General features: G+C 37.5%; 2 protein-coding genes across 2 annotated transcripts in view; one reads left to right on the top strand and one right to left on the bottom strand.

The window, feature by feature from the left end:
• The first annotated feature begins 35,527 nt into the window (after positions 1-35,527).
• On the top strand, positions 35,528-45,940 carry LOC122089570 (MDIS1-interacting receptor like kinase 2-like). The gene is made up of 3 exons (XM_042659303.1): positions 35,528-36,036; positions 36,178-36,344; positions 45,159-45,940. Exons 1-3 carry the CDS (start codon positions 35,528-35,530, stop codon positions 45,938-45,940), a joined length of 1,458 nt encoding a protein of 485 aa, XP_042515237.1.
• A 23,825-nt stretch (positions 45,941-69,765) lies between these two features.
• Positions 69,766-72,089, bottom strand: part of LOC122089569 (protein ACCELERATED CELL DEATH 6-like) — an 18,028-nt gene continuing 15,704 nt past the window's right edge. The window contains exons 3-4 of the mRNA XM_042659302.1: positions 71,281-71,951; positions 69,766-70,390 (exon numbers count right to left, since the gene is read on the bottom strand). Of these exons, the coding sequence (XP_042515236.1) occupies positions 69,857-70,390; positions 71,281-71,951 (1,205 nt within the window). The 3' untranslated portion in view covers positions 69,766-69,856. The remainder of the gene's footprint in view (positions 70,391-71,280; positions 71,952-72,089) is intronic.

Here is a 72,089-nt window from a genome sequence, read left to right as displayed (position 1 = left end):
AAATAGTTTTACCAAACGCTATTTCTTTTCCGCCAGAGTGTCTTCATAACATGGAATCGAAAAAGAACACTTCTGTAAAAGAACACTCTTCAGGAATAGAAGTGTTATCAAAAGGCCCCTTCTTATGCCTATCAAGGCTCCCCAACTGACCCCACACTTGAGTTTTTATCTTTGATTGGGTTACCTTTCTGCTGATGACAATGCCGAAGGTGAAGAGGCAATTCAATGGGATTTTTGTCTCATTCTTTGTGATTATAATTCTCCATTCATTTAATATATACTTTTGCTAATTTTAGCAAAAAGTAGGGTATCTTAATTAGAAAAAAAAAAAAAAAGTTCCTCCTTGACAAGTAGCAGTTTGATCAAAAGGTGTAACACTATAAATGATATTTCTACATCGTATTTAGTTTCTTGACTTTGATCATCTCCAGTGCGTGTTTTTCTTCTTCAGGGAAATTTGAGATTCAAAAACTAGGAACAGGTCAAAGTTCTTCTTTTTATATTAAATTAAATAGTCAGGGTAAAAAAAAAAAAAAAGGTCAGTGTCTTGTGCCCCTCGTTTGGGGAGTCATAAGTTAGGACTCGTACCAAATAAAGGAAAAAAGTCCACAAACCTACGCCGTGTTTGCCTATATAACCCTCCTGATCATGCAAGAGTTTCTCAATCTCATCCTCCTGATCAGTCCCTAGCTAGTCTCTTCTGAAGCAAAACTAACACGAGAGGACCACAAAGAGCTAGAGCTCCCTGCTAGTCTCCACCACATTCCCAGAGTTGTTGTAGCAAAGTTGACAACAAAACGAAGTTAGTTTTGATTACCAAAAGCCATGGCTTCGCGTCAAACAAATCTCTTTGGTGTTTTCTTTGTCTTCATTGTCCTGATTTCGGCTTCCCTGCCTCTTGTGGCAACAAGAGGTCTTGAGGGAGATGAATGGTTAAGGAAGCATGATATTGTGCTTCAATCCCTCCCACAAGGGAATAATCCACCACCTGGATCTTCAGGGTGCACAACACTCCCAAACAACGGTGGTGGTAGCTGCTCACCAAGTAATTAAATCCAACGACTTCACCGGTCACATATTTCTTATTCATTCATTGTAACAATGTTGTTGTTTTATAAATGTATAATTTGGATTGATTTAATTATATATTTAGTGTATGTAACAATTCTAATTATTGCAAGTATGCAGCAGCTACTATGACTACTGTAAATTGGGATGTTCCTCCATTTAGGGATTAATCGGTATGGTTTTTGGTGTTTGATTCGGTTTCGGCATGGTACCAAAACTTAATACTAGATACCGATACTGTACCATACTGTTAACATTTTCAAGTTTGCAATACCGATACCAAACCGACTCGGTAAGATTTTGGTATGGCTCGGTTCGGTATACAAACGGTTTTAATTTAACTCACTTTAAATGGGTTCTATCCCCCAAAAATGAAAAAATAACTTTGGGTTTCTCCGTTTTTGATTTCTGGTTTTTAGTTTTTGACGTTTTGGGCCTTTTGGCTTCTACCAAAAAAAAAAGTTTTGACGTTTTGGCAGTTTCTCAAGAAGTGTCGGTATTCAGTTCGGTTTGGTATACCAAATGGTCAATACCAATACTGAACCGAACCAAAAAAGATTTTGTTTTCTCATACAAAAACCGTATCGAAATTCCTTTGGTTAGATTTGGTACGGGTTTAAATGGTCGGTTTTGGTATCGGTTTTCGGTATTGATATCTATTTGACACTCTTACCTCCATTCTTTATAGTTGAGGATGTTAACTGGGATGCTCAACTGAGATTTAGATACGTATAGGTTCTCATAACCTGTTAATTTTCTTCTTTGATTGGGTCGCTATTTTTCTTATGGCCATGTTGAAGGTGGATTAGTAGCTCAATGTTGATGTAATTAATCTCGTATTATTTCTCCTTTATTTAATAAAATCTACTTGTTGATTCTTAATAAAAAAAAAAAATACATTTTTTTAGGTGAAATTTTTTAATAATTGATACATGTCATTCAAAATTAATCTTTTCAATTTGACTTTTGAGTGTTGGATTTATGTCATACATGACTTCGTTTTACAAGCGTTACAAGTGCTTTTATGGTTCGAGCCTAAATAAACCCACAACCCTACGTCATGTTTTCCTGTATAACCCTCTTCATGCAAGAGCATCCCATCTCATCTCATCCGAGTCCTAGAAAGGCGCACTGAGAGCTCCCTAACCTCCACCCCATTTCCCAAAGTTGGTATCCCAAAATCAACAACAAAAGAAAGCAAGTGATCTGTGTAATTTACCTAAAGTCATGGCTTCTCGTCAAATAAAGAGTTTTCTTTGTCTTTATCATCTTGATTTCGGCTTCCCTGCCTCTTGTGGCAGCAAGAGCTCTGGACGGAGATCAATGGTTGAGTAACCATGATGTTGTGCTTCAATCCCTCTCAAAAGGGAATCATCCACCACCTGGACGTTCAGGGTGCACAACCCTGCCAAACAAAGGTGGTGGTACCTGCCCACCAAGTAATTAAATCCAAGAACTTCGCCGGCCTTGTTCGTGTTGAAGTCCCCATTGTCAACTTTCACAAAGCTTCAGCCCCTGCATGATACCTCTCTCTCTCTCTCTCTCTCTCCCTTATTATGACTTTATTTATTTTCGACGTAGAAGACAATAAATAGCTAGCTAGAGAAGGAGCTGATAAGAAAACACATAGTGGCTACAAGTTTCACATATTTCTTAGTCATTCTCATGCATTCATTGTAACAACACCATTAATGGCCTCAAGAGAATTGTGGCGTGGTTGTTTTACTCATGTAATTGGTTACTCGTTTAAATTATTTATTTAGTCCGTATGTAATAAGAATTCTAATAATTATTGATTTCAATAAATAATACCTGGAATACAGTGGTTTCAAGGTTCATAGCATGGTTCTAAGTATTGGTATTGGATCGGTCATAATGTATTGATATCAATACTTGATGGATCCGGATCAAGTATCAGTAAATAGGGGTTAAATTGTAAACAAAAAAGTCTATTTTTGGTGAAAATTAAGGAAAAAATGACTTTTAATCGGTATCGTGTATAAATAATTAAATCCTTAGTTCGTGGTATGAGATTGGATCCACAACTTGTATGATCACCTGGTCCTATGGGTGAGCATCCAACACCTGTCCCTTTTGCATCCATATATACTCCTTTTCACCCATGTAACGGTAGAAAGTGGGACAGATGTTGGATGCTCTCACCTACAGGACCAAGTGATCATACCAGCAGTGAATCCATTCTCTCGTGGTACTACTACTTCATTCATTTTTTGTACTTTTCATGCAACCTTCTTAGCATGTCGAAGTTCAATCGAAATAACTCGTGCTAATTTTATGACCGTTATCACAAGAAAAAAGAGAAAAACTAATAAGAAGGGCAACGATTACCCTTGTATTATTCATTTACTTTTTACCTCGATGTGGTCAGCTTAGAAAGGAATCTTCAAGGTGTGCTCCTGAATATTGCCATGTGGATAAATATAATATTTTTATGAATATACAAATATATAGTGGTAATAATTTTTATAAATATATCTAGCTAGGAGGTTGACCTGGTGTAATTATAGGTTGCTCCATTGCGATTTAGTGATTATGATTTAAATGAAGAAATAACCTCTCTATGAAGCGAAGGTAAGACTACGTATTTTATAACCCACAGTAGTCCCCAAAGTGGTGGGATGAGTCTAAACAACTGATCTCATACGACTTAAACCCTTGTGAGCCTTAGTACTACACAGCTATGTGCTTGATAGGGATCTCAAATGTGCAATAACCCGTACCAGTACTGCATGGCAAGGATGATCCAACCATGCATCAGCAACATTGGATTAGCATTTTACGGTAGACATAAAAAAGTGAAACACAAAGACAAATATTACATTCTAAGTGCTATGGGATGGATAGGATTTGGGCCGAGATTGTTTGAGACTTCGAGCATCTCTGTAAACAATATTAGCCATTGGCTTGAATTTGATTGACACAAACATGTGCTTCAAAGAGGGGACTGATTTAAGCGCAGGCCTTATATTGTCTACTAGTTTGGCCAATATAAGCACAAAATTTCAACTTAACCAATTGAAATGTGCATGATCCAATGGCTGAAAGTCATGATCTGACTATATTTTTAATCTATCAATATTAAAATGCAAGACCAATATTAAACTGGAGTATCTGAAGGTCTACGTTGAACATAGCCATGTCAAGTCCAACGAATTTCAGGTAGCTTATCATGTTTCGGGACAACATGTATGCAACCATCTCAATATATTTATCTCTGTTATACTTAGTTTATCTATATGTTGTTTCTTAATTGTCTTATATTCCCCACCGTACATTATAATCAGTCATATGACAATCTTATGATAATATAATTTTAGCATATGAAAAGAAAACTTTTATTGAGATTGATCGTCTTACTTTATTTCTTTAAAGTGCGGATCAGGTTCTAATATGATCCTGATCCACAAAAATGAAAACTTAGGTTGGATTCCACCCTAAGATTCCATTTGTGCGGATCAGGATTGTACAAGAACCATTCTCATATGAGAAGTATTTGAATTTAAGCCACATGGAGCACTATCGTGGCTATTTCAAACAATTGTATAAAGAGGGTGTCGTGCATTGATCACCTGGAATGGAAAATTTGAAGACTTATCCCTTATTCTCATACCTCTAACTGTCCAATTTTTTTTTTCTTTTTTTTTTTAAACATTGAATATTTAATACTGATGAAGGATATGTACTTTCTTCGCTTTCTTCTCTGTTGGCAATGCTAAAGATGGATTAGGAAGTTGAGTTTTTTTGTTGGATGTTTCTCCGTTTGACTTTTACCATTTTTTCATTTATTTTTTTTATTATAAAATCTTTAATATTGACCTTAAAAAATTTTTTTAAAAAATAATAAAATAATAATAATAATAAGAAGAAGAAGAAGAAGAATGATAACCACTTTCCTAGCAATTCGTTGGATAACCTGATTACCCTCTTTGCTATCCTTTGGATCTGATTGGTATTCCTCAGTTGAAATTCCAATCAACATTAACCGGGTTGGACTTGATCCAATAAGTAATATTCTATCATGAAAAAATCGACAATGGAAATCCAGATAAAAGAGAGAGGGAAAAAAAGAAAAAAACTATTGCAACATGGAAACGTGTATAGAACAAGTGGTCTTTAGTTTGATTGACCAAAGCCAAGTCATCAAATAATGTAAGAACTGAAGAGTTCTACCAGGAAAAAAAAAACTGAAGTGTTTGATACAACGCGTACTAAGAGTACTTTGAAGTTAATAGTATTCTTTGACTTCCGCATTGCACCTCTCATTTTTCTTCTCTTCTTTAGTTTTTTTATTTCCCTTTCATTTTTCTTTTCTGTCTCTTGGGTCTTGGCTTTGTTTAATTCTGCTCTTAGGGCTTGGTCCTGTCCCTTTTCAAGTGGGTTGGCTTTCTTGGTTAGGTTGCTATCCTTTGTTTAGCGGATTGGGCCTTGTCTGTTACATCTTTATTCCTTTTTTCTTTTTCTGTCTTTAATATAATTTTTATTCTAAAAAAAAAAATAAAATAATAGAGTATTTTAGGGGAAAAAAATAAAATAAAATAAATAAAAATTGGTCCTTCTTGGACAAGTAGCAGTTTGATCAACAGGTTTACGTAACACAGTGTGCTCTATATCTTGTCAATTTTCATGACTTTAATTTCCACAGTGTGTTCTTCATTAGGGAAATTTAAGATTCAAAACCAGGAAGAGATCAAAGTTGTTCATTTCAAATTAAAGGTCAGGGTCTTGTGCCCTTCGTTTGGGGAGTCAAAAACCTACGCCACGTTATCATCCTATAAAACCCTCTTCATCATGCAAGAGTTTCTCAATCTCATCCTCCTGATCAGACTCCCTTGTCTCTCTTAGAAGCAAAACTAACAAGAGAGCTTCCTAGCCTCCACCACATTCCCAGAGTTGTTATAGCTAGCAAAGTTACCAACAAAACAAAGATATATATAGTCTCTGTAATTTACCTGAAGCCATGGCTTCGCGTCAAATAAATCTCTTAGGAGTTTTGTTTGTGTTCATCGTCTTGATTTCGGCTTCCCAACTGCCTCTTATTGTGGCAACAAGAGGTCTGGAAGGAGATGAATGGTTAAGGAAGCATGACGTTGTGCTTCAATCCCTCCCAAAAGGGAATAATCCACCACCTGGATCTTCAGGATGCACAACACTCCCAAACAACGGCAGTGGTAGTTGCCCCTCCAATTAAATCCAACAACTTCGCCGGCCATGTTCCTGTTGAAGCCCCCCTTCTTCGTCAACTTTCGCAAAGCTTCAACCCATGCATGCAGCAGAAAATATATTGCATCCTCTCTCTCTCTCTCTCTCTCTCTCTCTCTCTCCAAAATAAGTTGCTAGATAGAGAAGCTGATAACACATACTGGCTATAAGTTTCACATACAACACCATTAATTTGTATTGATTTATTTATTTTAGGGTATTGTAAGAATTCTATATAATAATTAATTTCATTAATAATAATAGCACCTGTCATTGAAAATTAATGTTTCCAATTTGATTTTAACTGTTGGATTTATAGGCTTGTTGATCATTTTTAACTTCGTTTTACATGCGTTACAGTGGTTCCATGGTTAATTTGCTTTCAAAAGTCCAAGTTCAATCAATTAAGACGTGCTAATTTTATGACCGTTACCATAAGAAAAATTTATAAAAATGACGATCAACCCTTGGACCAGTAAAAACCAACAATAAGGGCAATGATTACGTCTTCATGGAGATCATAATTACATGATGGAAAAAAGAATTAAGGGGTATTGATGTAAATTTCAATGGTTGTGTATGGTGTAACTCTTGGATTAAAAAATTATTTTTTACCTCATAGAAGGCTAGTTTGGTGAAGAATCCGCATTGTGGGCTCCTTGATATCTGCTACGTGGATGAGTGATATGATAATTTTGATGGTTAGACATCTAGATATATAGTGATGAACACTAGCTTACTCTAGGGGTGGTAGCTTTTGTTTGAATAGCCTGCCTCTACGAGAGGAGGTTGTGGGATCGAATTCTATTGTAGGTATGTGTGTATAGGTGGGGGTGTGTGGGAGGAGATGGCCATTGGCCAGAGGTGTTTAATAGGATAGAATAACAAATATATATATATATATATTTTTTTTTTTTTTTTTTTTTGACGGGGGAGAATCTTATCTTTTCACACATGCGTTTTGGCATATGGATGGAGCTGTTAGAGTAGTGGAGATGGTTATTTGGACATGTGTAAAAATGGGAAGATATTATGAAATTCCATGTGAGTTTTTTAATTCTCTTCACTTGTGATGAGACTTTTTTTTTTTTTTTTTTATTTGAAAGTTCTGTTTATTTTTTGGTCAAAAAGTCATTTATAAAGAAAATTTTCAAGTAAAATTGCATGTTTCTTTTCCCTGAAGTTTTTTAAAGCAGTTTTTACCAGACATCAAACATAAAACATAGCTTAAAGAAAATCTATTGTGAAGGAAAGAAATATGCTTTTATTTATGAGGTCACCTCGAATGGGTGGGTAGGTGGGTTCTCTTCCTCCATTGATGCTTGACGAAGAAAGAAATTTATAAAAATAGACACCAAAAATACCCTATATTAACTTAGGGTTATGCTACCCCCCCAAAAAAAAAAAGGTTATAATGTCCTTATCATCTCAACTTACATGAGCATTTCATTTCTATTAATCCGAACAAAAACTTAATGGCAATTGTATTCTTAAATTAATGATGAGCATCACTTTCACACCCTAGTTCTCCTTTTTTATATTATCTTTTGCAACTTTTAGCTTCTCTCCGACTAGCTTGGCTCTTCATTTTTTGATGCATAAGTTCACCATGACAACAGATGTTTGTTTTCCTTAATCAACTCTACAACAACAGATAACCTTATTCCAATTAGATGGGGTCAGCTAGATAGATCCTAATCCTCCAAAGAGTTCTATTTTGAGTCTTATGTGGCCCAGGCTATGCATGTCTTTCTTCACCATTTCTTCAAGATTTATTTTAGGTCTACCCCTGGTATTTTTATATCCTTCAATATGAATCAATTCACTTCTATGAATTGGAGCATTCAAAGTACATAGTCATGCCACCTCCAATGACTTTCTTATAACTTATCATGTATCAGGGCTGCACCTAGCCAACCATTTCAAAATCCTCATTTCTGCTACACTTAGTTCATCTATATACAACATCTTAATTGTCTAACATTTCATATTATACATCATAGCTAATCATATAACATACTTATATATGATGATGATATAATTTTAGCATATGAAAAGGAAATTTTTATTGAGGTTGATTGTCTTACTATTTTGCGACATGGAGGATTATTATGACTATTTCAAACAATTGTATAGAGAGGATGCCGTTTGGACTGATCACATGGAATGGAAAACTTGAATACTTATCTGGCATTCTCATATCTCTAGCTGTTCAAATTATCTTTTCCTTTTCAAAACTTTGAATATTCAAAACTGGTAATGTATTTGTACTTTCCTAGCAATTCGTTGGATAACCTGATAAAAGGGCAGAACTACATATGAACGATCAAAGCCATGTCAGATGATGTAAGAACTGATGATGTGTTTGATACAACCTGTAGTCAAATCTGGGTCTCATTTTTCCTGTGTCAAATATATATGTCTAATCTGACCCTAACCACAAGTGTCAAAATTAAGTCGGAAAATATGATAAAAAAAAGTATAAATCTTTAGATAATTATGGACCATTGATATATAGAGAAAAAAGTGCAATCCAAGATGGACTGTTGATCGAATTAAGACCCTATTTTACATTGGCTTGTAGATGGTATTTTTTTCCCCTTCCAACAATTTTGATTTATCTACTCAACGTGCCACAAGGGTAAAATAAGGGTGTGGAAATTGCACTCATCCTTTCTGAACTGGGGTCCATTTCTATGTTACACTATTATATTTTATCTTTCAAATTGTTTTTATATTTAAAATTTTAAATTTATGTAAAATGATTAAAGACAAAAGATTTTCAAGTCTACATTAGACAGGAGCAAGTGGATAACATTCTTTCTAATTTTTTTCAAATATTTAAACTTTACAAATTAAGAGATAACAAAAAAAAAAAAAAAAAAAGTAAAGGAAAGAAGGCAAAAGATGATTTTCACATCTACATTAGACCATGTAACTTATTGCTCTATGCACTTAGTTGTGCCATGTCGAAGGATGTTGTGTGGTAATTCCAACCATTGAATATATCTAATGAATAATTGGATAAAAATAGTTTAGTTTAATCATTTGTCAAATTTTAGTCTCAAATTCAACCATATGTCCTCTCATGCACGTTTGTGTACCCTTTTTTGTGGTATTTTGATTTGCCATGTAGTAGATTTCGTCAAGGCCAAATCAAACTTGACACGTAGTTTCCATGTGACATAAATATGTGCAGATTAGGTAGTTTCTTGGTCTAAGTAAACCAAGACACCCTAACCCAGTCCCAAAAATAAATAAACAGGTTCCTTCTTCGACAAGACACGGTTAAATCAATAGGGGTGTTAGCTTGATAATCACAATTCAACTTCACACAAACCTAACCGTTTGAATAAGATTTTCATCATCTTGTTCAGTTTCATGACTTCATCTTCACTAATTATTCTTTGGAAAAGATTAAATTCAAAACGAGGAAGAGAATAAAAGTTCATTTTTTTAAATTAATGGTCAGGGTCATGTGTGCCCCCTCTATAGGGAGTCAAAACTCTGGACTCAAGACCAAATAAAGCCCTCAAACCCACGCCATTTTTTTCCTATATAACTCTCCTCATGCAAGAGTTACTCACCTCATCCTGAGTCCTAGCTAGTCTCTTTTGAAGCAAAACTAACACTGAGAGACACATAGAGAGCTCCCTAGCTAGCCTCCACAATATTCCCAGAGTTGGTATCCCAAAATCAACAACAAAAAAAAGCAAGTGATCTGTGAAATTTACCTGAAGCCAATGCTTCTCGTCAAATAAATCTCTTTGGAGTTTTCTTTGCAATTATCATCTTGATCTCGGCTTCCCTGCCTCTTGTGGCAGCAAGAGCTCTGCAGGGAGATCAATGGTTGAGGAACCATGATGTTGTGCTTCAATCCCTCCCACATGGGAAGAATCCACCACCTGGACCTTCACAGTGCACAACCCTGCCAAACAACGGTGGTGGCACCTGCCCCACCGATTAAGTCAAAGAACTTCGCCGGCAGTGATCGTGTTGAAGCCCCCATCTTCGCCAACTTTCGCAAAGCTTCAACCCATGCAGCATAATATTACCACTGTAGATCAGGTTTTCGTAGGAAAACCATTTTCGTCCAGTCAAATCAACACAGATGGAATCCACCTCAGAGTTTATCTTTGGATGGATTCTATCTGTATTGATTAGACCGTACGAGAGTGATTCTCATGTGAGGACCTGATCCACTTTCTAATATTACATCTTTCCACGTAAAAGACAATAAGTAACTAGAGAACCTCATAATAAAACATGCATTCATGATAACAACAACGTTAATGGTCTCAAGAGAATTGTGGCGTGGTTGTTTAACTCATGTAAATTTGTATTGATTTAATTATTTATTTATTATATTGTAAGAATTCTAATAATTGATTTCATTAATAAAATATATTACCAATCATTCGAAGTTAATCTTCCCAATTTGATTTTTAACTATTGGATTTATATTATTATTGATCATATATGACTTTGTTTTACATGCGTTACAAGTGGGTTTGGTTCCGCTGCGCATACGTTGAACTGGATGTACATGTGAGGATCAAACACATGTTCCGCTTTCTACCATTATAAAAATGAAGAAATGTATATTTACAAAAACTCTTTAAGTCCCTATTCACCTTCAGTATGACCATCAGCAGAACAGAACCTCAAAGCAAAATGAAAAGAACTTACATGAATTGATCCAAATAACCAATTTTTTCCCTCACACTAATATAGGCCTGACTCTTAATTACACGGCAGGCATGAACAGTTTTATAAACGGTCCATCAGTTTTCAGGGTTTAATTGAGTTAAACAAGCTATTTAGCTATTTATCTCTAAATGGGTCTTAATGGGCTGTTAATGCGTTTTAAATGTAACGAGCTTAGTATGAGGGCTTTATGCTGGTCCTAAATGAACTTTAAATGTGTCGGGCTGACTTATGTTCTAGATGGGCTTTAATCGTATTAGGCTGAGTAAAAGAATTCTAAACAAACTCTAAATAGGCTTTAAAGAGAGAGTTCACTAGGATCCTATCTGATTTTCATATCATACTCCCTGCGGATGGAAGGATCTAGCTAAAAAAAAATCCAAATCCGAGTTCATTATTTCGGATGTGTCTGATAACAATCCAATTCCTCTTTCCGTTCATGAGCATTGGAATATTGGTCGTAAGCCCTTCTGATCCTTTGATTCCTGGATTTCCTATGCAGATTTTAGGAATGTGGTCCTTGAAGGCTGGAGTGATACTGTTGCTTACAACTTGAATCCCCTACCTCGTTTTGCTGCTCCCTAAAAAGGGCATTGACCAAAAGCTTCAGCTTTGGAATAAGGTGAAATTTGGTGATGTTTTCGGTTCGCAAAAAACTGCAATTTGGGGGGGGAGGGGGGGGGAGAGATTATTTGTTATGATTTTTGTTTTTTTTTTTAGGGATGGGGTGGGTTCAAATCCTCTACGATGACCAGTGAGTGGTTGCTGGATTCTGACTGCTTCACTGTATAGGATTTTAAAACAATTTCTTAATTAAAAAACCAAAAAACCCAACCAAAAAATAAGCTGGTCGGAGAGAATCTAAAAGGTGCAAAAGATTATATCAAAAAGGAGAAATAGGGAGTGAAAGTGATCGTCATTAATTGAAGATTAAAATTGCCATCGAGTTTTTGTTCGGATTTCTGAATCCAGCACTGTCATTAAATTCCCAACAGTGTAATAGATAGAAATGTAATGTTCATGTATTCATGTGGAGATGGTAAGGGCTTAATAAGTTAACATAAGGTGTTTTGGTGTCTATATTTGTAAATGTCTTTCTCCGTCAAGTATCAATTGGGGAAACCTCCCACCCACCTACCCACCCAATATTAGAAAACCTAGTTTGTAAATGAAAGCATTTTTCTCATTAAATTTTCTATAACCTATGTTAACTTTCTGGTAAAAATAAGGTAAAAGAAGCATGCAATTTTATTAAAAAGAATGAATGAAATACAATTAACCCAAAAGGGTTGAAACACACCAAAAATTTCGATTTCCTACTCTACCTTTGGCATTGCCATCAGCAGAGAAGGAAACCGAAACAAAATTGAAACTAACACAACTCAAGATTCACAAGAATTGAAATCTTGGTTTCTCCATAGCATCCCATTCTATATCATTAACTGAGAATCTTGGAGGAGACAACCACATTGATGAGGATCCAGTCACAGCCGCATGTTTAGCAAGACCATCTGCTATTGTATGGACTTCACGGAAGCAATGACAAATGCTCCATTGAATTCTATTTAAATAGTTTGCCATTGACAACCACCTTTGTCTAAAATTCCACGGGATAGATTTCTGCATAATGCACCACACCACTGCTTTCGAATCACACTCCACTTCTAACCAAGTTAGATCTAAGAGCTTGGCTATGTTGATTGCTTCAAAGAAACCAAAAATCTCAACTCCAAAGTTGGAGCAGATACCTTCAAAGGAGGAGAAACAACGTATTGAATATCCATGATGATTGCGAAAAATTCTCCCAACTCCTGCATAACCCGGGTTGCCTAACGAGCACCCATCAATGTTAATTTTGCAGCATCCCACAGGCGGTCTCCCCCAATATAACTCTTTGATATACTTTTGTTTAGGACTTGAACACACCAAACGCATTGATGCCGAAAGATGAAGACCTCTTGTTGACTTGATCTGAACAGGAGCAACAAATGAAACTTTCAAACTAAAAGAAGAAAAAAAAAAAAGGGTCAAAATTTTTTATTGTGAAAGAAATAAATACACCACTGGAATGCTATAATGACATCCCTTTTATAAGGATGTTCGAATTACGCACCCTACTATTCTAAGAGTCTCACCCAAAAGCAAAAATGCATGAGTGAAAAGAAAAGATTCTCTCTTAATCATTTAAGAAAAAAAGATCGATAAAAAAAATTCAGCTTCTTTTAGTTTTTCCTAAAAATATGCTTGTACATACTCTCACCATCCTTCAATTACAATATATATATATATATATATATATATGTTTGAACATAAATGTTTATGGTGAAAATCAATGAATTTACTTATCCCCCCCTCTCCTATATGAGGAGAAATGGATGTTTATTCATATATAATGATATTGGCCACACATTTAAATATTGATAGGGTAAGAAAATTAATCAGATCAGGACTTTCAAGCATTAGATCAAATTTCATCTTGATTAATGTCAAGTTCAACTTGTGCTTAAATTGGTCAAATTAGTAGACATATATATATATATATATATGTGTGTGTGTGTGTGTGTGTGTGTGTGTTGTGCTTAAACATATTGGCACATGTTGCTGTTGCATTTGAAGGTTCAAGTATCCGATGGCTGAAAAGACCTAGACACCCACCCTAACACACTAGCGTGTACCACTGGATCATCTTACTATATAGATTTAATAGAAAAATAATGAATTTGAGTCATATGGAGGATTAATGTGGCTATTTTAACAGTTTGTATAGATAGGGTGCCGTTTGGACTTATCACATGGAATTGAAAGTTTGAAGCAGACATTCTGATACCTCTAGCTGTCCAAATTTTTTCTCCTCTTCAAAATTTTGAATATTCAAAACTGGTTAAGGAAAGTACTTTCCTTTCAATTCGTTGGATAACCTGGTAGAAGGGGAGAACACCAAATAAGGGACCTAAGCCATGTCATCGGATGATGTAAGGATTAATGCGCCAAGTATTTTGTCAGCAGGATAGAATGTTGATGTAATCCATGGCGGAACAGTTGCTTGCATTCACAACCAGATTATGCATTTCCTTTTGAGTCGCACCAAATTTCCTAAACACCCGAGTCACCATCCTTGGCTAGTTTTAGACCCTGGAGTACGCTTCGGGAGCTTGTTGATTCTACATCTTATTCAGTTTCATGACTTTGATCATCTTCACTGTGTGTTTTTCTTCATTGTGCCCTACGTTTGGGGCGACGAGTCAAAACTCTGGACTCAGATCAAATAAAGAAAAAAACCCACAACCCTACGTCATGTTTTCCTATATAACCCTCTTCATGCAAGAGCATATCATCTCATCCCGAGTCTTAGCTAGAAAGGCACACTGAGAGCTCCCTAACCTCCACCACATTACCAGAGTTGGTATCCCAAAATCAACAACAAAACAAAGCAAGTGATCTAAAGCCATGGCTTCGCGTCAAAAAAATCTCTTTGGAGTTTTCTTTGTCTTCATCATCTTGATTTCGAGTTCCCTGTCCCTTGTGGCAGCTAGAGGTCTCGAAGGAGATCAATCCCTCTCAAAAGGGAATAATCCACCACCTGGACCTTCAGGGTGCACAACCCTCCCAAGAAAAGGTGGTGGTAGCTGCCCACCAAGTATTAAATCCAAGAACTTCGCCGGCCGTGTTCGTGTTGAAGTCCCCGTTGTCAACTTTCACAAAGCTTCAGCCCCTGCATGATACCTCTCTCTCTCTCTCTCTCTCTCTCTCTCTCTTATGACTTTATTTATTTCCTGGAAGACAATAAGTAGCTGATAATAAAACACACAGCGGCTATATTAGTTTCACATATTTCTTATTCATTCTCATGCCTTCATTGTAACAACACCATTAATGGCCTCAAGAGAATTGTGGCGTGGTTGTTTTACTCATGTAATTGGTTACTCGTTTAAATTATTTATTTAGTATGTATGTAATAAGAGTTCTAATAATTATTGATTTCAAAAAATAATACCTGTAATACAGTGGTTTCATGGTTCGTGGCATGGTTCTAAATATTGGTATTGCATCGGTCATGACGTATTAGTATTGGCTGAGATCGATATTAATACTTGATGGATTCGGACCAAGTATCAATATCAAAATAGGGGTAAAATCGTAAAGAAAAAAGCCTATTTTTGGTGAAAATTAAGGAAAAATGATTTTTTATCAGTATCGAGTATCGATAACTAAATCCTTAGTTCATGGTGCGAGATTGGATCCACAACTTGTACAATCATCTGGTCCTACGGGTGAGCATCCAACACCTATCCCTTTTGCATCCATATATATTCATTTTCACCCATGTAATGATAGAAAGTGGGACAAATATTGGATGATCACCTATAAGACAAGGTGATCATACGAGTAGAGGATCCATTCTCTCGTGGTACTACTACTTCATTCCCTTTTGTACTTTCATGCAATCTTCTTAGTAGGTCAAGTTCAATCAAAATAACACATGCTAACTTTATGACCGTTACCATAAGAAAAAGAGAAAAATTAATAAGAAGAGCAACAATTACTCTTGCATTGTTCAATTACTTTTTACCTCGAAATGGGCAGCTTAGAAAGGAATCTTCAATGTGGGCTCCTGAATATTGCCATGTGGATAAATATAATAATTTTGTATAAATATATAGTGATAACAATTTTTATAAAATATATCTAGCTAGAGGGTTGACCTGGCGAAATTGTAGGTTTCTCCATTGTGATTTAGGGATTATGATTCAAGTGAAGAAATAATCTCTCCGTGAACTGAAGGTAAAACTACGTATTTTATAACCCTCAATAGGCCTCAGAGTGGCGGGATGAATCTATACAACTAATCTCATAAGCCTTAAAAACCCTTGTGAGCCTTGGTACTACACAGCTACGTGCATGCATGATAGGGATCTCAAATGTGCAACAACTCGTACCAATACTATGTGGCAAGGATGATGCAGCCATGTATCAACAGAGTTGGATTAGCAATTTTTGGTAGACATAAAAAAGTGAAACATAGAGATAATTATTACATTTTAAGTGGTATGTGATAGATATGATTTGGGCCGAGATTGTTTGAGACTTCAAGCATCTCTGTAAACAATATTAGCCATTGGCTTGAATTTGTTTGACACAAACATGTGCTTCAAAGAGGAGACTAATTTAAGCACATGCCATATATTGTCTATTAGTTTGGCCAATTTAAGCACAAAACTTCAACTTAACCAGTTGAAATGTGCATGAACCAATGGCTGAAAGTCATGATCTGACGATATTTTTAATCTATCATTATTAAAATGTGTGACCAATATTAAATTGGAGTATCTAAAGGTCTTCGTTGAACATAGTTGTACCATGTCATCTCTATATATTGTTTCTTAATTGTCTTATATTCCACACCATACATTATAATCAGTCATATGACGATCTTATGATAATATAATTTTAGCATTTGAAAAGAAAATTTTAATTGAGATTGATGGTCTTACTTTATTGCTTTAGAGTGCAGATCAGGTTCTCGTACAATCCTGATCCACACAAATAGAATTTATAACAGGGGCTAGATTCCATTTGTGTGGTTAGGATTGTTCAAGAACCATTCTCATACAGAAGTATTTGAATTTTAGCCACATGGAGGATTATTGTGGCTATTTCAAACAGTTGTATAAAGTGGGTGCCATTTGGAGTGATCACATGGAATGAAAAATTGAAGACTTATCCCGCATTCTCATCTCTCTAGCTGTCCAATTTTTTTTTTCTTCTTCAAAACATTGGATATTTAATACTGAATAAGGATACGTACTTTCTTGGTCTCCATTGGCAATGCAGCAGATGGATTAGGAAACTGAGTTTTATGCTGGATGTTTCTCTATTTGACTTCTCATTTTTTTTCTTTTTTCTCTTTAGTTTTTAATTTCCCTTCCTCCTCTTTAATACTATATTAATTCTTCTATTTTAAAACCAATTGATTGTAAGTGGTGTGGCCTCTTGTGGCCTTTATACATGATAGTTGAGTCATTCACAGCTGATGTGGGACTATCTCAATAGTCTTTAACTGAATTTTTATTTATATAAAATAATAATAATAATAATAAAATAAAATTTAGAGTATTTTAGAAAATAACAATTGTTCCTTCTTGGACAAGTAGCAGTTTAATCAACAGGTTTACGAAGCACTTTATAAGATTCTATATCTTATTCAATTTTCATGACTTTAATTTCCACTGTGTTATTCATAAGGGAAATTAAGATTCAAAACCAGGAAGAGATCAAAGTTCTTCATTTTAAATTAAAGGTCAGGGTCTTAGTGCCCTTCGTTTGGGGAGTCAAAAATCTGGACTCAGACCAAATATAAGAAATGCCCACAAACCTACGCCATGTTATCTTCCTATATAACCCTCTTCATCATACAAGAGTTTCTCAATCTCATCCTCCTGATCAGAGTCTCTTGTCTCTCTTAGAAGCAAAAGTAACAAGAGAGTCCCACAGAGAGCTCCCTAGCCTCCACCGCATTCCCAGAGTTGTTATAGCTAGCAAAGTTACCAACAAAACAAAGTTATATGGTCTCTGTAGTTTACCTAAAGCCATGGCTTCGCGTCAAATAAATCTCTTAGGAGTTTTGTTTGTGTTCATGGTCTTGATTTCGGCTTCCCAGTTGCCTCTTGTGGCAGCAAGAGGTCTGGAAGGAGATGAATGATTAAGGAAGCATGATGTTGTGCTTCAATCACTCCCACAAGGGAATGATCCACCACCTGGATCTTCAGGGTGCACAACCCTCCCAAACAATGGTGGTGGAAGTTGCCCCACCAATTAAATCCAAGTATCTCTCTCTCTCTCCCCCCAAAATAAGTAGCGAGGTAGAGAAGCTGATAATAAAACACATACTGGCTATAAGTTTCAGATACAACACCATTGATGGCCTCAAGAGAATTGTGCCGTGGTTGTGTTTACTCATGTATAATTATATTGATTTCATTATTGATTGATTTATTTATTTATTTATTCTTAGGGTATTGTAAGAATTCTATGTAATAATTAATTCCATTAATAATAAGAGTACCTGTCATTGAAAATTAATGTTTCCAATTTGATTTTAACTGTTGGATTTATAGGCTTGTTGATCATTTTTAACTTCGTTTTACATGCGTCACAGTGGTTCCATGGTTAATTTGCTTTCAAAAGTTCAAGTTCAATCAATTAAGACGTGCTAATTTTATGACCGGTACCATAAGAAAATTTATCCAAATCACCAGCAAAAACCAACAAAAAGGGTAATGATTACGTCATCATGGAGATCAAAATTACATGACGGAAAAAAAAATGTAAATTTCAATGGTTGTGTATAGTGTAACTCTTGAATTAAAAAATTACTTTTTACCTCATAGCAGGTTCAGAAAATAATCTCCATTGTTGGGTCCTCGATATTTGCTACGTGGATGAGTGAAATAACTTTGATGGTTGGACATCTAGATATATATTAATGAACACTAGTTTAGCTTAGTGGTAACAGCTTCGATTATAATAGTCGACGTCTAGAGGAGAAGGTTGTGAGATCGAATCCTGTTGTATGCGTATATGAGTGGATGGATGTGTGTAGGAGTAGGTTCAATTGGCCAGGGTTTTTTCGACTCATGGGCAATTTTGTGTGAATAAGAAGTGGATTTCGAACCACCAAATAGGGAGGTTTTTTTAATGTAGGTGAGTGAATATGGAGCCCGATTGTTGTGAGGAGGCATGTAAAGGGATCTGGATCCTTTGTGGCAAGGGTGGTGCTATATATCATGTAGCGTGGCATAGGAGAGCGACACATGGAAGTTCAATGATCGTGTGGCCTAGTCCGATGCTACCTTAGAAAGCGATATACATATGCGAACTATCCTATCAACCCTTTCCCACTTCGTCTTTCTTCCCACAATTTCAGCCCACTATCTCACCATTGCCACCGGTGAATACTCACTGGAAATATCTACAAGGTGCTTTGGGATTAACGTATCCTGTGAACTTGGCAGGTGAGGCGGTGAGACCAACAAATCTGTTGCACTCGAGGTGACCATTGCCGCAGACAATTTGGTTTTCTTCCTCTACCATTCCGTCGATGGAACAGAATAAGACTTATCTAGATATGTTGTAATTGCATCAGATGGTGTACAATTCACAACATCGTTGTAATCCTTCTTCTCGAATCAGGAGTAAATAGAATTTGAGTTGAATCGTATCAGAAAGATACTATCCATAAGTTTTTTAAATGCCCCTAATTGTGCAACCGGTTTGACCATTTCCGTTTATACCTCCAAGATAAAACAACTCCTAATCACATAAGGTGCACTCCAATATGTGATTACATAGGGAAGTTCACAGGCTATACTCATTATCGAACACAAAAAGATTTGGAAGAACAGAACACAAAGTGGGAATAACAAAAACACTTGTTTTAAAATATCTTATCTAATTTTTAGACCATCTATAATATAAATAGACAACGTAACTTTTTACGTATAGGTGTATTTGTTCATATACAGATGTGTTTGTATGTGTACAAGCATCCTTGTACACATGCCTGTATATGTACAAGTGCCCCCGTACATATACAAGAGTGTCTGTACACCCGTATATAAACGTAAACCACACCCATACCCATCCTTGGCACGAGAAATAATTAGAAACTTTGACATTAAATATAAATAAATCCTAGAATCCCCCATAAGATTCAAAATATTGAAAAACAGAACTGAGATAATGAGTATATTAAACATAATAGAATATATCATTGCAGGTGTCTTGTGGATTTGAACCTACACTAGGTCTGGTGAACTACGCTACAGAGTACAGGTGAAGTCAAACTTTTTGAACCTTTCCTCATCTGTATAGCTGACTAGTTCATCATCCATACCCTACTAGTCGACGTTCGTGACATCCCTTTCTTAATAAAATTGGACATTTCTCACCGGCCATGTCCCCTATCTTAGTCTCATTGATGTTTAGAGAATTCGCCTTTAAAATTCTCATCGGTAGGTGGCCACACCCCTACATCCACTTACGTCAGCTTATAGTGTGCACCACAATTAACACACTCCCACATTTCATGAGATTTGGCTTGATTAAGAGTCTATAACTCATCCTCCTTTCATTGTGATGGTACTACTTTCCCATCTAATCAGAATGAACAAATATTTTAATAGTATTAGACATATCAACTAGTGACTTCATTTGTACCCTTTGAACCTAATTCAGGAATTTACCTCTTCACATAGGTTGGGTGTCCATCATATGACTTATGACATAGGCCTTTTAGGGCGCATTCCTCTAGATGATATCACCCTAGTGATCTGAGGTTTTATTACACATCATTTTCCTGATTACATAGAGTTGATAATTCTATTTCCTGACCCTTCCTTGCAATCCAACACAACCACGGTGAAACCTACAATCAAGGTTTATTTTACTAATTCCATGAATTATCCCAACAACACATGTTTATACATGCCACTTTTGAACGAAGAAAATATTCAAACATTTAAATCATTAAATCTAGGCATATCTTTTAGATTTTATTTTCAAACAGAGATTAACCATCTTACTTTAATTATCTCCATAGGAAGAAACTCATCATACAAATATATGCATTCTCATAAGAACCCCCATATTTTGGACTCACCATATTCATATATAAATGTCAATAATATAATAATGGTATCATGTGACATAGTAAGCAAGTAATACCATTTTCATGTTATAGTTTCATATTGTATAACCTTATATGTTTACTCATGTGGTTCCATGCATTAATAATTTCAGATACACATGATTTTAGATATTTGTAAAACTGAATTTGAAATCGAAATAATAGGCATTAATTAATGTTCATGCTAGAATTTATCCACTACAATTTCATGTTCACAAAATTCTTATTTGCATTTGTATAGGGATGCTTGTACACGTACAAACACATCTATATATAAACAGATGCACACATACATGAAAAGGTACTTTGTCTATATATTCTATAGATGGTCTGAAAATTAGTATAGTGATTTTAAAAAACATGTGGTTTTGTTCTTCCCACTCTGTGTTCTGTTCTTCCAAGTCTCTTTGTGTTTGACAATGAGTATAGCCTTCGGACTTCCCTGTGTAATCACATATTGGAGTGCACCTTATGTGATTAGGAGTTGTTTTATCTTAGAGGTATAAATGCAAATGATCAACCCGGTTGCAAAATTAGGGGCGTTTAAAAACCTTAAGGATAGTATCTTTCTGATATGACTCAACTCAAATTATGTGTGCTCTTGATTCAAGAAGAAGGATTACAACGATGTTGTGAATTTATACACCATCTGACGCAATTACAACATATCTAGATAAGTCTTGTACTCTACCCGCACTAATTTTCTAGCACTAAAACCTTGGTTTCGCATTCTTGGACCTGTCCACTAAGTTATAATATAGAGGACTTCCGAAGGAATTTGGAGGATCAACCACGGTATAGATTTAATTGAGTTCTTGGTGCACTGTTGAGTGGGTCTGTTTTGCATACTGATGGCAATGTTGAATGTGGAAGAGTAGTCCACTATTTGTGAGCTTTAGATTTTGTGTTTTGACAGACCAAGTTTACTTAGATGACTTTGTACATTATTTTTCTTATGTTATTATAATACATAGATGATTTTTAGTACATTTTTTCCCTCTTCCTACTTTTTTTTTTTTTTTTTTGATGGAAGAGAATCTTATCTTTTCACTCTTGCATTTTGGCATTTGGGATGAACTCTTAGAGTAGTGGAGATGGTTATTCGGGAATTTGTAAAAATGGGACGATATTATGGAATTCGAGTGGTGAGTTTATTAATTCTCTTCACTTGTGAAAACTTTCGCCTTTTTTTCTTTTGGTTTGAAAGTTCTGTTTATTTTTGGGGTCAAAGTTATTTATAAAGAAAAATTTCAAGTGAAGTTGCATATTTCTTTTACCTGACGTTTTGTAAAGCAGTTTTTACCAGACATCAAACATAGCTTAAAGAAAATCTATTGAAGGAATGAAATATGCTTTTATTTATGAGGTTACCTAATATGAATGGGTGGGTGGGTTCTCTTCCTCAATTGATGCTTGACGAAGAAAGAAATTTATGAAAATAGACACCAAAAGCATTTCATTTCTATTAATCCGAACAAAAACTCAATGGCAATAGTATTCTTAAATTAATGATGATCATCAATTTCACACCTTAGTTCTCCTTTTTGATATTATCTTTTGTAACTTTTAGCTTTTCTCTGACTAGCTTGACTCTGTGTTTTTCGATGCATGAGTTCACCATGACAACACATGTTTGTTTTCCTTAATCAACTCTACAACAACAAATAGCCATATTCCAATTAGATGGGGTCAGTTACATAGATCCTTATCCTCCAGACAATTTTATTTGGAGTCATATGTGGCCTAGACTATGCATGTCTTCACCATTTCTTGAAGGGTTATTTTAGGTCTGCCCCTGGTTTTTTTACATCCTTCAATATGAATCAATTCACTTCTCTGATCTAGAGCATCCAAAGTACATGGTCATGCTACCTTAAATGACTTTCTTGTGACTTATCATATATCAAGGCTACACCTAGTCAACCACTTCAACATCCTTATTTCTGCTACACATAGCTCATCTATATACATCTTAATTATCTAACATTTTATACTATACATCATAACCAATCATATGATATACTTATGATGATATAATTTTGGCATATGAGAAGGAAACTTTTATTGAGGTTGATCGTCTTACTATTTGCCACATGGAGGATTATTATGGCTATTTCAAACAATTGTATAGAGAGGATGACGTTTGGACTGATCACATGGAATGGAAACCTTCAAGACTTATCTGGCATTCTCATATCTCTGGCTGTCCAAATTATCTTTTCCTCTTCAAAACTTTGAATATTCAAGACTGGTAATGTATGTGTACTTTCCTGGCAATTCCTTGGATAACCTGATAAAAGGGCAGAACTCCAATGAGAGACAAAGCCAAGTCAGATGATGTAAGAACTGATGATGCGTTTTATACAACGTGTAGCCAAATCTAGGTCTCATTTTTCCTGTGTCAAATATATATGTCTAATCTGACTCTAACCACAAGTGTCAAAATTTAGGTTAGAAAATATGATATAAAAAAACATAAATCTTTGGATAGTTATGGACCATTGATATACAGGGAAAATGTGCAATAAAAAGTGGAATGTTGATCGAATTAAGACCCTATTTTACAATTGGCTTGTAGATGGTATTTTTCCTCCCTTCCAACAATTTTGATTTATCTACTTAACGTGCCAGATGGTTAGAATAAGGGGGTAGGAATTGCACCCATCCTCTCTGAACTTGGGTCCATTTCTATGTTACACTATTACATTTTATCTTTCAAATGTTTTTATATTTTAAATTTATGTAAAATGATTAAAGACAAGATTTTCAAGGCTACTTAGACAGGAGCACGTGGGTAACATTATTTTTTGTTTTTTTAAATATTTCAATTTTACAAATTAATACAGAAAAAAAAAATGCAAAAGATGATTTCCAAGACTACATTAGATCATGTAACTTATTGCTCTATGCACTCAGTTGTGCCATGTCGAAGGATGTTATGTGGTAATTTAATCATTGAATATATCCAAGGAATAATTGGATAAGAATAGTTTAATTTAGTCACTTGTCAAATTTTAGTCTCAAATTCAACCATATATCCTCTCATGCATGTTTATGTACCCTTTTTAATTTGTGATATTTTAGTTTGTCATTTAGTAGATTTCGTCAAGGCCAAATCAAACTTGAGAGAGTAGGGAATATTCATGTACGTGAATGTACGTGAACAACCCTGGTCCGTGGATATGACATATTTTTTCTTTCCTCATTTAATAGATGCCATATCCATAGACCAAGATCGTTCACATGCATAAATATTCACTTTCCTCCAAACAACTTGACATGTATTTTTCATGTGACATAAATATGTGCAGATTAGGTAGTTTCTTGGTCTAACCCTGTCCCAAAAATAAAGAAATAGGTTCCTTCTTGGACAAGACGCGGTTAAATCAACAGGGGTATTAGCTTGATAATCATAACTCAAATTCATACAAACCTAACAGTTTGAATAAGATTTTCATCTCTTCTTCAGTTTCATGACTTCTTCTTCACTAACTGTTCTTTGGAAAAAATTAAATTCAAAACGAGGAAGAGAATAAAAGTTCAATTCTTTAAATTAATGGTCAGGGTCAGGTGTGCTCCCCTATAGGGAGTCAAAACTCTGGACTCATACCAAATAAAGCCCTCAAACCTACGCCATTTTTTTCCTATATAACCCTCCTCATACAAGAGTTACCCATCTCATCCTGAGTCCTAGCTAGTCTCTTTTGAAGCTAAACTTACACAAAGAGACACATAGAGAGCTCCCTAGCCCCCACCACATTCCCAGAGTTGGTATCCCAAAATCAACAACAAAACAAAGCAAGTACTGATCTGTGTAATTTACCTAAAGCCATGGCTTCTCGTCAAGTAAATCTCTTTGGAGTTTTCTTTGTCTTCGTCATCTTGATTTCGGCTTCCCTGTCCCATGTGGCTGCTAGAGGTCTCGAAGGAGATCAATGGTTGAGGAAGCATGATTTCGTGCTTCAATCCCTCTCAAAAGGGGATCATTCACCACCTGGACCTTCAGGGTGCACAACCCTCCCAAACAACGGTGGTGGTACCTGCACCACCTATTAAGTCAAAGATCTTCGTCGGCGGTGTTCGTGTTGAAGCCCTCGTTGTCACCAACTTTCTCAAAGCTTCAACCCATTATGGATTTATTTTCGACGTAGAAGACAATAAGTAGCTTGAGAAGCTCATAATAAAACATGCATTCATGGTAACAACACCGTTAATGGCCTCAAGAGAGTTGTGGCGTCAGGCGTGGTTGTTTTATTCATGTAAATTTGTATTGTTTTATTCTAATAATTGATTTCATTAATAATATATAATACCAGTCATTCAAAATTAATCTTCCCAATTTGATTTTAACTGTTGGATTTATAGCGTTATTGATCATATGACTTCGTTTTACACGTGTTACAAGTGGGTTTGGATCTGTTGCACGTATATTGAACTGAACATACATGTGAGGATTCAACACCTATTCCACTTTTTATTATTATAAAGATGAAGATTGGATCCCACACGTACGTCAAACTATCTTTTCAACTCTTTTTTTCACAATTCATGCATCCATCTTCATAGTGCAAGTTCCTTTTTTTTTTTTTTTTTTTTTTTTTTTTTTTTTTTTTTTTTTTTTTTATTTGTTAAAGGTCAACAAAATATTTGCAAAATCTCTTTATATCCTTACTCCACCTTCACATGACCATCCACCCAACAAACCCCAAAGCAAAATGAAAAATATTTACAAGAATTGGCCCAAATGACCAATCAACTCTAGGACAGTTTTTTATTTGGTTTGCTCTATCTGCATCATGATGCGTTGGATAAGACCATCTGATCTGTTGGACAATAAGGGTAATGATTACGTCATCATGAATCCAAAGAGGTTTAGATACATGATCGAAACTACATGATGACACTTAACCAAAAAAAAATTACAAGTTGGAAAAAGTGTAGGGGTAGTAATGTAAATTTCATTGGTGTGTAATAAGGGTGTCAACCAGTTGAGCTTGGTCAAGCCTCACCATTTTTTACCCTAGCACTATGACGGTCGGAATAGATAGTCAAGCTTGCATATGATAGGCAAGAACACTAAGGGCCCGTTTGATAATGTTTTTGCCGTTTCTGTTTCAAGAAACGGTAGAAACATAAATTTCCATTTCTAGAAACAGAAACAGAATTGAAGGTGTTTGATAAGTTATGTTTTTAGAAGTCGATGATAACCAGTGAAAGAATTGCCACAAGTCGTTTCCAAAAATGGCAAAACAAGTTGAACTTGTTTCGCCTGGGTCGTTTCTTGAATCATAAATAAGTAAAAATTTCTATTTTTATTTCTAAAAATAAGTGAAACGGAACAGTTTTATCAAACGTTTTTGCTCCTTTTCTGCTGCTTCTAGAAACAGAAACGGGAGAAACGCGTTTCTTGAAACGTTATCAAACGGGCCCTAACTGTCGGTCGGCTTTCAGGCTTTAATTGAGTTAACCAGACGACTAAGCTATTTATTTCCAAATGGGTCTTAATCGTCTCTAAATGGGCTTTCAATTTATCGAGTACAGGAGCTCTAAACAATATTCAAAATTATCGGGCTTAGTAAAGGGCCTCTATACAGACTATAAATGGACTTCAAATTTATCGAGCTTTAGTGAAATAACTCTTAACATTCTTCACTCTTCCGGCTTCGTAAAGGGCCTCAATGTGGGTTATAAATGGGCTTTAAATGTATCAGGTTGAATTGGATTGATCACGAGCCATAAACAGCAAATTGATAAGAAAGACCGTATCCAATTTTTCAGATCATACTCCTTTTGGATGGATGATCTAAAAATATCCAAGGTCGAGTTCTTTCTTCCAAAAATGTCTGATCACAATTTAATTTCTTTATCCATTCTTAAGCATCGAAATTTTGGTCCAAAGCCCTTCAAATCTTTGATTCCTAGATTTTCTTTGCAGATTTTATAAATGTAGTGGTTGAAAAGGCTGGTTTGATACTGTTGCTTACAACTAGAATCCCCTCCCTCGTTTAGCTGCTCCCTGGAGGCTTATTGTCCCATATCTCAACTATCTATCATAGGATATTGCACCTTCCTTGGTAATACGCTTATATCCCTAGTTGTTCAAAACAAGGAAAGGACTGTTTCTCATTCCTCTACAAAAACCGAATACAGTCATAGCTATTGTTTCCTATGAAGTTCAGTCGCTCTCTTATCTCCTATATGATCTCTCCAGGTCCCACATCACTGCAAAAAAGGGTCAATAGGAGCAGATTTAGGGGCTTTTTTCTCACCCATCCTTAAAAAGAATGAATTAGAGATGGTTTTATTAATTCGCTTACAAAAAGTATCCATTGAGGGTGGTATTATTTACGGGCCTCTAAAGAGGATATAAGAGGAGCGATTTTATTTATTGGTTTCTAAAGGTGATACAATAGAGGTGGTGTTATTTGTCCTCCTATAAAGGTTATCCAATAGGGATGTTATTTTTGTGTCCGCAAATAAAGGTTAGTCACGGTAAAAGCTCGCCACTAAAAATATATTTTACAATTTTTAAAAAATTGGTATTTCATATTAGGGGCATTAATGGTATTTTAAGTTATAAATTTACAAAATGTCCCTAAAAAACCCTTTTACGTACTCATGAAAAAAAAAAAAAAAAAAAAACAATAGCGACGCCACATTTAGTGATAGTTATCCGGTGATTATTAAAACTGTCCCTAAAGGCATTAGAGGCGTCTTAATAGGTTTAGCGGTGGAAAAAACCGCCCCTAAAGACTTTTTTGTTTCTAATCTTCACAGCTCTTTACATTGCTTCCAACCCAGTTTTCCATGATGTTGAATTAGATTGCCATTAAATTTGCAAGAAACTGCAATTTGGATTACTATAAACTGCCCATATGTATCGGTACAAGCAGGCCTATGTGTAGCAGATGTCTTCACAAAGCCTTTGGAATATTCCCTTGTCGGTAAGTTGATTCACCATTTGACCTCTCTACTTGAGGGGGATTATTAAGTACATAGTAGTAATTAGGTGTCCTTCCATTTTCGAATTTGAACTTCTGATTTTTATTTTTTATTTATTTATTTATTTTTTAAATTGTGAATACAGATTTTATAAAGTAAGAAAAGGACTATACAAGAACACCTCAAAGGAGATCACATATAGGAACACTCGATTACTCGAACCCACAAAAAAGGGGGAAGAACGAAAGCTAATTAGAGAAGTTGGACTTGAAGGCCCTACGAGGAAACAATGTAACAGTTCTTAGCATAGTCTGAATCATAGATATGAATATGGTGGACCTGTCTTTGTCTCAAAATTGATAGACTCTCCAAATCTGATTAAAAGGTATGAGATTTAGAAGTCCACACGTATTTATTCATCTTCCATCAAATATGATAGATAACAGCACAACAAATCATCTTGGTGATGAGGTTGAACTTTTGGATTGCTTCCTTGTAATCATTCCTATACCAATTGTATAAATACCGATAAGATCAATGAAAAGTAATAACAGTTTTCAATCCAATATTTTTGCTTTTGATACAATCTTCTGAAAATATTACCTCTTCCCCCCCCCCCCCTTCCAAAAAAAAAAAAAATGAAGAGATATTCTTGGGGAAATAAGATTCAAAATGAATAAAATTTATATATTTTGCATCTTTAAAAAAAAATAGGGCCTTGGCCCACCGGTATGATAGTTGACACTGGAAGGGGTGGGGCATGGTTGGGGTTGATCATTAGGAGAAGAAAGGTAATGTTCTATTTTTTATATAAATTATTATTTTATTTCCATCAAATTAACCATGTATTCATTAAAACACAAGAATAAAATCAATCGAAATTAAAAGTATTCAAAAAAATCAGAAAAGAAATTCCTCCCAACACAATCAGAGTTTCGACAAAGAGGTGGTGTAAGCTAGTCACCAAAATGGGAAATCCCAAACCGGATTAATATTGCAAGCGATGAAAGAAAAAGATACAAATGGAAAACTTGATAACATGGCTAAAATGTCCCTTACAGTACATCTGGATACCCAATCAAGGGAAGAGACAAAGAGATTTCAGAGCATCAATAGTACGGTAGGGATCACAAATGTACAGTGACAAGTAAACTCATTGAGTTTTCATTCACCGTGGACTGTGGTCCATCACAATACAATAGGGGAAGAGAGAAGGGGATTCCCATATGGATCATCCCATCGTTGTGAAGGAAAACTTTGTTTAATTTCTTTTAATTAGAAGACAAAAATATATACACGCACATTCCAAGGCAAAACTAGAAGAAGTTGGTTTTTAGACCTTCTTTTTCAGAAGACTCAAAAAGAAATGGAGCTTCGTGCATTGGGTACGTTTTTCTAGCTATGAAGAAAGGGAACTATGGAAAAACCCTAAAATCCGGGTAGAAGGTCTTTAAAATTAAGGGACTATATTGGAAAAAAAAATCCTAATCAACCCAACAAATAACAACAAATTCAGTCTTATCCCCACTTAATGGGGTGGCTCCATGGATCCCTACAAAATGAAATACAAAAAAAAAAATCTAAATAAAATAACGAGAGAAGAGATGAAAAGATGAGAGACAAGAAAAGAAAGATGAAACCGAAAAGCCTTCCACTCCTTAAATCCTGACCCCGAAAGCTAATAAGCACACAACTGTTAGAAGGTCAGAGTTTCGACCCTCTGGTAGTCCTGAGATTCCTTACATTCTTGAAGATGTGGTTTGACATTGTTTCACCAATTTTTCCATGTTTGCAATGGCAAACCTTATCCTCAAAAGTGGGATGATTTGTTGCCCAAGTAATCTTCGATAGAACTTCAAATTCCACTTCTTGACCTCAAGAATACTGAATAAAGTATTACAATCGTTATCACAGTAGCACATCCATGATCATAGACTTTCTTATTCAATTTTATCATCAACTGGCATTTGATGTACGGATTTGTACTGTTGATGTTGATTCATGATAATAATAATCATCAACTCAGTCAGTCCATCTTTGTTTGGCTGTTTTTCTGCTGAAGATCATGTCAAAAATGGAAGAGTACCTCATTGATGTTTTCTCTCTCATTCTTTGATTATTTTTATTAATAAAGTTGTTAGACATCAACCCCCATCCCCTCTCATCCATCTCCTTCAAGGACATTGATTTTCAGTTGAAATTCTAAGGGAAAAGGATCCCCACCTGGGCGAGAAGAAGGATCCCCAATGGACGTTTCTCGCCCATGTGGGGAGGATAACTCCTATCCCCATGTGAGGAGCTGATCTGGACTCACAATATATGATGAACATATATGAGATCATCAAGTTCTCCTAACCACATACTTGAGCCTTGACAAACCAATCAACAAAACAAAGTAGATGGCCAGATACTTTCGTATTAAACCCATGGCTTAAGATATTGCAATTGGCCTTGGATGATATCAATTCAATCCATGACCTATATTAATCCAGATCAGACAAAATACAATTGTTTCTCAATAAAAAAAATGTCTTTTTTTTTTTTTTTTTTTTTTTGACCCTTCACCCGTGTCAATGGGATTACCCTAGGATTGGGGATCTCCTCAAAAAGCAAGTTTATGCTCTACCGATTATTAGAAGGGCTTTTATGCACTTTTGTGCACATGGTTTTAAAAATTGGATCGGGATCCCTGAAATCTCTTGGATTGGATCAATATTGGTCAAAATCGATTTCCTATTGATCTATTAGTACAATCCAAGTGTAAGAAGATAATAAAAACCCTTTTCTTTTTAACAAAGTTAAAGACAAAAGCTCTCGTGCGGTGACCCCAAGAAGTTAGGTGCAGTGGCGAATGTTTGATCATGTGACCTTGCTTCCTGAGGTAGAGTACCGTGTCCCCTCCAAGCCAACTGCATTAACCCCTTGAGGTTAGATTTAGAGCAATCCAAATCAATATTGATCGACAGTCGAGATTGATCCCAAGATTAGGAACCTTGTGCATGTGTGTGTGTATAGAGAGAGAGAGAGAGAGAGAGAGAGAGAGAGAACCAAATTTTTTAGAACAGATAGCTTACTATTAATCAATAGGAACTACCCTTATTTATTAAGCCACTCTTATTTAGGTTTAAGATTCATACAAATTATCCATGGGGCTTCCTTTTCACAATTATTATTACATTACAAATGATATGTAGAACTTTAAGTATAATCTACTTGGAAGTCCTAACCAATAGCAGGAACCCTTGTCACGATGCCATCTTCATCAACCCAAACACCTACCCTTATTTATTAAGCCACTCTTATTTAGGTTTAAGATTCATACAAATTATCCATGGGGCTTCCTTTTCACAATTATTATTACATTACAAATGATATGTAGAACTTTAAGTATAATCTACTTGGAAGTCCTAACCAATAGCAGGAACCCTTGTCACGATGCCATCTTCATCAACCCAAACACGAACCCTAGTGCAGAGGAAATCTCCTGTAACAACCGATCCTTCCAACACAATTACTGTCACACCCCGTTCACCCTGAACCGGAGCGGTGACCGAGTTAACACCGGTTAACCCAAACCTGCCAGGATCATCAGACACTGTATTCCACCACAGCATAAGAAGTTAACATCAACTCATCAAATCAGCGGAAGACTAAGTTTTACCTGTAATAATTCCCATATACCTGATACCCAAATGGCGATACCATAATTATATACATTTGGACCCGAAGGCATGATATATATACACAAAAAGGATAAAGTTTGAATATCAATTATATACAGGAAATTATCACCATAATCATTACCCAACAACCATTGGGATATTAAGAACAAGGACTGGTTTCTCATCTCTTCCTTTCTCACCACAATGAAAACAAAACTATATTTTTCCCATATGTTCAGAGAAATTAAAGAAGGAAAAATGGACAAGCTCAAAGAAAATCTATGAAGCAATCTCATGTACAGAGTAGACCCATGAGATCAAAAAGCAACCATCAAAACAAACAAAACAAAGCCCAAAACTCAATGCAAGCTACAACATCTCCAATGGGTCTGTCAGGAAGGCAAAATCCTGTAGAAACGGAACCTTAAAACGATGTAGAAAGAATTAAAATCATAAACAAAAAGTCACATAAAGAATACAAGAAATTATGTCGTTCGGTAGGATAATAAGATTGTTTATATACATGGTGAAATGAGATATGCTTCTCTATCAATGGAGAATATGATTATAGTCGGGTCAATGGGTGGGTACGTGGGAGCGTCTTAAAACATGGGGGTAACCTATTGTGTTTAAGAGTAGACACACCATCTCGGCTCAGCTTGGTTCGCATGTGTGAAAAAAAGTACTCCAAACCCAACCAACCCATTGGAGGAGGGTGACTTCCCTTCAAAAGCTCTTATCGTTTATATTTCTCATTACAATGTATATACGTACCTCTTCTCTTACTCCTACTTCACTTTCAATGTGGAACTAAACATGTAATACAGAAAGTGCATTATGCAAAAGCAAATACCAAGAATTAAAACGTAAAGAATCACGAGGGAGGAAAAACTACAATTTCAAAAAAGACAAATGAGATGTTTTAAAACTCATTTAAATTAAGGACAAGAGAACCTTGTATACTTGCACGGCCATTGCACCAGTTAAAGGTTACATAAGGGTATCATGATCTTTTTGTAGCCATCTATATCTAGGCGTAAAGACACATAAGGGCAGACAGTGTTTTTTATTTCTTGAATTAAATACAACAAAAAGTAATAAGGTTCCTTTCATTCTCAAAAACATGGTTTGTCATTGTTTGAGCTTGGTACCAAAATAAAAACATTGCTTGTACTTTGCACCAAACATTTCTATGTTTCCAATGGCAAACCTTATCCTCAAAGAATGGGATGGTTTGTCGCCCAAGTAAACTTCATGAAAAAAGCATTGGATGTACGGATTTGTACTCTTGATGTGGATGCATGATGCCATGATCTTCAGCTCAGTCATATTTAATTTCTTAAATCATTTCTCAGGTTCTATTATAGGTCTTAAATTAAGGTAATGACATTGATAAAGTCAACTTCCTCCCGGGAGAGTGAGAGTGAGAGTGCCCGTGGCCTGAACCAGGTTGCGGAGAGTGAGAGTGAGAGTGCCCGTGGCCTCCATTCTTGCCGACGGCACTGAACCACCGGTCTCTCTACATCACTTGAAGCTGCTGGCATCTTCTCCTTTCCCTTTCGTGATGGACAAAAATACTTGCTACACACCACACATCGAACAGGAGGATCTTCAAAAATCACCTTTTGTTTAAAAATAAACGAATCAACAGAGAAGGAGAAAGAGGGTAGGCTTCTCCTCTCCGGCGAAGGGCACTCTGAACGCGATAGGTTCTCCTCTTCGGCGAGCAAAGCGTGAGCGACGAACCAAGCAGAGCAGAGTAGATCAGATCAACCAGATCAGAAATTCAGACAGCGGTGGAAGTTCTTTCGAGATCCGAACTTCAGACAGCAGAGCAGCAGATCAGATCCGAACTTCAGACAGCAGCAGATCTGGTTCTCACGGAGCAGATCCGATAGATCAAAACGAGAGCAGAGCAGGTCTGGTTCTCACGGCGTCCGACGAGCAGGTCCGGCGTCCGACGAACAGAAAAATTTTGGGATCTTTGGTGCGTTTTGAGAGATGAACGACGAAGGAGAGTGTAGCTCTGAGGCGGAGGGAATACTGGGATCCCATGGGGATCGGCCACCGGATAGAGGTAAACAAAAAAAAATCACTGATTTTTGGTCGGTTGAACATAGGCTTCATTCCCTCCAGGATCCTGGGGAGGCCCCTAGCGTACAGCATGAGACTGAAACAAGATCTGCCAGAAACATAGCGAAGGGGACTGAGAAGCAGTTTCAGGTGGAGGCTACCATCGACGCTTTACCTGTATTCAGGGATGGCGGGATTGTCCAGAGGGAGAAATCCTATGCTACGGTGACGAAGAGAACCCTTCCGAACATCGAGAACCTTCCAGATCCGATTCATGCAGGGCCCCTCACTAAGGTAGTTATCCCTCAGGAAGCATATGAGGAGAAGCTGCAAAGTTTCGACTTTGCGCTGATTGGGAGAGTCAATTTCCGTTATATTTCAATGAATGATGTGCGAAGTGCTGCCAAGGAGGCCTGGAATCTAAAAGGTAGTGTAAATCTTGCTCCCTTAGGGAAAGGCTTCATTCTTCTCCGATTTGAAATCGAAGGGGACATGTCATCGATGTGGAAACGAGGTCCAGTTAAGGTGAAGGGACAAGTCATTCGATTTCAGCGCTGGCGCCCAGAATTTAGTATTCATGATGACCATACCCAAACTAAATTAGTTTGGATTCGCTATCCTGAATTGCCTATGGAATATTGGCATGAGCGAATTTTATTATCAATGGCAAAGGCCTCTGGCCGCCCTGTGGAGATAGACCGCCGGACGAGGAACGCTACTATGGGTAGCTATGCACGTATCCTTGTAGAGGTGGAAATTGGGGGTTCTCGTGTGGAGGAGATCCAGGTGGAGAGAAAGCAACCGAGAACGAACACTTTATTCTGGTTTAAACAGAGAATCTTGTATGAAGACGAGATTGACAGATGTTTTTTTTGTAAAAAACTGGGTCACTCTATCAACCAATGCAGGGAGAAGAAAGATAAGGAGAGGTCCGATGAAGGCTTAAGGGGAGATGCTGCTGTGAATTTGGACCAAGGAGGTGGTGGCCGGACAGAGGATGGGCAGATCTCAACGGCGACAAATCCTGATGTTTCTTGTGACATGGAAAGGGCTAATGTGGAAGGATATATTCAGCCTCTTTTGATTAAGGAAAATACCATAAATAATGGAGCTCTTCCAATGGGAGATTCCACTACAATTTTGGACGGTAGTATGGATAGGAATCAAGGTGATTTGGAGATATTCCTCCCAATATCTCACGCTCCTACTACAAATGCCCATGATCCGTTTATGGTGGATAATCCACTTGGTGAAGGTGGATATGGATATGGATCAGACCCAGCTGAATCTGATTTCTCTTCCTCTGAGAAGGAAACGCAGGCTTCTGAGGAAGAAAATATGAATAAGGCTGCTGGTCCGATCATGGTAGGTGTGCCAGAAAATACGGGGAGTGAGAAGGTACAGCGTAAATTACGTCCTCGCAAGAATAGAGTGTCGTATACCACCGCTCGTGGAGGAAGAACCCAAGTCAGAGGTGGCAAGAGTGGGAGAACTCAAAACTGGGGCGAGGAGGTTCATGTGGTCTCTAGCATGGCGTCATCTCAGTACTTAGGAGGCAAGATGATTATTCAACACCAAGAGATTGCGGAATTGGATAATGCAATATGCCGGGCAGAGGAAGAAAGTAGAAAAGGGAAGACAATCGCAGTGACGGGGCAGGCGTCAAGGTCTGACCGTGAGACTGTGCTCCATGGGTGATTTTATGAAGATCCTGTTTTGGAATATCAGAGGGATTAAGAAGGCGGCAGGCAGGAATGCCTTACGACATTTTATTAAGGATAGAGCTCCGGACATTATATGTATAGCAGAGCCGATGATTGAGGTAAGTGCTTTTCCAAATTTATTTTTTAATAAATTGGGATTCAATAGTTCTTTCATCTACAATTGTAGAGGAGGGAAGCCCTCTAATTTGTGGATTTTATGGAAGAGAAATTTGAACACCCCAGCTGTTGTCTTTGAGTCTGAGCAGCACATTTCGATTATTATTAAGTGGGAATCGAAATGGTTGCAGATTTCTTTCATTCATGCCAGCAGCTTTAGAGTAGGAAGAAGGGATCTGTGGTTGAAGCTAGTGGCTGATCTCCCCCAGCCTCTTCTCCCTTGGGCTATACTTGGGGATTTTAATGCGACTTTGTTCTCCCATGAAAAAAGGGGGCCAGGGAATTTTAGTATGGGTTCAGCTGCTGAGTTTGGTGCTCTGGTGGATGCTTGTGGGATGGCCCAAGTGCCATCATCGGGGAGGAAATTCACCTGGTCTAACAATAGACGTCGTGGTAATGTTTCGGCGGTTCTGGATAGATGTTTTTGTAATGAAGAATGGATTGACTTTTTCCAGGATTGTGGCCAACGAGTCCTCCCTAGAATTGCTTCGGATCATTCTCCATTATTGTTCACCTCAATATTATCTCAACGGCCCATTAATTGTCCCTTTAGGTTCCATAAGTTCTGGATGGAACATGGAGATTTTGAGCAGGTAGTTGCCACATCATGGGAAGAGTGGGTCTCAGGGAATCCGATATTTGTTCTCATGCTGAAACTCAAAAGGCTGAAGGGTGTGCTCCGTAATTGGGGGAGAGAGGCTTTCCCGAATTTCAATAAAGCCCTTGAGGAAGCCAAGGATAAGCTAGCGCAGGTGCAACAGACTATTGAAATAAATGGCATGGATGATCATTTGTTTGGGTTAGAAGCGGATGCGAAGACCTCTCTAATAAAAGCAATGGAAAACCATGAAAAGCTTTGGGCCGAAAAAGCCAAAGTTAGATGGATGAAGCAAGGGGATCGCAATTCTAGGTTTTTTCATTTTTCTGTTAAAATGAGAAGACTCAGAAACTCTATAAGAAGCCTCAAAACTCCTGATGGGACTTTGGTGGAAGGTAACGACCAGATAGGGAATTATACAGTTCAGTCATATGAGCAATTTTACAAAGCTGTGCCTTTAGTGGAGCATGTGGAGCTTCTTGAAACTATACCTATGGTTCTTCATCAAGGTGATCACTATGTGCTTGATGTCTTACCAGGGAATGAAGAAATCAAAAGAGCTGTTTGGGACCTGGACCCAGATAGCTCTCCTGGTCCGGATGGATTTTCTGGAGCTTTCTTTAGAAGATGCTGGAATATTGTCGAGTTAGAGGTGTGTAATGCAGTTAAGTATTTCTTTAGTTCTAGTCGATTGCCCAATGGTGTGAACAACAATTTTTTGGTTCTTATTCCTAAGGAGGAGGGAGCATCTTCTATCGATAAATTCCGGCCACTGTGTATGGGGAATTTTTATTGTAAAATTCTTTCCAAAATTATGGCAATGAGGCTTGCTAATTTGCTCCCTAGGCTGATATCTGAAGAGCAGGGGGCATTTCAAAAAGGAAAGTTAATCCATGACAACATTAGTGTGGCCTCAGAACTGGCCAATATGATGTTTGTTTCTATGAGAGGGGGAGGTCTGGGATTAAAAATTGACATCAAGAAAGCATATGATACTCTTTCGTGGTCCTTTATGTTTCAGGTGCTGCGGCGCTTTGGATTCACAGAGAAGTGGATAACATGGCTGAACCAAATTTTGATATCCTCTAAGATATCGATTTTGATTAATGGAGGTCCACAGGGTTATTTTGGTGTGGAGAGAGGGCTGAGGCAAGGGGACCCAATATCTCCCATGCTTTTTATTATTGCGGAGGAAGTGCTATCGCGAGGTTTAAAGCATCTGATTGAGATTAATCAACTGAAGCCAATTCATGGGCCTCGCGGTGTCAAAACTCCTGCCCATATTCTAATTGCAGATGACATATTCATCTTCTCCAATGCTTCTATGAGGTATGTGAGGACTCTTAAAGAATTTCTTCTAAAGTACCAAGAGTTTTCTGGGCAGGGCATCAGCTTAGAAAAAAGTAAACTTTTTTTGGGGAAAATATCACCTTCCAGGAAGCATCGAATATCTGAAACTTTAGGCATTCCCATGTGTACCTTCCCTACAAGGTATCTAGGTGTGGAAATCTTCAAGGGAAGAATTAAAAAAGAAACTTTGTTGCCGATTATGGATAAGGTTAAGGGGAGACTGGCGGGTTGGAAAGGGAAATTGTTGTCAATGGCAGGTAGGGTGGAATTGGTTAAATCGGTGCTTTCGGGGATGCCGACTCATAGCTTCTCTGTTTATTGGTGGCCTGCATCTCTTGTGGCGATGATGGAGAAATGGATGCGAAATTTTATTTGGACAGGTGATGTAGATACGGTTAAGGCTGTCACAGTGAAGTGGGACTCTATGTGTAAGCCCAAGGATGAGGGAGGGCTGGGTCTTAGGAGACTGCGAGATTCCAATAAAGCAATGCTGTGCAAATTGATTTGGAGGATCAAAACGGGGAAGACAGCAGCGTTAACCTTTCTCAGAGCTCGATTCCTAAAGAAGGATGGAAGATCTTTCAAAAATTGCAACACCTCCACTATTTTTGCAGGTCTCAGGAAAATGTGGTCCTTTGTGGATGACAAGGAGCGCTGGATCATAGGGAACGGTCAGCTTGCAAATTTCTGGAAGGATAAATGGTGGGGTCCAAAATCCATTATGGAACTTCTTTCGCTGGATAGTGACCATACTCTCTCTACGTCAGCAAAGGTGGGGGAGTTTGTCATAAATGGAGAATGGCGTCTACCTGAGGTAGTATCTCCTATGCTTAATGAAATTTTTGGACAGATTAAAAGGATTGACATTCCGAGTTTGCAGATGGAGGATTTCAGGGTGTGGTCGCTAGTTCCTTCAGGGTATTTCTCCTCAAGGTCGGCTTGGGAGGCTGTTAGAGTGAAATCCTTGAAAGTGAACTGGTCTTCTTTGATTTGGCAGAAGAATCTTCCCCCAAGACACTCCATTTTTGGATGGAGAGTGGTGCATGGTAGAATCCCAACGGACGACCTGGTTTGCCAAAAAGGTGTTTATCTCCCATCCAGATGCAATCTGTGTGGAAAGGCTGAAGAAAGTATGGTTCATATTTTTTTACACTGTTCATTCTCCATATCAATATGGAAGAGTTTTTTAGATTTTTTTGGAGTGGCGTGGGTAAATCATCCAAGCATTCAATCATTGTTCCAGTGGTGGAAGAGGAAATCTCAAGTGATTCAGCTAAAGAAGCCATGGAAGTTGGGCTTGATCATCACTATCAACCATATTTGGTGGGAAAGAAATAAAAGAAGGCAGGAAAATAAAGAAAGGGCAGGGCGGTATGTCTTTCAAAGTATTAGGCAAGAGGTTCAGCTTTGCTGTGACGGATCAAGTGAAGAAGTTCGTTCGATTTCAGACTTGATGACCTGCAGGAAGATAGGTCTAAGTATTAGAAATCCACCTTCCCCTTCACCTCTTGAGGTTCACTGGTGTAAGCCTTCCAGGGCGTGGATGAAGATCAATGTGGATGGAAGTTCGCTTGGTAACCCAGGTAATGCAGGTGCGGGTGGTGTCTTACGGGATGATAAAGGCAACGTAATCGACTCTTTTAGCATTTTTCTGGGAGTCAAACAAATATATGAAGCTGAATTTGAGGCAGTCTTGGAGGGTATTCTGCTAGCTAGACACTATCATGCTAGGGGTGTTTGGATTGAGTCAGACTCAGCGTCCGTGGTCTCAGCAGTTCATAGAAGGGAGATTCCATGGTTTGCCCTGCAGAAATGGAGATCTGTTATTTCCTTTTTGGAGTTGGTGCAATGGAAGATCACTCACTGTTTTCGTGAAGCTAATGTAGTCGCTGATTTTCTGGCTAGGAAAGCATCTAAATCTTGTACTTCAGAATTCTCAGTGGAGTTCCCGAGACATATAGTTGATGAGTTAGCTTCTGATGCGTTGGACAGGCACCGTTTTCGATTTGGCTAAGCCCTTTGCTTGTTCCCTCTGCTGATGGCCAAGCCGAAGGTGGAGGTTGCAAGTGGGTTTAGTGGGATCGGCCTGCCCTTTTGTTTTTCTCTTTGTTTTCATTTATTCTATTTTAATAAAATGACCTTTTAGCAAAAAAAAAAAAAGGCAACTTCTTGGAACCCCTTCTTATCATGATCATATGACGAATATAAGAATATAGACAACAATAAGCATAGTGGTTTTTTTTTTTTTTTTTTTTGCTAAATGTGAGTAAAAGTATATTTAATCATCAAATATAAAGATACAAATACCCTTCAAGCCTCTTTTCCACCTTCGGCATGGCCATCAGCAGAAAAGAGACTCAAAGCAAGAGGAAGACAGTGAAAATTACATAAAACAAAATCTAGACCTATGTTGAAGGTCCCAATCAAGCTCATAATTTATAAAAGATGGAGAAGCATCCCAAATCTTAGAAGTACAAGAAATAGCAACATGCTTGACTAGTTTGTTTATTAATCAATACATCAGTTCGTGAAATTTATTTCCACAAGCCTTCTTTCGGATAAATCTTGCATTTTTAGGATTTTTTTTTAAATAATAAAAATTTCCTTGGTGGCGATGAACTAATCAAATGCCTCCCAAAGTAGTCGGAACTTTGCAAATAGGTGTATTTTATCATTAAAAACCTCGTTCTAAAAGCTGAAACGAAAACTGTGCGCTATGGTTATTATTTTGTAGGGGCAATTACTATCACTCCCTTACACTTAGCCCATATTTACTAAAACTCTTCTACCTTCAACTTTTTTTCCAATATTCTCCTACATTTCAATTTTTACATCTTCTTCTCCCCTCCTCCTTTTAAATACGCAAATTGCCCCTCTTTTTCACTTGTTTACTAGTTCTTTTCTTATTTGTTTATTTATTTGTTAATCATTTTCTCTCTTCTCCTTTGCCTCTTCCTCCTTCTTTCTTCCTCCATCAAACACGACAATAGACAACCCCCAAAGTTTCGACCCAGAGGATAGAATTTCATTTTCTCACAAATGAATGGAATCGAAGAATAGATCAATCAAGCTCGGCCGGTACTGATAAATGAAGCCTATTTTTTAAAATTCAAAATAAAATGCATATTTATACAAAAATAGGATTACGACCTCATTGTATAAAGGGGTTTCTGGCTCAAAGTAGGTGCATCCGATTCATGGAATCTTCAACGAGGGCCCACCGAATCGTGGACTGTGACAAGATGTCAATCTGGGCTTGTGTGTTTGTAGGGGTAAAGGGGTAATTTTCTTAGGCTATAGGAAGTTGTTATTGGGGATGAATGTTCAAATTGAAAGAGGGGAGTGAGATCTCCTTGTAGAAAAAAAAATTCAGGCGAAGAAGAGGTTGGGAGAAGCCAAAAAAGGAGAGGGAAGGAGCAAGGGAAGAAGAGAAGCCAAGAAGCTAGAAGGCCATGCCCAAGTTACTTAGGGTTTTGGCTTGGGCCACACGCAATAGGGGAGCATGGCACGGGCTTGGGCTTCTGTTGGCATGCACGAAAGGGGAGGATAGGTTGGGGTCTGATGAGCGTAGGGGATGTGGCCCGACATGCACATAAGGGGCTGAGCCCCTCGTACACACAACAGGGATGGGTCGGGAGTGGGGTTGGCAAGGCTGGTTCAGGTTGGCATGGGCCAAATTAGGGGCGCACAAAAGCCTAGGCTGCACTCAACCTAGGTCTGGCACAGAGGTGTGGCACGCATGCTGCCGCTTGCATGGTAGCCATTCGATTTATTATTTTTTCTTATATCGCAGTGAAGATATTTCCAAGTTTTTCCATTTGTATGGTGATCAAGCTCAAAATTAGCTCAAAATGTGACCAAATCGTATCAAATGCGTGTGATCCATAAAATGGTTCTCTGCACTAGTTGAGGGCCATACAGTATCATACTTGGACAAGATTTTATGTGCTAACTCCAAATGGCTTTATAAGGCTATTATGGGTAATTCATCACTTACAAATTGTTCTCATTTTGCTTTTAATAATATTCACTTCTTTAGCAAAATAATAATAATAATAATAATAAATTTATGGTAATTCATCACTTTATGTAAAGTTAATAAAGGAATAAAAAACAAAAAGATGGAAAACCATTGTAAGGCTATTTGTGAGTGATGAATTACCATAAATTTATTAATTAACAAATAAAAACAAAGAAAACCATTGTACAGACCTGCGATAGATCCCTTCCTGATTAGAGTCCTCCTAGAGAATAGGCCGGATATATATGCCTTCTATGTTTCTAACTCATCAACAAATCACTCATGCATAATTATTTGGGTATACACCATCTTACCGAAATTAAGATTGGATTTGATGGTAGTAGGACTTGTGAGATAATTTCGAAATTGGCCAAGGGGTCTAACAGATGTCGCTGGAGAAGATGAAAGACATATTGATAAAACAATCAAAGTGATAAAATAAAAACGACTTAGATTTGCCATTATTGGCAGAGGATATGATAAGCCCAAGTACAAAGCTCTTCACAAGATGAAGATGAAGATATATATATATATAAGGATAGGGATAGGTATGCCGTGGATATCTAGTATGCTAGCGGATAGCACCAATAGGATCACATGATGGAATATCATTCAAGATATATATAGGGAGAGGGATAGGTATTACCAAACCTTTTCCCATGGATATATTTTTTTTTTTGTTAACAGACATTCTTTTTTGGACAAATTAATCATCTATCTTTGATTTTGTGAATTGCATGCAAGTTCGCGTGCTTTATTTATTTATTTATTTATAATTTATTTTTTGGGCTCCAGAGAGAATTTTTTTAGACTTCAAACAATCTGTTTCATATGCCCTTTTTTATTCTCGTCAGCAATGGAGAAATTTGACCTTTTTTTTTTTTTTTTTTTTTAATCTAATGCGATGTTTGGTTGCAAAGGAAAAGAGAAGGCAAAGGAAGTGGGATTTTCAAACTTAAAAAATAAACTTTTGTAATCATCACCCCATATGATCCCAGGTGATTGTATAATCCACTTAAAATTTTTTCCATATGTAGTAATGATACATTTGACATATGGTTTTTAGTTTACATTTTATAGCAAATGGTTTTAGATGTAAAGTCAAGTGAAATTTAGTAGCCATAAGGTAATGATTAAAAATATTTACTTTTTATGTATGAAAATTTCACTTCCTTTCACTCTGCAAACAAACAGACAAACCAATGCCTCATAAGAAATTATTATATATTAGTTCATTTCTTTCTTATAGAAAACGCAACAATATTTCAAGGGAGAAAAGTCCAAACAAACAAATATTGTAAGGGAAAATGCTGGGACCCCAGCAGCATGCCCAACCTATGTCACTCTCTCCCCTATGGAAATGACCCCCATGCCCTTCCCATCACAGGTCCTCCTCCCATTGGTTGAATGTCAAACTCTAGAAGAACTAGTAGCATGCCCAACCCTTTCCTATATTTTAAAAAACCCCAAGCATAGAACAATTGAAGGGAGAAAAGTCCAAACAAAGAAAAATATTAAGGAAAAGTTGGGCACGTTGATGGGGTGCCCATCATGTGTCACTATCTCTTCCTCCTTTGGAAATGACCACCATGCCCTTCCTATAATAACTGTACCCCTCATTCGTTGAGCTGCAAGATGTAGGAAAACTAGTGTCGTGCCCAACCCTCTTCCACATTTTAAATAACTCTATGTATAGAACAATCCAAGGGAGAAAAGTCCAAGCAAACAAATATTTTAAATAATTCCAGGCATAGAATAAGTGTATTTTCAATGGTTATCATTGAGTAAGAATCTTGACACCTCAATGGATGGAAAGAAGAGTGTTCTAAGTGGTATTCAAATTTGGGGAGGGATCACCACGCTACGATATATATTGATATCTTGCATGACAAGCCAATGGGCACACAGGAAAGAATGCATTATAATTTATATACAGGGAGCCCACATGTAGCAAGAAAAAGAGAGAGCGAGAGAGAGAGAGAGAGAGAGAGAGAGAAATATCATTAAACGAAAAAAAAAAAAAAAAAAAAATAGATTGGTTGAAGAGTGTATTATTTTGACTTTTGGCTTAATTTATTTTGGGTCTTTGTTGAAGAGGCTATGACAAGTTGGTCAATTGGGCACCGGTCTGAAAGCTGAAGAGGGTGTTTTAATAATATATCTCATGGTTCATGCATTATACTTCTGAATTGAACAAGGGAATCAAGCAGATGTAGGTGAGGTAGTATATATCAATCAATCAAAAAAAGAAAAAAAAGAAACGGCATAGGTTGGGACGGGAAAATTTTGAATGCTGATTGATCCCAGAGACCTAATGGTGCTGAATATGGAGTTATAGCCAGAGACTAATTGTCATCCAATCTTTCTTCTGGCAGGGGGGACAGCTACCACAAATTCTATGCTTTGGGTTGAGCTAGAAAGGATCAGGAGAGGGATGAAGGTTGTGGCAGATTTTTGGATTCCAAAAGTTTTGATATGCTCAGACTTGTGCAACTCAATTCAGTATATTGACAAGCACAAGAGAGCCCCTTGATGCTCTTTGGCACTTGCAACAGATTCACTTACTAGTTGCCAAGTTTGTAGAGGATTCTTTCAAATTTGTGCATAGAGAGACTAATAGAACAGCAGATTATTTGTCTAGGAGCCAATCATCAATAGGTGAAGCTTTAGTTCCCCTTGATAACATCCTTGTTGAGCTCCAAGTGCTTCTAGATAGATATGCCTCAGGTCAGAGATGTTTGAATCAACTTGTATCATTTATTTAATATAGTAACCATGGGGGACCCTATTGATGGAGATGGAAAACTTAGCAGAGGAAATGTACACTCAAATCCAATCAGTCGTCTTTCTAGGAAAGTTCGTGGCGTCAAGAACTAATATGATTGTTTCCCATCTGATCGAATCAAAGGCTTTACGGGGTATATTATATATCTTTACACCTCTAGGCTCTAGCGAGGTACAATCAAGTAACTTCCATGCATATTTTAAATGCTTTTTTGCATGCCACCATGGGCCTAAAATATCATTTTGGCACTATAAATCTCCCCCTACTCTTCAATCCCAAGGTAACCATAAGCATGGCTTCTTTCCATCTCCTATCCTTACTGTTCTTCACTGCCTATGCCTTGAGTTCCATCAGCGCTAGCACTACCATTGCTGCTGAAGACCAAGCTAAGGCTCTCCTCAAATGGAAAGCTAGTCTCAACAACCAAAGCCAATCTATTCTCCATTCATGGACACTGTTGATCCTAATGCCTCCAATTCCTCTCTGCGATCTGACCCATGCAGCAGTTGGGATGGAATTGCTTGCAACCAAAGGGGAAACATCACTGAAATTACCTTACCAAGTATGGGCATGCAAGGTCTGGTTAACAACTTCCCCTTTCCTTCATTTCCTGCCCTCACACGTCTGGATCTCACTAATAACACACTTCTTGGTACTGTTCCATCGAACATTCCTAACATTTCGGTAATCAACTACCTTGATCTGTCTATAAACCAACTCTCTGATGCAATTCCATTGGAAATCTGCTTACTTACCAGTCTTAAAATCTTGTATCTTGATCAGAACCAATTCAGTGGATCGATACCTTACCAAATGGGAAGTTTGAAAAATCTTACTGTTCTGACCTTGTTCTCCAACAACCTCTCTGGTTCCATACCTGAATCTTTACGTAATTTGAGCAATCTACTTTGAACCAAAACAATCTCATTGGTTCAATCCCTGCATCTATAGGTGAGTTGAAAGATCTGCACTTTCTATACCTATACGAAAATCAACTTTCGGGTTCCATTCCTCGGGAAATAGGAAATTTGACAAACCTCAACTCCTTAAGCCTGGAAAATAATAATCTAGTAGGTTCCATCCCTCAAGAAATAGGAAATTTGAAATCACATAGTAATCTATACTTACCTCGGAACTATCTCAATGGTTCAATCCCTGTTTCTTTAGGTAATTTAAGAAACCTAACCATTTTACACCTCTTTGAGAATCAACTATCTGGTAGGATTCCTCTAGAAATAGGAAATTTGGCAAATCTGAACGACCTAGAATTGTCCTTCAATCTTCTAACTGGAGGCATACCTTCCACCTTGGGAAACCTACAGAAGTTCACCATTTTGAACCTGCTAGAGAATCAACTCTCTGGGTCAATCCCTGAAGAAATAGAAAATCTTACCAATTTGGTTAATTTGCAAATGGGAGATAACCATTTATCAGGTAGTCTGCGACTAGGCCTATGCATGAGTGGATCACTCGAAAACTTCACTGCATTTAACAACCATCTCACATGTCTTATTCCGAAGGGCTTCAAAAACTGCACAGGCTTGGTTAGAGTTCGACTCGAAAATAACCAACTTGTTGCAAACTTATCAGAAGACTCTGGGATTTATGAGAAGCTGAATTACATTGATTTGAGCAATAATCAATTGCATGGTGAACTTTCATCAACCTGGGGACAGTGCCAAAACCTGCAAGCTCTACAGATGGCTGGGAACAATATTATTGGCAAGATACCTGCAGAGCTTGGGATGTTAACTCAACTGGTTAAACTTGACCTTTCTTCAAATTACCTGGTAGGAGAAATTCCTAAGGAATTTGGTGAGTTGACATCTTTTCTAGATCTCACTCTGAGTAGTAACCAACTTTTTGGCATTTTACCATTAGAAGTTGGAAGGCTATACAGCCTAACAAATCATGATTTGTCAACATACAGTTTCAAGAAAACTGTTTAACAAATCTTAATTTCTACAAGCGTGCTGCCAGCTCTTTTCTGAGGGCAAGATTTATCAAGAAGAATGGTGCTTTTAATAGGGCTGCCGGCCGTCCTCTATCGCCTTGGGTGTCAGGAATGTGTGGCGGTTTGTGAATCTGAATGAAAGATGGATCACTGGTAATGGGAGCCTAGCAAGATTTTGGAAAGATAAGTGGTGGGGACCTAACTCTATCTTGGACGAGATTCAGGATGCGGATATCTCTCTCCTCGCTTCTGATGCCAAAGTAGGTGATTTTATAAGGAATGGTGAATGGACCCTTCCAGATACCAACTCGGATCTCCTCTGGACTATTTTTAAGGCAGTCAAAGAGGTTAAAATTCCCAACGATCAAGTGGAGGACTTATGCATATGGCAATTGACTCCATTGGGATCTTTCTTTATTGCTTCTGCTTGGGATGCTTGTCACACCCCGCCTCTACTCACTTGAAGGCTGGTGACATGGATAAGCACACGTGTCCACAATCCATCCAGGATCCACGATGCAGTACTTTAAGTTCATAAGATTTTGAAATGATTCTAAGATCACATACTTACAATATAAACAAAATATATCAAATGGTGATTTCTATTGATATCTATCATATTTACACAAAAAGAATGTTTTTACATTTAGACCATAAATATAGTTATGCCCCCATAGGGCTACATCTGATACATACAAAAGAATAAAAAAGAGAAGATGATACTCCCATCTTCAGCATACTCCAAATGCACAGTCATTGTACACGCATCCATGCTTGTTTCAACCAACTCCTCATCCCAAAGGTCACCTCCATAGAGAGCCAAATCCCCAATCACAGTTTTCGAAGGATTACCTAAATAAACATCTAAAACGAGGGCAACAACGGGAGTGAACTTCCACGAAGCCGAATGAGGGGTAACACACACAAGCAATCATGACAATCCAAGATATGCAATAATATAAATATCCATGCCCAACCACATCAATATGAATGCAATTATATAAAAGCAATGACATGATCCAATTATTATAAAATAATTTTAAGCAACAATTTCTAAGCCCGAAGAGGTATAAGTGCTACTGCAACATAGGTGTTATCCCCGGTCATGAATGTACATTATCAGTCCCCAAGGATACAAGCTAGTTAAGGGTCAGGAGTGTGCCGGTTCCAGAACCACATTGTTACCCGGCAAACCCCTATAAATAACCCTCCCATAATACCACTACATTGAATCCAACATCGCATGTAGGGTCTCTAATCACCGAATCCTACATCGCATATGGGTCTGTCACGACACTAGCATCTGCGCACCTCAGTCACTGAAAATTGTCCCCAACCACGGACAATCAAACGAAAGGATTAGCCAATATGTAAAACCCTATTGGCAAGGGTTGTAGCACCAGGGTGGTTATCCTAGCCCAATGCATTCTAATATGCCACAACACAATTCAATCACACTCACACACATACTCACCTTGGGCATGCAGTCCTTCTGACAACAACCGTTGGCTACCTTTCACCCCAGTCCCCACCTACACATACACACGCACACACACACACTCACCCTAAGCATGTAGTGCTGCCGATACCAACCGTTGGCCACACTGCACCCCAGTCTCCACATACACACACACTCTCACCCTGAACATGCAGTGCCGCCGGCACCAACCGTTAGCCACCCTACACCCCAGTCACACACACACTCACACACACACTCACACACACACACACACACACACAGACGCACACTCACCTTGAGCATGCAGTGTTGCTGACACCAACCATTGGCCACCCTACACCCCAGTCACACACACATGCACAAACACACACACCCTGAGCATGCAGTGCCGTTGGCACCAACCGTTGGCCACCCTGCACCCCAGTCACACACACACACACACTCACCCTGAGCATGCAGTGCCATCGGCACCAACCATTGGCCACCTTGCACCCCAGTCACACACATGTACACAAACCCATACCCTGAGCATGCAGTGCCATTGATACCATACACACGCACACACACATGTACAACCATAGTCCACATCCTCATGCCACATCAACACTTTACACAAGGAACAAGATAATAATATGTAAAATGACATAATTCATCCACATATGCATTATGATACAAGCATTCCATAAAAGCATACAAAATCCCCTCACCTCGAGTCCTAGGTGATGATGGACAGCCGATGGCCTCGCGTTGCGTTGTCTTGTCACTTCTTGGTTCTATTCTTAAGATACATAAGTTTTTTAAGAGAATAAATCAGTCATAGAGAAATGAGACTCTAGGCACATGTTCTAGCTTCATTCCCTATTTCTCTTTTCTTTTAAATCATTCTCAACTTAGGGTTTTATGACTATAAGGGCTAATTTATATTTGGGGGCTGTTCACCCACCTCAATTAGCTTAGATTAAGTGTAATTAATGATTTAATTAAGATAGGTTTACACAATGCATCCAAATTCCCCAAAGTTCCAGGTGCGACTAAGCTAAATTAGGGAATTTCAATTGAGAGTTTATGTGGTGACCACCAATGGCTTATGTGGTCACCCCAATCCACTATACATGTATTTAATTTCATTTTCCCCAACCCAATTTTGGGTTTGAATGCTGGGGTATAGAGGGTTTGGGCAAAACCCACCATTTATAGGGTTCATGGACTCAAATTGATCCATCAATTTTGCTAGGATAAGTCTCCTACACTAAACCCCTCTCCCAATTTGTAGCCTTGATAAGAGGGAAGGTGGGTTTTAGGAAATTTTCCCATTTCTAGGTTTTGAGTTGCCCAAATTGGGGTTTGAAGTGGGGATTTCTCAAAGGAAGGCTCATAGGTTCAAATGAAACCATTGATCTTGCTAAAGCAAGTCCCCAACATCAAATCCCCCTCCTAGGTAGTAGTTTTAGTGAGTGGGGAGGTGAGAATCAATTGGGGTTTCTCTCACCTAACTTAAGAAAGAGTGGAAATGAAGCGAGAGAGAGAGAGAGAGACAACTTCCTATAAGGTAGGGAGAGAGAGATGGTTTACATTAAATGGGTAGATGCTCCCTTTGCTCCCCTCTTCTTCTTCTTCTCCTTTCTCCCTTCTCTTGCTTTTAGTTTGGTAGGAATGAAAAGAATGGGTAAGGACTTCTATTTATAGAGTCACTTAAGTTACTAAGGTTTGTTTGGCCAAATAATGGGTTTCTATTCTTTACTAATTTAAACAATAATTTGAGATAATGGAGCCCACCTTGGGGTGTCGCAATATATTAATCTAATGTTATTCCATCCTTGGGATTGGGTTTGAGTTACCCCGGTGCGAGGGGTTGGGCCCCATGGCCAAATAACCTGATTTTAGCCGGTATTTTCACTTCTAAGGTTCAGGGATCTTCCCGTGAAGTGTGAGGGCTTAACTAACCTTTTCTTTTGTGTCCAGAACCCTTTTCGATTTTTAAGGCATGAGTAGCAAGTGAAAGTGGGGTCATCCTTCCCTTCCCGGCAAAATACACCTGTACCCAGTATTCATCGGTACTAGTATCCTCTAGTGCCTCATATGTACAATTAAAAATAGGAATTTTAGGGCATGGGTATGACAATGCTACTAGAAGAAAATCACTAAAAGTATGTTGGATTTCTTTAATTTGGTGCAAAGGTCTTCCTCCCAGATACTCTACTCTAGGCTGGCGTCTTTCCCATGAGAGGCTTCCCACAAATGAGATGGCTAGAAAGAAAAGAGCGCAAATTGTGTCTAGATGCTCTTCTGCAACCAGGTGAAGGAAAACATTAATCATATTTTCTTAAATTGTCAGTACTCTGTGGGCATTTGGGAAAATTTTACATGTTGCTTTGGAGTCCGATGGACAGATCATAGCCCTATAACAAGTCTGATGATGTGGTAGAAGAGGAAGGTGAGAACTATCAATTTGAAATCTCCTTGGTTGATGGGATTCACTATCATTGCTGCTCATATCTGGTGGGAATGTAACAGAAGACACTATAAGGACTTGGCTAGGAATGTGAAATAATGAATAAATTCGGCAGGAAATTTGTCTCTGCATAGGGCGATCTAAGGGTGAGGTTAAAATAGTTTTTGATTTCATTTGTTGCAGAAAAATTGGATTGATATTAGAAAATCAAAAGGATGCGTGGCCTCTTGAAGTGCATTGGTGAAAGCCTCCGGTTAATTGGATTAAAATAAATGTTGATGGGAGCTCTCTAGGTAACCCAGGTAAAGCAGGGGCAGGGGGCATTTCCAGAGACAGTGAGGGGGCAAGTTTGTGATTCTTTCAGTACCTTTCTGGGTATCAAGAAGATTTATGAAGCTGAATTTGAAGCGTTCTTGGAAGGAATTAAGCTCGCTCAAAATATGAATGCATGAGGTCATTGGATCGAGTCGGATTCGGCAACTATTGTGACTGCGATCCAAAAAAATCAAATACCATGGTTCATCCTTCAGAAGTGGATTTGTGCACTTCCTTTTTTACAGTCTATTCTATGGAAGATCTCCCATTGTTTCAGAGAGGCAAACACAGTTGCAAATTACCTGGCAAAGAAGGCATCCAAGTCGGGAGTCTCTGCTTGCTCGGTTCCTTTAGCGAGTCATATTACTACTGATTTAGAGGATGATGTGATGGACAGGCACAAATACCATTTCTACTAGGGTAATGTTTGTCTCCTCTGCTGATAGTCATGCCGAAGGTGAAGGTTTCAAGTGGCTTTAGGGGTCTCAGGCTTGTCCTTTTTTTCTTGTTTCATTTGCATTTGCTTCATGGTTTTTCTTTTTAATAATATTCTCATCTTTAGCAAAAAAAAAATTTGTGACTGTTTTGGGGTGTTGTGGAATAGTTTCCCAGGGATGGAGAGCTTTATAGCTTGGTGGAAGTCCAAAGCGAAGGTGGTCCCATGTCAGAGTGTGCGGAAAAAAGGTTTTGTGTTGATTCCTTATAGTATTTGGCTGAAAAGGAATGTTAGAAGATAGGAAGGTGATTCTTAGCTAGTGGAGCGTTGTTTTGCCAAGATCAGAAGTGAAATTGGTTGTCAAACATTGGTCCACACTGGTTTGTTTATTTCTCTTTTGGATCTGATGAGTGCTAGAAGGTTGGGTTTCTCTGGGATTCAAGGTAGGCAGAGAGTCTTATTTGACATATTCTGGTGTCGTCCTCCAAGAGGATGGTGGAAGTTAAACACGGATGGGTGTTCTCTTGGCAATCCAGGTATCAATGGAGCTGGTGGTGTGTTTTGAAATGAGAAGGGGGAGGTCATGGCAAACTACAGGGATTTTCTTCGTATTCATACCAATTTTGAGGCGGACCTTTTGGCTGTTATACTTAGGATAGAACATGCAGAAAATCTGGGCGTCCAAAGGTTTTGGATTGAATGTGATTCGGTCGCAATGGTTACTTTGTTTCAGAATAAAAGGTCCCTTAGATTGTTCGTCAAAGGTGGTTAGCATGTATGAGGTTTTTAGATCGTGTGGAGTGGAAAATCAGTCATTGTTTTCGTGAGGCGAATTCAATCGCTGATTTTCTTTCAAAGATAGTAGCTAGGTTTGAGACTTCAGCCCCAGTGACAACATGGTCGGCTTTGGTCAAGATGGATCTAGATATGGATGCTTTGGGTCGTCCTAGATTTAGGATGGCTTAATGGGCTGTTTTTAATTTTATCTTTGTGTGGGGGTTGTGTTTTGGTCTCCTTCTTCCTCTCCTTGCTGTTGGCAATGCCGAAGGTGGGGGGTTAGAGAGGTTTGCTTTTGGTTGCTAGTTAATGTACTATTTATTTTATATTTTTATGCCTTTCTAATAAATTTAGCATTTAGCGAAAAAAAAAAAATCCCATTGTGGACTATCTGGCCAAATCGGTAGCTCAAAATAGTGCATCTTCTTTTATGCATGTCTTTCGTCTCTCATTGGAGGATGAGCTTCAAGTTGATGCTTGAGATGGCCTAGGTTTTGTTTCTATTAATGCTTTTTAGTGGAGATTTTAGGCCTACCTTCTCTTGTTGATGGAAATGCCGAAGGTGGGGTGGTTTTCCTTATTCTCTTCTTTTTTATTGGATGTTTCTGGTGTCGTTCATGACCCAGAATGTATTCTATTTCCTTTTTCCTCTTAAATATACACGATCTTTTAGTGAAAAAAAAGTAATGTGTATCAGAGTCTACTATGCATTTGACATACACAACTTAGCCTTTCGGAGCTGGAACATCTAATGATTGGTTTAATTGTCGATCTATCTTCTTGATTTCATTTTTTTTAATTTAATTTATTCCTATTCATTCCTTGACAACCAGACTTGGCCTTAGTTCCAATCTTGATTGGTTTTGTGTCAGAATTTTTTTTTTTTTTATAAATATAATTGGTATCATGCCCATATTTTTTTTCTATGAATCAACAAATGTATTGTATTAATAAAGAATCTGAACTATAAAAAAGATTACAAATGAAAACCATTGAGTTACTCTTCCACCTTCGGCATTGCCATCAGTAGAAAAGAAACCAAATCAAAGCAAAGGGAAATTTTTGTTTTTTTTTACAATCTAAACTTGGGTCTCAAGTGAGCATCTCATACTACATCTACCAAAATAATATTAGGAGAGTCATCCTAGATAGTTGTTTGTCTTGAAGTAGTAGCATGTTTTGCAAGCTTATCAGCCACACTATTACCCTCTCGAAAAACATGAGTAATCAACCATGTAGTATTTTGAAGATACCTTTTGTAATATCTCAATTTCTGCTGAAAAAACCAAGGAATTTTGTTATTTTTAATGCAAGACACTACTGATTCTAAATCCCCTTCAATCCATAGGTGGTTGACATTCATATCCCTTGCTTGATGAATACCAGCAAAAAAGGCTTCAAACTCTGCATAGTAGTTTGTTGTAATCCCTTCATAAATCGTGAAGCTTCTTTTGAGAGTTCCAGTGCAATCACGAATAATTCCTCCAGCTCCTGCGCAGCCGAGGTTACCTAAAGAACATCCATCGATATTGAGCTTGAAGTAATCTGTAGGGGGGCATTGCCAAATTACTTCAATAATCCTTCTTGGAACTGTAGGGGCTATTTTCACTTGAAGCCATCTTGAGATCAACAACGTTGTCACCGTCTTCACATTGACATCAACCAGAGTAGAGAAGTCCACAAAATCTCTCAGCACCCTTGACCACCAACGAATGATGCCTGTGTAAATTTTCAAACCTTCTACTATTTCTTTCCGAAAAAATCCCCATATCGTCATGGTGTAATATCGCCCAATCACCATATCGTCAAATTGTCGCCATATTGCCAAATTGCCGCCATATTGTCAAATCATTAAATCCTCATATTGTAGGAAATTTAGTTTTAAAATATGGTCAATATAGTCTTTTCAAAATGGTCTTTTTGAATTTAGCTTTCCCCTCAAAAATGTCATTTCTAATATGTCTTTAGCACTTGTGGAGTTGTAATGAGCTAAGACAATTCATAATGTTTAGTCCCACATTGGTTTGGGAGGAAAGAAGATTTGAGCATATATATATATATATATATATATAGGATTGTAACTTAAGGGTACAAGTCCTTGGGAGAGGAATTCTCCTTTACAATGTATGTGTGAAGGTTTACTGGGGTGCTTTTGAATCGCATTCGGGAGCCGATCTGGGCCGGATCAGGCAGGGCCATGGCCAAGGCCAAGTCTGGTATGGGTGTTGGTGTGGGTTAAAGAACCAACATTTTACTAGTTGAAATTTTTGGCTCCAAAATTCAAATTTGTATAGACACACCCTTACACACTTTGTCCTAAGGGACACATTGGTATATGTACATTGTGTGAACCCAACTATCAATGTACATGCACCAGTATGCATCAATACATGTACCTTCCCATGCATAGAGTCACGTCTGTATACGTTTGGGTACCCATAAAGGTACACCCATTAGTATAACAAGGCATACCCTTTATAAATAGAGAACACTTGTTCTGTTTATGGGTTACACTAATCCTAATGTACATGGGCTTTGTACGGAATACATACTGATATACTATGGGATTGTTTTTTGGTTTCTACCTATATCCACTGTTTTTATTATTTTTTTATTATTTTTTTGTTTTTTTATTTTATTTTTTGAGATTCTGAATATTACATTCGGACAAAGCTGTTGGAATTGATAATTGGAATGCACCTCAATCGATTTGAGAATTGCTTTATCTTGGAGGTGAGGACATATGGTCAACTTGGTTGCATATAAATAAATAAATAAATTGATGAAAAAAAGATTAAAATAAATAATGGAAAGGGTTCTCTAAAAAACACAAGGTACCTCGGAAGCGGATCCTCTCCTGTGTCACTGGGTATTCTGGGCACATCTGACAGTTAGGAGGATCCGCACACACATCCCCATACACGGGTGCGCATCCTCACCACCCAAAAAATAAAAAAAAGGATAAAAAAGCGTTACTCAAAGAAAATGAGAGAATGAGAGTGAGTGGGAGATAGAATGAATGATAAGTAGTGAAGGAAGCAGAGTTGAGAGTTCCTACGGTAATCGATTACAGGGCGGGTAGTGGAAATCTTCTCACCCACCACCCAAGAATCTTAAGTGAGGTTCACATTCAAGGATGTATGTAAGTGGGTTGGTTACAAACAGATTAACGCTTTTATTAATATCAAAGACGCACACATCCGTCCCTAATACGCAAAACTTATTCCGTTTATAATTGATTTAATCGATTTGGCTATTCAATGTAACTGAATAATCATCTGTTTAATAGTTTCGATTCAATGATTTGATTTGATTTTTATAATCGATTTGGAATTGCCACTTTCAGTTTGAGCTTTGAATCGATATGATTTCGATAATCGTTTTGATTTGGATCTGACACTGAGTTTGAACTTTGAACTCTCTCTCTCTCTCTCTCTCTCTCAAAAGAAAAAAGTGAACTTAATGGGGTGTAAGAGAATAAGACCAACTGAACTTTTAGAGGCTTCAGAGACATTTCTTAGCTATGTTTATATGATGGGCTTCATGTATCTTCTTCTCTCTCACCGTTTAAGAGCTTAGTACATTGCCTTATCTTTCTTATCCAATAATGTCAAGTCTGAATAATCAATATCGATTTTATTTTATCACTTTAATTGTTCTATCTATTTGTCTTGCATCTTTTCCCGCTTCATCCGCTAGACCCAGCAGTGGATTTCGACATTATCCCATCAAACCCAGCACCGAACACCATTTTAGTTTTGGGAAAAAACAATCCAGTTATGCTCATGTGAGTTTTTCCAAAGATAGTTGTTCGCAAGGCCAGTGCCAAACCTCATATGGTGGTGGTGGTGGTGTTGCCGGTAATGGTAGTGGTAATAATGGTGCCGGATATGGTAGTGGTGGTGGTGGTGGTGGTGGTAGGGGTAATAATGGTGCTGGGTATGGTAGTAGTTGCAAGTCTATCCGATATGGTTGTTCACAAGAGCAAGGGCAAGAGCAAGAGAAAGCACAAAGGCAAGGTCAAGAGCGAACCGGTAATGCTTACGGTGGTGGTGGCGGTGGCAGTGGCAGTGGCGGTGGCAGTGGCAGTGGCGGTGGCAGTGGTGGTGGCGGTGCAGGTAGAGGTGCCGGTAACGATAGTGGTAGCGGTATCGATAATGGTAACGGTAACGGCAGCGGTTATGCTCCACGTTTAGGTTCCCCCAACGGCTAGGCTTTCTGTGGACCCCACCCCCCTAACCTGTTTTGAACCCTACACACTTGCATTTGTGTATGTCCAATTATAGGTGGGTGCAAAAAAGATGACATATATTGGCCCTTATATGCTTTCACACAATCTCTCATTGGCCTGCTTGTTAGCATAGGAACCGCACAAGCAGTAATTTTTTTTTTAATCATATATATTATATTTATATATCACCACCAACGCACCAAATTCATTATAATTTATGCCACCCAAATCATTACACCTATAACTTCTTAATCCACAAATATTTTTAATTCACAACTGTCTACCAGCCACCACCTTCATTATAATTTATGACATTAACTTATTTACTTATCTTTTTTAACTTATCATGCTAAATCCTTTTTAATTCATCGATCATTCAAAGCCAGCCTGGCCCTTGGTAGGGTCAATAACAGCCATCTCAAACCCGTCCAACCCAATCAGGGTTGAGCTGGATTTAACTAAGCCCGACAAGATTAGGCCTAGAATGAGATATCCCAAATAAACCTAGAATTTGACTCGACCTGAGCTGAGTTTAGAGATCTTAAGATTGGGCTAGGGTTTTAAAAACCTGATCCATTGACTCCCCTAATCTTTCAATTATGATTGTACATGTGTTCCCGTTATCTTATACAAAAAATTGACCCCCTAAATACACAAGTAGATATAAGTATCATGCATGAGACGTTTACATGACAACCACGTTATTTAAGTATCCTATTCAAGACTTTAACTTGGTGGAGAGGACCAATTGGCATACGAAATCATCTAGAACTAGAACCTTAAACCAAGTCAATGTTGGAATATTCCAAGCACTACGCCTCATGTGTGACAACTAGTGGGCAGCAATACATGTGGCACATGTGGAATTGTAACTGGGTCATACATACACAAGATTTTATTGTGGTATCCGAAAAATTTTCTTATATATAAACACATATGTATAATACATATATGCATTGGAAAAATGCTTTCAATCTAAGGATCCAGATGAGATTATCTAGAAATGTGGATCCATATGTGATAAAAAGAAAAAAGAAGAGAAGAAGAAAACTTTGGGATGGAAATAAGAGAGACTAAGGCTGTGTTTGGTAATCAAGAGAAGAAAAAATAATAATAAAATATAACAAAAATACAAAAATTGTACTATTTTTTTTGTTTGGTATGTCTTGATTTAAGAGAAGATTCTTTTTTTTTTTTTGAATTTCAAAATTCACCTTGAGAAAGGAAATTTTTCTTTAAAAAAAAAAAAAAAAAAAAAAAAAAAAAAAAAAAAAAAAACAAGATAACACAAGAAAAGAGAAGAAAATAACATAATAGAAAAGAAATGAATTTGTAAGAAAATAAAATATTTCTGTCTGTTTAGCTATCAATAGAAGAAAAGAAAAGATTTTTTTTTCTTGTGTTTTCTTTATTTTAGGCAAGACTTTTTTTTGAGAGAAGAAGAAAACTTCACCATTCCTAAGTTGATTTTTGAAATTAAAAAAAAAAAAGAAGAATCTTCTCTTGGTCAAGGCATACCAAACACAATGAGAATTTCTTAAATAAAAAAAGTAGTACAAATTTTGTACTTTTTTCTTTTATTCTCTTAACTACCAAACACTATCTAAAATAGAGAACGAGGACTCCAGCCAAGGGGACTTCTTCAGAATTTTTTGCATTATTTACGACTATCAAATAGGTGATTCTTTCATTACCAAAAGTAGGTGATTCTTTCATGAAATAGGTATAACGCTTTTGGTTTCTTACATGCTTTGAATAATTAAAAAGCCGGAAAAAAAAAACTTGTACTAGAAAATTTTAGATATTAATTTTAGGGAAATGTTCTCTATCTCCTGCACCTAAATGAGATTCAATCAATGTGCTCCTTTTGGTTCAATATATGAAAGGGGAGGGGGGAATTTTGCTGTTGCTCCGGTTGCAGTCAAGTAACCACAACCCCATAGTAATAGCCAAGGGAATGAAATCCCAGAGGCAGGTTTGAAAATACCCACCTATGGTGAATTTTTCCACTCCTACCCTCGAGATACCATTCCCTTGGTTGGTACCTAGGGTTGCAGGTACTTGGCTGCAACCCAGGCAGTAGCCAAGTTTCGCTTTGGGGGGGGGGGGTTGGAGATCATTTTGTAGAAGGAGAGAAATAGACACAAGGGATATTTGCTTCATGAACTTCTACTTCAGAAAGGTTGTCATCTTTCTTAGTATAAGGGGAATTGGTGCAACTTATAATGGCAATAGACTTGAATAAATGACCATCAAGAAAATAGCACACTCGAAAGAGTTGAGGCGCAATGGAAAATTAGCTAGCTACATTGGCCTCTTGGCAAGAGGTTCGTTGTTCCCCTCTTTTCCGGTCTAGCCATGATATGGCACCTGAATCCGAAGCTACAACCAGATCCGTTCAGCTTCAACATATCTAGCCAATTGTCATACATGTGGGCACTCCATTGTGATGGTTCTCTAACACATGATAGGGCAGGTTATGGTGGAATTATAAGGGACAGTAGAGGACAATCGATTCTGGCTTTTGCAGGAAAGGGGGTAGTAAGGTCAGTTTTATATATGGAGCTCATGGCAATGCTAAAGGGGGTTGATTTATGTAAAAAATTGAATCTTTTACGCATATCAGTTAGATCGGACTCAAAGGTAGCTGTGGATATCATAAATGGTCAGGTTGAAGGACCATGGGAAATCCAAACTCTTAAAAGCAAGATTCTACATTTGCTAAAGGAATTTGGAAGGAAAGAGATCATACATGTGTGGAGGGAGAGCAATAGTCCAGCTGACTTTATGGCTACATATGATACAGGAGATGGTGAAGCTAATATTCGCCCTGAAGATTTTCCTCAAGACTTGCAAAGTCTTGTGGACTTGGATGCCAGCCGCACTGTTTATTTTAGGAAGTAATGTAATGAAGAGATGATTGTATAATCTTTTACATGGCAGTATGCAGGGCCTGTCCTGCTTGTTAAGGGATTTATCTACCCCTCTTTAGGTCTGTCTAAAGGGGGTGGGTGAGGTTGCCTCTTTTTGTAATTCTTTCTCTAATTCAATACATAAAGTTACTTATCAAAAAAAAAAAAAAATTTTACAAATCATTTTCCCTATTCATACATCACCTTCATTGATTTGTAACAATTCTCCTTACAACAAAAAAATATTCTCACTATTATAGTAAAAGATGGATGATTAATTCACCTATTTATAACTTCATAATCACTTGTTTTTGTATCGGTCACATTCGGTTCGATTTTGGTTTGAATCGGTCTGGTTTTTAGCCTATCCTTCCATATCTCAGTTCGAAACCAATCCGATAAGGATCAGTTTGGTTCGGTCCAGGGTTTCTCGATCACTTTTCATCAGTTTTATCAGTTTGGGCTAGGTTTTGACATCCCTAGTCTGGACCATAGTTAGCAATTCGGCCGAATAATTCGCGAATTATTCGGCCGAACCGAATTTTAAAGAATTTTATCAAAAATTCGGACCGAATCCGAATTTAAAATAAAATTCTTTAAAATTCGCGACTTTTTCAAAAATGAATATAATTCGCGAATAATTCGGACCGAATCCGAATTAAACCGAATTATTCGGTCCATTTAAACATTATTTTAAAAAAAAACCAAAAATAAATAATAAAAAAATAAAAAAAATAATTTTTTTTACAAAAAAAACCCCAATAAGATTTTTTGACCGCTTTTTTGACCGAATCCTTAAATTAATCGTCCGAATTATTCCGAATAATTCTCCGTCCGAATAATTCCCGAATCCGAATTTGCTAACTATGGTCTCAGACATGTTGGAGCGCAGTTTTGCTCCAATAGGGATGTGGGGGACAAATCGTCTCACAAGAGGACATTTATTGGAAAGAAAGAGAGAGAGAGAGAGAGAGAGTGCGTATATAGTCATCCATGAACTTTCTTCGATACTTCCACAATTTATTATTTATTTTTGCCAAATGATCCTCTTATTAAAAAGGAAACAGAAAAAAGGCCTAACCCGAAAACAAAGAAAGACTAAAATTGAACTATCTTGCAGAGAAAGTAGCCCCTCTTCCGCTTGGCCATAAGTAGGGAACAAGAAGCTAACAGAAAGGAAATCTAGGCCTAAACATTACATCTATGGCTAACTCCTGTTTTTAATATGAAATGGGAAATCTATCATTGTAGTCTTCACAGCATCTTTAGCCAAATAATCTATCATTGGGTTAGTCTTTCTAAAGCAACGTGTGATCTTTTAAGAAATTGAAGGGGAATAAAAAAAAGAATCTAAAAGAAATTTAGGTATTTTAAAATAAAAAATTCATAAATATAAGTCTTTAAAAGTACAAAACGAGGTTCACTGAATTAAATCAAACCCTTAAAAGAAAAAGTCAAAATTTTAACACATAGGATTTCATACATGTCGGACTGCAGTTTTGCACCAATAGGGATGCAGATGATAAATCGTCTAATAAAGGGATTTATTTTGGAGAGAGGATCATGGATTTGTGCCAGGTAGATCTACGACAAAAACTATCTACCCATTGAGAAGGATCATGGAAAGTTATAAGTCCACAAGAAAAATCTTCACATGATCTTTATTGACTTAGAAAAAACATATGACATAATTCATAGCGAGAGATTTAATTTGGCATGTGTTAAGTTTGTCTCGAATTCTTGACCCGTTTTGAAGATTGACTCGATCCGACATATTTTTGTGGTGATCCGAATGAGAAATTTTTTGAAATATATAATGTACTGTTGCTTGTTGAGAAAGTCATTGTATTTTGGGGTTTTTCGAGCTAGGGTTTCAAGGTGAGTTTTCTCGCTGCTGCTTGGGTGTAATTTCTCTTCTGCATAATAAAACATCTTCTTCTTTGTCCGAGGACGTAGCACACCACCCTGGTGTGTGAACCTTGTTAAATCTTTGTGTCGTACGGATCTATTGTCTCTTTATTATTCGTGTTTATTAGTGTTTGATCTAACAAACTGGTATCAGAGCTTTGGGTTACTTCGATCCATGACTTCAACGAAATACGATATTAATAGGTTTGACGGAAACATTAGTTTTAATTTATGGCAAGTTCGAATGATGACTGTTCTCACGCAGTAGGGTTTGAAGAAAACCCTGTTTGGGAAGATGAAGAAACCTGTAACCATGTTTGATGATAATTAGAACGATTTAGATGATAAAGCCCTTTTAACTATTCAGTTTTATCTTTCGAATGATGTTCTACAGGAAGTTCTCTCAGAGAAAATGGCTGCAGAGTTATGGGTGAAGTTAGAGAATCTCTACCTCACCAAATCCCTCATTAATAGGTTGAGATTGAAGCAACAACTATATACCCTTCATATGGGTGAAGGTACTTCTATTAAGTCTCACATATCTGAGTTCAATTCTATTGTTACTGATTTGAAAATGATAGATGTTAAAATAGACGATGAAGATTTGGCCTTATTATTATTATATTCTCTGCCTCCATCTTATGCGTATTTTAGAGATACCATGATTTATTGTAGAGAGACAATCTCTATTGAGGATGGCAAAATGAATCTATAAAGCAAGTAAAAGATTGATGATGAGTTGACATCTACCAACAAATCTGATGGTGTTGGTTTGGTAACTAGAGGGAGAACGAATAAAAGGGGTTCAAATGGTGACATAAAGAAGGCTAGATCAAAATCTAAGCACAAGAATTTAACCTGTGATTACTATAAAAAAAATGGGCATATTAAATCTGAATGCTATAAATTTTTAAATAAGCAGAAGGCAGGTGGTGGTGCTCAAAATCAACAGAAAAGAGATGATTCTACAGAAGCTAGTACTGCTGAAGATGAGAATGAGTCTGATATGCTTTTGGTGACTGATGATAAAGTTAGATCACAGGATGAATGGATTCTTGACTCTGATTGTTCCTATCATATGTGTCCCAATCGTGAATGGTTCTCCACATACGAATCAATTCGAGATGGAGTAGTATTGATAGGAAATAATGCTTCTTGTAAGACTATTGGAATGGAGATGATCAATATCAAGATGTATAATGGCATTGTCAGAACCTTGTCTAATGTCAAGCATATCCCTGATTTAAAGAAGAATCTCATCAGTTTAGGCACTCTTGATTCAAATGGGTGCAAGTATACAGCTGAAGGTGGAGTCATAAAGATCAGCAAGGGTGTTCTCTTGTTGATGAAAGGAATCAAGGTTGGCAGTTTGTATGTGTTGCAGGGTACTATAGTCATTGGGTCTGTTGCAGCAGCTTCCTCATCTATGTCTGAATCAGATGTCACAAATTTATAGCACATGAGGTTAGGCCATATGAGTGAAAGAGGGATGACATCATTAAGTAAAAGGGACTTGTTGTGTGGTCAGAGTACAGGAGCAATGGAGTTCTGTGGACATTATATATTTGGGAAGCAGAAAAGAGTCAGTTTCAGTACTGTCATTCACAGAACAAAGGAAACTTTGGACTACATACATTCAGACCTATGGGGGCCCTCCAGTGTTGCTTCAAAGGGGGCCGGTGCAAGGTACTTACTTACTTTCATTGATTATTTCTCAAGGAAGGTTTGGGTCTATTTCTTGAAGCACAAAAATGAAGTATTTGTCACTTTCAAATAGTGAAAGAATTTTCTTAAAAAGTAGACTGAAAAACAAATTAAAAGGTTGAAAACCGATAATGACCTAGAGTTTTGTGAATGTGACTTTAATGAGTTCTGCAAAAATGAAGGTATTGCAACACACCATACAGTTGTTAAAACACCCCAGCAGTTGCAAGACACCATATAGAGCGTATGAATAGAACCTTGTTAGAAAAGGTGAGGTGTATGTTATCAAATGCAGGATTGGGCAAGGAGTTCTGGGCAGAAGTAGTTAACACAGCAACATTGTTGGTGAATTGATCTCTTTGCACAGCTTTTGAGTGTAAGACTCCAGAAGAAGTTTGGTCAGGTAAACCTATAGACTATTTAAATTTAAAAGTATTTGGATGTCCTGCTTATGCACATGTAAATGAAGGGAAGTTGAAACCTAGGGTTAAGAAATGCATTTTTCTTAGGTATAGATCTAGAGTGAAAGGATATAGGTTGTGGTGTCCTGATCCAAAGTCTCTAAAATTTCTTATTAGCAGATATGTTACTTTTGATAAATCTGCTATGTTGCATCATAGGAAAGAAACTCCTATTTATTGTGATGAAGGTCAAGAAAAATCTAGAGAGAATGTGGAGTTTGAAATTAGTGGTTCATCTTCCAATAAAGCACAATCTATTTTAGTTCAGCTGCCTACTTTTACTGAAGGAGATGATGCTCAAGAGAATCAAGAAGAAGAGCAGTACAACATTGCAAGGATAGACCAAGGAGAAATATTAGACAATCACAAAAGTATGGACATGCTTAATTTGTTGCTTATGCATTGTTTGTTACAAATACAATTGAAAATAGTGAGCCTGCAACATATTCTGAAGATGTTACTTCAATTAATTCTACAAAATGGTTGATTACCATGAATGAGGAGATGGAATCTCTTCATAAAAATCAAACTTGGGAGCTTGTCAAGCCAAGAACAGGGAAAAAAATTATTGGTTGCAAATGAGTCTTCAAGAAGAAGGAGGCTGCCTCAAGTGTTGAAGATGCTAGGTACAAGGCACATTTGGTTGCAAAGGGCTACATTCAGGTACAAGAAATTGATTTTAATGATGTTTTCTCACCTGTTGTTAAGCATAGTTCTATTCATGTCCTACTTGCTTTAGTTGCTATGCATGATTTGGAGTTGGAGCAACTTGATGTGAAAACAGCATTCTTGCATGGTGAACTAGAAGAACAGATTTATATGCATCAACCTGAAGGGTTTGTTATTGAAGGTAAGGAGGACCATGTATGCTTGTTGAAGAAGTCACTATATGATTTGAAATAGTCTCCTAGACAGTGGTATAAAAAGTTTGATTCAGTTATGGCTAGTTTTGGATACTCCAGGTGTCAATATGACTATTGTGATTATTTCAGAAAGCTCTCTGATGGATCATTCATATATTTGTTGCTTTATGTTAATGATATGTTGATTGCAGCAAAAGATAGGAATGAGGTCAACAGATTGAAAGAACAATTAAGTTCTGAATTTTAGATGAAAGATTTGGGGTAGCAAGAAAAATCCTTGGTATGGAGATCAAGAGGAATAGAAAAGCAGGGAAGCTGTGGCCATCTCAACAGAAGTACACTGATAAGATATTGAATCGTTTTGGCATGAAAGATGCCAAACATGTAACTACTCCTCTTGCATCTCATTTTAGACTTTCAGCCGCTCTATCACCTAAAACAGATGAAGAGGTGGAGTACATGTCACGTGTTCCATACTTTAGTGTAGTTGGCTCCGTTATGTATGCTATGGTTTACACTCATCCTGACATTTCACAAGTTGTCAGTGTGGTGAGCAAATATTTGTCATGTCCAAGTAAAGTTCATTGGGAAGTAGTGAAGTTGATACTTAGGTACTTGAAAGGGACCTCTAATGTTTGTTTGGAGTTTAAGAGGAATGATGATAGTTTATGTGGTTATATTGATTCAGATTATATAGGTGATCTTGATAAGAGAAGGCCACTCCTCATAGGCTATGTATTTACTCTTGGAGGAAGTACGGTTAGTTGGAAAGCTACTTTACAGGTTACAGTTGCATTATCTACTACTGAAGTAGAGTATATGGCAGTGACTAAGGTAATTAAAGAAGCTATTTGGCTTAGAGGTTTGTTGGGAGAACTCAACATGGATTATGGGGTGACTATTGTCCATTGTGATAGCCAGAGTTCTATTCACTTAACTAAAGATCCAATGTATATGAGAGGACAAAGCACAATGATGTTTGTTATCATTTCATAAAAGAGATAATTGCTTAAGGTAATATTCAAATGTTGAAAATTGGTATTGAAGACAATCCAACTGATATGTTGACTAAGCCTTTTTGTGTTGGTAAGTTCGAGCATTGCTTGAACTTACTTGGTGTTTGTCGTGTTTGAGTTCAACCCTTTGGAGAGCTATTAGAGAAGATGAAGATATTAGCTATTTGTTTATCTGTTGGAGAAGAATTCAAGCCAAGGTGAAGATTTGTTAAGTTTGTCTCGAATTCTTTACCCGTTTTGAAGATTGATCCGATCCGACATATTTTGATGGTGACCCAAATGGAAAATTTTCTAAGATCTATGATGGAAGTAGAGGGGATCGACCACGACCCGATTGGTCGACCCATGACTTAGAGTATATATAATGTATTGTTGCTTGTTGAGAAAGTCATTCTATTTTGGAGTTTTTCGAGCTAGGGTTTTAGGGCAAGTTTTCTCGCCACTGCTTGAGTATAATTTCTCTTCTGCATAGTAAAACATATTTTTCTTCACTCGAGGACGTAGCACATCACCCTGGTGTGTGAACCTCGTTAAATCTCTATGTTGTGTGGATCTATTGTCTCTTTATCATTCGTGTTTCTTGGTATTTGATCTAACAACATGTTCTGGTAAAGAGAGAGGTATCAAGTAATATGTGGATATATTATTAGGATATGTATGAGGGCGTGGTGACTAGTATGAGATTCGTGGGAGGTCAAGGTAATTACAATTGAGTTACATCAAGGGTCGCCCAGAAGCCTCTCCCCTAGTGTATGCTCTTCGCAGATGACATTGTTTTAGTGGATGAGCCTAAGGCAAGGGTTAACACTAAGTTGGAGCTATATGGAGATCAAAATTGGAAACAAGAGGTTTTAAGATTAGTAGATCAAAGACGGAGGGTGCAACTTTAACCATTCTATTATGGATAATGACATGGTGAAAATTGAGGAGAAAGAGATTCCTTAAAGTGACTATTTTAGATATCTGAGATCTACCATAAATAAAAAAGGTGACATAAAGGATGATATCTCATAGAGAATTAAAGTGAGATGGATAAAGTGGAGAGGAGCATTTGGAGTCTTATGTGATCAGCGTATACCTCTAAAACTCACGGAAACATTCTATAGGACTATTATGCATCCAACTATGATGTATGAAGCGGAATGTTCGGCAATCAAGAAAAGTCATATTGAGAAGCTATGTGTATTTAAGATGAGGATGTTAAGATAGATGTTTAGTAAAACTAAGAGGGATAAAGTAAGGAATGAGCACATTAGAGCTATTCTGGGAGTAGCCTCAATCATAGACAATCTCTATGAAAGTCATTTGAGGTGGTATGATCGTGTTCAAATGAGGCCTGAGGGACACCCCAGTAAAGAGTGATTGGATCCATATTGAAGGAACCAAAAGAGCTAGGGGTAGGCTTAAAATGACCATAGAAAAAGTGGTGAGGAATGATATGTATAGCCTTAGCCTTGTCCCAAATATGATATTGAATAGAACCTATTGGAGGACAAGGATCCATGCAGCCGACCCCATTTAATTGAGATTGTTTTAACTATTGGGTTGTGACTTTTTCCTCTTACTCTCATATTTTTCTTCTCATCTCTCATCTATCTATCTCTCCTCTCCCCCATTTTTGTTTTGACTTTTTCTATTTTGTTTTGTATGGGCCGAATTTATTGTTGTTATTTTGGAGAGAGGGTGTGAGATTTAGAAAATGCAAGAATTTGCATGCTGGCATCGTTGTTGTTTTTTTTTTTTTTTTTTTTTTTTTAAATTGAACCAATGCATTGGAAAAAAGAACATGATTTCAATTGAAATCGAAGAAATGAATTGATAACATGGTATGACTTGTATGGCAACGATGACAAAAATAGAGTTGAATGTTCTTACACTTGCTTGCATGTTGACTGACAGGCCTACCATCCCTATAGTGATGGTATCATGCAATCTTCATAGACTAGAACAGCCCTTCAGATAAGCCCAAATAGTCATTGGATTTGATTCTTTATCTTGCTACAGGGAGGGAGGGAGAGAGAGAGAGAGAGAGAGAGAATAAGGTTGCCCTTTCTCTGCGGAGATTTGGAGGCTTCTTTGTGATGCTTTCAATGTGTGTTGGGGCAGCCAGGGTTCTCTGCTCAAGCTCGCTCAATGGTGGAAGAGAAAGGTTGAAACTGGTTTGCTACAAGGAGGCGTGGAATATGAGTTTAGCCATTGTGTTGGATCAGTTATGGAGGGAGAGAGATGCAAGGATTTTTGAAAATAAATCTCGGCCAAGCAGGTATGTATTAATGATGGTTCTTTAGGACATAAGAAGAAACAAGCCAAGATTTAGAGGAGAGATTAATTCCATAGTAGATTTGCAGTGCTGCAGGAGCCTAGGCATCCAGATACAGGGAGTTGGGCACATAGAATTATTTGAGGTCTTCTGGTGTAAACCTCCAATGTACTGGATAAAACTAAATTTTGATGGCAACTCTATGGGAAATCCTAGTTGGGCTAGACCAAGAGGTACATTTCGGGACCATCAGGGTAGGATCATGGATATTTATAAAAAATATATGGGTATCACTGGAGTATTTGAAGTGGAGGTGAAGGGTCTGATGGAGGATTTGCTGCGAGCAAAGGCCATGAACATTACTTGCTTATGGGTGGAGTTTGACTCTAGTTCGGTTGTGCTAGCGATTCAGCAAAGGAAAATTCCCTGGTATGCTCTCCAACGATGGATGCATCTTAAGCCTTTCCTTGACAGTATCAGTTGGAAGATATCACATAACTTCAGGGAAGGAAACTCCATAGCTGACTACTTGGCTAGAGATGTGACGAAGACAGGGATTTCGGGTGATAATGTGGTCCTCCCCTCACATATTCTTGATCTCCTGCAAAGGGATTCAGATGGGAGGCTTCATTTTTGGTTTTATTAGAGCTCCTCTTTCCTCCTACTGATGGCCATGCTGAAGGTGGGAGGGTAGAGTCAACTAGTTTCTTTTGTTTGAGATTGTTATCTTGCATGGTTTTTTCTTTTTCTATGATCTTTTAATGAAATAATCTTCTAGCCAAAAAAAAAAAAAAGATTATAGAGAATAAGGCTATTCTGTCCATCCCTTGACATTTTTAGGAGATAATGCAATGTTTGATTGCCAGTGGTTTTCTTGGTAAAGATTCAAGGATACCTTGCAAAGCAAATTTAATCGTGGGCATAGCCAACCTTATTACATCCCTAGTTAATACATGGTTCGAATGCGCTTTTAGGCTGGATCAGTTTGGAGCTCCTCGTACAATGGCAATATTAAAAAAGGGGGCGGGTTCACTAAAATGTGAGTGTGCAGTTTTGCACTAATGTTGGGTCGGTGATGAATTAACCAATACAAGGCATTTAATGAGGAGAGAGCATGGAATCCACATGTGGAATGTGAGAGAGCGTGTAAGAAAATCTCCACACTAGCCTCCTTATCAATTTTTTCTCATTATATAACTATTGATAGAGACTATTCGTAAGGATTTTTTCTTATTTGAAGATGTTTCTCTTTGTAAGGAGTGTGGTCGTTCTTTCTGCTTTAGGTTTTATTAATGAAAATATTTTAGTTGGTTACATTTTTTTTTCCTCCCTCAAGGTCATGGATGGAATATAACTTTTTCAAGGTTTCAAAGAGGTAACTTTTTATTAAACTTTGATAAAACATTTTCTCCTCTTTCACTCCTTATTCAAATATAAATTTATTTTAAGAATTCATGAAAAATATTTCACTTGGTAAAAAAATTGAGTTTGCATAATTGGCATCCACTTGTTGCATGTGATAATAGCTGAAAATTTGTTCAATTTAAGAAGAAAATAGCAAAATTAAATATCACTGCTAAAGCCACTGGGAGTTAAAAAAAGAGTTGAAAAGGGCATAAAAATATTGGATTAAGTATACTTTGAGAGGTAATTGCTTAATGCAAGAATAAAAGGTCGGGCTACCAGGGCAGGGCATACATCGGGTTCGAGTCATGAGAGAGGTTATTTTGTGCCAAAAAAAAAAAAAAAAAAACAGGAGTTATAGGACCAACGACAAATTCATCCCTCCCAGGATTTTGCAAAGGTGGGACTAACACTGCTAATGGCCCATTTTTGTACTTTGGGTCAGGCCTAATGTCAAAGAAAAATAACTCATCTCAATCCTATAGTCCATCTTATATTGAAATATTTTATTTCCTTTAAGCTACATTTGATTCTATTTAAAAACCTTATAGAAAAACCAAACTTCAGAACAAAAGGTTAGGAACGAAAGAGACGCTCATGACACCGGAGTGCGAAGGATACATCCTCTCACATAATGATTCATGGGACACACACACACTCCTAAATCATTATGTTAATCCCTCATGCGACGTATCCATCGACCCACCCTCTCATTGTGGGGTTTTACATGCTTGTGTGATGGGAAACCTCTGCCCAAATTTATATTTATATGTTGAAGAAAAAAATTTGGAGTAGAAACATAATAATAATAATAATAATAATAATAATAATAATAATAATAATAATAATAATAATAATAATAATAATAATAATAATAGGAAAAAGAGAGAGAGAGAGAGAGAGAGAGAGAAGATTTTAAATAAAAATATGAAATCTAGGATGAATTTTTAAGACTTCAAACATTTATTTTAACAATATTAAAACTCTAACCATTTTTAAAACTTTAAACATTTGTTTTAACATCCCTTTGATGCACAGACAACTTGTCCATCAAGTATGAAATCCCAATTATTCCTACATAAAGTTTATCATGCTACTCCATTGCATATTGTTAACATCATCAATGATTTCTTCTACTTTACCCCAGCTCTTTCCATCTTGTGGAGTTCATGCATATTAATCGTCAACCTAATTTCGCAGCAGATGCTTTGGCTTCTCATAGCTCTAACTCGCCCAATTCTTCCGTGTGGCCTCCTTTTCTTTTTCCTTTTTTACATGCCGATCTTTCTAGGATTTCTTTCCCTCCGTATATAATGAAAAAAATGTATAAGTAATAGTTTTTTGGGTGTTAAAATGAAATTCCTAAGAGTAGCTTGATATCTTCAAGTTTCAAGGTGTTTATAAAATTAAAATAAATAAATAATAAATAATTGCAGATAACGATTAACCCAAGAATCATGATCATTACCCTCTCAGGCTCTCCCATATGGGGAGGTAGCTGTAGGATAGAGGAAAACTCGGCAAAAAATATAATAATTCAAACTTTGATGGAAACTATTAATGTATACTTTCTTTCTTTCTTTCTTTCTTTTTTATTTTTTTATATTTATTTTTATTGAAACACAACTTATTAGGGAGCATAATTTTGGTGGAAAGAATTCCACCCACAAGTAGAAAAAAGAAGGGCACAAAGTGGGGGCCGATACAATTTTGTCAATTATTGATTGGGGGTGGGAGAGGGAGTCCGGTTATCTGTCTCCTCAGCAATTTGGGGTCGGAAGGAGTCCAGAAAGCGCCAAAACGTACCATCAATCGGAAAAGAAAGTAGAAGCTGGAGCCTATGATGCAGACAAGAATCGCTAACCACATTGAATCAATCGATATCACCGCGTGTAAACCGGAAACAAAAGCAGTCATAGTTGCGAAGATTGCGACTAAAATTAGTGCTAGACTCTCATCCACCGTTTGTTGTAGAATATTTTTGTGAAGCGTACCTCTAAGAAGCAGAAACAGCGCCACCATGGAGCAACACAAGGCAATTGAGTCTGATAAAAAGAAGACTTTAAGTGCATTCTTGTGTATGAGTAATGGAGATCCATCAGCCTTGTAACCGCCAGGAATTGTAAAAGCTGCCGCAAAAGTTATTGTAGCAAGCAGTGCTGCGACAATTGATTGGGTGTTGGCCACTTGTTTCATCTCCTTGGCGTCCGCATTGATTATTCGTGAACCCCCAGCTGGAAAGCGTAGTAGGGGGTAGGGGTGTCAACTGGTCGGGTCGGTTCGATTTCGATCGGGCTTAATCGGGCTTAAAGACTTTCAAAGGCTACACCGTGTCCGCCCATTTAACTAATCGGGCTTAGTTATTGAGGGCATGGTACACTTTATATTCGGTCGGTCGGTCTCGGGTTATAATCGGACCATCTTAATCGGGTTTTAATCGGGCCTTAACCGGGCTACGGACATGTTTAATGTTAAACGGGCTTTAACCGGTTTTTAAACGGGCCCTCTTTAAAATGTGCTATTATATTCCGACCCACTTATGCAAGCCCAAAAAAATGACAATAAATCAATAAATGATACAAAATATAACCATTATTTAAAATGTGAACATGTCTTTACTTTTTAGTTTTTATTCTTTAATTTGGGGGGTAAAATAGGTATTCTACAATCATTAAAGGGTCGGGCCAAGTCGGTGCACAATAGGCCGGTCTTGGTCGGGCGTTATTCGGTCGGTCTCGGTCGGGCGCCCGACGGTTCAAGTAGCAAAACCGAGACCGACCATTTATAAACGGGCCGTTTAATAAATGGTCCGGGCCGGGCCGGTCTTTAAACGTTCGGTCCCGATCGGTTTACCCGGTTCGGGCCACAAATTGACACCCCTAGTAGGGGGCGTGTTCGCCCCCTACGTGCCTTTCTAATACTCATACTCGTGACCGTCTGCATAATTCAGGTAACAGGATGGATCATCAAGGAATTTCTTATTTACTAATGGATGTAGTTTTAATTGTAAACATGGTTTCAAAGTATTGGTATCATATTGATCATATTTTGTTGATATAGACTGAGATCAATATTGATACTTGATCGATTCAGATCGATTATTCATATCATTTTAGAGATAAAATAGTAAAATAAATATACTTTAAAACTAAAAAATAAAAATAAAACAAAGCGAAAAGAGAACGATATGCACCGAACCGATACGATATTAAAACCCATGGTATGTAGAAAGAGAAAAAATCCCATTCTTGCAGAATATTGTTTTCCGAACATACCCGTCGACCTGTCACGGAAAGTTCGTTGTTCAGAATGCAGAGATCGAAGGCTGTCTGCCCGACGTTGTTCATGATTGTCAAGTCCACACGTATTGTAGATAACAGCACGTCTATTTTCGAATATTGATGGTCCATGCTTGCTAGATGCAGCGGCGTATTCCCTTCATGGTCAGGTTCGTTGATAAGGGTCTTCATTTCTGGCATTCTCAACAATTTTTCGAAATTCCGTAAATGGCAATTTAGCACGGCTATGTGAAGTGCATTGCGGCCACCGTTATCAGAAGTCTCAATTGAGGCAGGGCAGGCATTGAGTATAGCCCGAACATATGAAAGTTGACCTACGCTGGCGGCAATCAATAGAGGTGAGAGCCCTTCATCATCGCATATGTAAGCAGAAGAAGCATCCAGCTCCAGTAGCAGACGCAGTATCTTAATAGAACCTGATTGTGTTGCATAGTATACAGCTGTTTTTCCATATGAATCTCGTTTTCTAATGAGTCTTGGATATGATTCGTGTAGAACTCTTATGCTCCCTGTGGCAAGCTCATACAAAGCACAATCATTTAATCATCCAATCATTCAGCATCAGCCATCAAAACTATTCAGAAAAACATACTTAAGACTTTTGATAAGAATCGATCGTTTTACTGTGATTCAGCCAAAGCAAACAA

Source organism: Macadamia integrifolia, chromosome 9 (genome assembly GCF_013358625.1).
Source record: "Macadamia integrifolia cultivar HAES 741 chromosome 9, SCU_Mint_v3, whole genome shotgun sequence".
In the NCBI taxonomy this organism is placed as follows: domain Eukaryota; kingdom Viridiplantae; phylum Streptophyta; class Magnoliopsida; order Proteales; family Proteaceae; genus Macadamia; species Macadamia integrifolia.
This window is presented reverse-complemented; position numbering and strand designations above follow the sequence as displayed.

Coding starts and splice junctions, on each gene's coding strand:
- LOC122089570 (XM_042659303.1), top strand. CDS start 35,528: ATGGGTTCAGCTGCTGAGTTTGGTGCTCTGGTGGATGCTTGTGGGATG. Junction 36,037..36,177: donor ATGGATGATCATTTGTTTGG/GTTAGAAGCGGA, acceptor TAAAATGAGAAG/ACTCAGAAACTCTATAAGAA. Junction 36,345..45,158: donor ACCTATGGTTCTTCATCAAG/GTGATCACTATG, acceptor CTGTTTCTTTAG/GTAATTTAAGAAACCTAACC.